This window comes from Haemaphysalis longicornis, unplaced genomic scaffold, assembly GCF_048455015.1.
Source record: "Haemaphysalis longicornis isolate Haplotype H1 unplaced genomic scaffold, Haemaphysalis longicornis Haplotype H1 scaffold_3, whole genome shotgun sequence".
Classification (NCBI taxonomy): Eukaryota; Metazoa; Arthropoda; class Arachnida; order Ixodida; family Ixodidae; genus Haemaphysalis; species Haemaphysalis longicornis.
The window spans coordinates 69,844,391-69,916,479 of NW_027526335.1; the positions used below are offsets into that span (position 1 = coordinate 69,844,391).

At 47.1% G+C, this 72,089-nt stretch overlaps 1 protein-coding gene across 1 annotated transcript; it reads left to right on the forward strand.

The window, feature by feature from the left end:
- The first annotated feature begins 9,279 nt into the window (after positions 1 to 9,279).
- Positions 9,280 to 52,763, forward strand: LOC144173287 (dachshund homolog 1-like). Its single transcript, XM_077701771.1, has 11 exons — positions 9,280 to 9,632; positions 15,618 to 15,826; positions 32,227 to 32,393; positions 35,655 to 35,856; positions 46,233 to 46,330; positions 46,655 to 46,771; positions 47,069 to 47,296; positions 49,827 to 49,910; positions 50,391 to 50,531; positions 51,613 to 51,678; positions 52,466 to 52,763. Exons 1-11 carry the CDS (start codon positions 9,330 to 9,332, stop codon positions 52,522 to 52,524), a joined length of 1,674 nt encoding a protein of 557 aa, XP_077557897.1. The 5' UTR covers positions 9,280 to 9,329; the 3' UTR covers positions 52,525 to 52,763.
- Positions 52,764 to 72,089: the final 19,326 nt, after the last annotated feature.

A 72,089-nucleotide genomic window follows, 5' to 3' on the forward strand; every position in this document is an offset into this window, starting at 1 on the left:
TCTCCACCCTTGCGGAGGACGTGCGTGATTCGAGGCACCCTAGCAAAGAAAGGAGCGAAGTGACAACGCAACTTTGAAAGACACTGATAAGTAGAGAGCAGAGATAGATGGAGAGAGCGCGTCGTGAAGGGAAGAAACTTGGATCGAGCGTGCGAGGAAAGCGGCTGTTTGGTCATCGCCGTGGGGTTGCGTCGGACATGTTTTCGCGTTCATCGGCGGCTCGACGGGAGCTTCAAAATCATAGCCTGCCTGCCACCTGAACTTCGATTTCTCGCGGTTGGCGCGCTGGTGTACTGCTGCTGCGTGAGGCCGTCGCAGGTTAACTCCCTCTCGCGAGTACCCGCCTGCTTGCTTGCGTCTGTTCAGCCAGTGGTCTGGCCCACCTGCGGGCCTTTACACATCAAGCAGCGTTATACGGGGATTAAGAATAAAGAAGGTCGGGACGGGGTGGCGATGCTGTGTAAAATATGAGAAAAACGCCGGTTTTTCCGTGCCAGGGATCGTCGTATGAAGCGGACCGCGTGCACACGAGGGTCATATCAGCGGGTTTTTTAATGCATTGTTTCTATGGGGAGTTTTCCGGGACCATGGTGATCCGTCGTAAGAAGCTGGTCGTCGTAAGTCCGGGGAACGTACCAACGGGGTTCCACTGTACTTAGGGTCGTTCGTTTTTGGGTTTTATATTTTAACACGCAAGTGTTTTATGCCGCGATAACCTAAGATTTCACTGACTTCATATCCGTCACAAAAATGACGCCAGTACACCTTTGCCGAAACGACCCGCCAGCAGGACGTAGCTCACAAGCACACCCACAAGACAGCCGCCGACCCACAAATTATGCTCAGTTGCCGATTTCTCTGCACATTTCACTTTCGTGTTTTACTGATTCCTGTGACAGAGGAATCAACCACAGTTTTATCATTTTATGAACCCTACACTTCGCTCGCTACACTCCGGCCACTAAGTGAATGATTATTTTTTCTGAATTCAGGCGCCTCTCCTCAGTTTACAAAATGTTGAAAAAAAAAATCTGGGCTAGAATCACTTAAAACTACGTGGAAAATTTCAAGCTTAATTCGAGACAACCTGGGGATCTTCAACGCGTGCCGAAATTTCTACACGCGGGTAAGGTGGCCACCTTAAGGTTCTCGGCTCCATCAGAAAAATGGCTGCCATGGGCGTCTTTAAGCTCAGCAGCGCGAGGCCTAGCCACTGAACCACGCTCTGTGGCAGGTTCAAACTGAATTTTGTTTGTAACATGGGCACTAACTGATCGACGTCATTACCTCCTCTCGGCATTTCCTCCACCAGTATTTTAATCTACTATCACTTCCCCTGATATTAGTTTGCGTTGTTACCCTAGGGACTTTATCAAGGCGCGCGCATTGTTTCCTCACAGAGATTAGGATGGATAATATAACGTAGTCTAACGCATGTACGTGTCGAATCGTGTCTGTTCTACTGCATTTTTACTACAGTCATCGTTTTGATTGTACACGCTTCATTTGCCTTCGTACGCAAACACCGTCGTCTGGATTCGAAAGCAAAACCCTTGGAGTTATCGCGGACATTTTCCTTTCGCGCTTCTTGGCCCGAGACATGCATCTTAACGACCTTTGCAATTCCATTTTTTCTCTCCGCATCTTAGATCGTTGAGGGGAGTCTTCTATGATTCCTTCGCTACTTCACTGTTTATACCTTTCATACTCATCCTTCTAGAAAATTCGGCCACCTTCGAAATTGAGAGGCGAAAACTGTGGTAACAGCGGAGCTGGTGGTCTTGACTACCAGCAATAGCAGCAGCTTTACAAAAGAAAATGATACAGTTCGAATGGGTTTGGGGGGAAGCTCTGTAAAGCCAAGTTAAAAGGCCATAGAAAAGGCCAAGTTAAATCTGTATGACAACTACTATAAAGCTAAAGAAGAACCAAGTTAAAGCCATAGAAAAAGCCAAGTTGACAGCAATAGAAAAGGTACCGTTAGAGCTAAAGAAAAGCCATGGTAGAGCTATAGAAATGCGAGTTAAAGGTGTAGAAAAGCCAACCTAAAGGTACAGACAATGCAATATTAAAGCTATAGAAAAAATAAGTGCCATGCGCCGCGCACTCCCCACACCTGCGGGCCGGCTCTTTGCCTACCCGCCACTTCCCCTCACACTTCTTGGCCTAGCAAAGAGGCTAGCACTATCCTCCCCTCAAATTTGCTGCTCCGTGTTTTAAGCGACGCCCTGCAGGGCGGCCCATCCGAACATCTACGCCAGGACGCGCACTCCCCGGCCCACACCTGCTCGTCGGCTCCTTGCCTCCGCGCCATTTCCTGGCCTAACATTTTTTCTCCTCTCCACTTTGCTGCGCCGATTTTTGAGCGACGCCCTGCAAGGCTGGGACTAAAGCTTGAAGAGCTCCGCTGCTAAACTAGTCTGTTTCCCCTATTTGTTTTTCGCCTAATACAGTTTAACCTCGTTATAACGAACACTGATATAGCAAATTATCGGCTATAGCGAAGTAAATAGACTTTGGTTGGTCACGCTTTATTCCAATGACACTTATTCTTTTATGATAAAACTGAAACCATGAGAGCCACGCGATATTGGATATAACGAAGAAATACTTGACCAGGAGGCTGAGAAGTTAATTGGAAAAACTCCTGTAGTCCTAAACTGCAGAAGTGTAAAGGCCCTCACTGTGGAAAACTTCATGCTGCTCAGTGCCGTGAGTATCCACCAGACGAAGATCACACCCTTCATCAAATAAATAAGGACGCAGCCCCTGTTTTGTCAAGCGAATTGTGTTCTTTTGTAATTTCACGTACTCATATTGCGGTTCATTGATCTCGAAATGCAACAAGGAGAAAGGTAAGTTTTAGCTTGTGTATAGTGAGTTCGAAGCCTCAAAAAATGCTTTTTGTATCAAGTATCTTTGCGCGAGCCAGATTGTCAATTTGTTATAGCCCATTTTTATCTCTACTGTTATAACGAATATCGGTTATAACGAACCAATTTGCTGTCTCTTTATCACTTCGTTATAACGAGGTTCGACTGTACCATTTTTTAACGGGTGGCGCACCTAATCTTCCAATGGCATTACCAATTTGAAATTGAAATTGCTTTTTCTGTTTTTCTTCAAGAATATTGTAAATAAGCTCATCGCTATAATTAAAGCAGACCGCATTTCTAAAGCTTATATCACATTTCACATTTAATTGCGCCCAAACCTAACTTTTTTGGTCCAAGCAGCTTTATGGCCATGATGATGGCTAAAAGCTTACTTTGAAGTCAGGGTCATAAAAAATGCCAGCTCACCTGCGTAATTAATTCAGCTGCTGTTGTTAATCCTTTTCAAACTCAAGATAACATTCACTTTTTGATTATGCACTGAATCTAGCTGGTTGCGACGGCCCGAAACAACTTTTTCGCTGTTCCTTTTTTTTCCGACAAGACTCAAATCATTTATTTTTTCTAATCTTCCCAGCCAAACAGTTGACGTTTTAATCGGTTGCAAAACCCAGCTTTGACAGGAAGGTGACGTGCCTTCCATTTCGGGTTGGATGGTACTTTGGCATCCCATTGTGATGCGATAGATTGTTTTGTAACCTAACCTAGCCTAATAACTCAAGTCCTCTCATCGGAAGACACTTTACAAATGACATGCCGCCATGTCAGGACGCCTACCGGTGAAAAGAAACTAAAACACTGCAGCTGGTTAAAATTTCTAGTATAGTTTTTTTTGCACCATGAAACTTCCTTCGGCTATAAAAATCACGCAGTGTTTAATTATTTGATTAGCTTGAAATGATTCAGTAGCATTTATCCGGGTGCCTAGTCTGCTAGTTCAACTTTATGTCAACAGCTAGTAGGCAAAGTTGAATACCACCTAACTAGGGGGCCAATCGGAGATCACTTGATAAAAGGGCCAGGTTTCTCAAATCCATGCAGTAACTGGTCTGTCTGTCTTGGTTGTTACCAGAAGCGTCTTCAATGCTTTATGTTACTGGGTACTACACCTTACCCGGACAATATATTGCAGGGGGAGGCAGAAAGTTAGATGGGCAGATGAGATTAAGAAGTTTTCGGGGATAAATTGGTCACAGTTGGCACAGGACCGAGGTAATTGGAGAATAATGGGAGAGGCCTTTGCCCTGCAGTGGGCGTAGATAGGCTGCTGCTGCTGCTGCTGCTGCTGCTGCTGATGATGATGATGATGACATAATTGTGTTTGGGGGACGTTGTGGTGTACGCCCAAGAGCAGAAATTTACGGGCCACGAAAGCAGCGATTTTGAGTAATTTTCTGCCGCACGGCAGCCCGGAGTATTATGTGCGGTATTTTTCATTAGTTCAGTAGTTATACGACATCTCGCATGCAATCGACAGTTTGCCGGGCTGCTATAGGAAAAGAAATAACCTAAAATTGCCATTTTTCTGGTCCTTAAACTTTTGATCGTGGCTGTACGCGCCTACGTCACTTTTAACAGTCTTAAAATGCTCTTAGAATTTTGCTGCTGCTCCTTAGTTGAAGTATATATCGAGAAGGATGAAATTGTGGCAGACAGTCTTTGTGTCGTACGTAACATACGTATGGGCGGATTTTCGTCGGAATCGGCCATGCATAACATTCAGGAATGAAAAACGTCTAAGGCGTTCACATAAAAGTGGCTTGCAGCACAAAACATTTGCACACGCAAGAGAGATGTGTCTAAAAAAATTGGAATACATTGATTCCTGATCATATCAAAGTCCAGCGAAGCTGACCTAGTATAGTGTTTGGCTGTCACCACCATTGGCCAGTCTTCCTAGCGCCCCAGACTGCTAGGCCACGGAGCGGGACACCATTGGCCAGTCGCCGTGAAGGGATATGTGAGGAGCGGCCTTATCGGCATTGCGCATCCTCGGGCAGGAGCCTTTCGCTACCCTTATAGATATTGCCAGAAAATTAGTCTTAGTCCCCTCCTGCTGATTCCACAGGCCATGTTAGGAACGAGCATGTGAATCAGTCGTGAACTGCTTCCGTTAATTACGAAATGGTCGTGGACATAGCCCATGGAAGCATTAAGGGACCCCAGTAGGTTCAAAGTAACTCACTGCTTTTGGCTACACGGCACCCTTCGTAGTACAGGCACATTCCCCGACTTTAACCCCCCCTTCCCCATTTTTGACATGGCAAATAAATGGGAGATGCCTTTCTATCACCTTTCAACTGCAGTGCCTCTTAACAGTTGTTTTGTAGTGCATGACATACACAGCAGTAGCGCTCAGTGATGGGAACAATCAGTTAATAAGTGAACGGAATTAACTTGCATATGTTACACCCCAGGTTTGTAATCGCACTTGCGATAAATCAAGATATTTCTGAATGCCTTTATTTGATTTTATTTATCATAGTATCCACAGCACCTTTTCAAGGCATTACAGGGGTGCCGGGGGGGGGGGGGGGGGTAGGAAGTAGAAATTCGTACAAAACACAGGCAAACAAATATCATTAAAGCATAATGACATAATGACAAGCCGAAACCCGGCATGGTCAACGAAGATACATTACAAAGAATACGAAAATACATCATCAGACATAATTGATACAACATCATTGGGTAACTTATTCCATTCGCTAATAGTTTTAGGGAAAAAAGCACGTTTAAACAATTTGGTTCTACAATGTATTCTTTTATTTTACAGGCGTGATCTGTCCTTAGCGAAACATAGTCTGGACTCATTAAAAACATCTTCTGTCTATCCCTGTTTTGTTGAAATATATTGTGAAAAATTTTTATTCTGAGTACTTTCCTACGGTGCTGGAGCGAATACCAACCTAGGCTGCGCTTAGCAGTGGACACACTGAAGTTCCTTGAGTAGCAAGTATAAAGCGAGAAGCCAAGTTTTGCACTCTTTCTAGTTTCTCGATATCAGATTTTATTCGTGGATCCCATACCGTACAAGCAAACTCCAGTATGGGACGAACATTGGTCTTGTACAGCAACTCTTTAGTCTTCATTAGAAAAAGTTTCGCGGTACGACGTAGGAAGCCCAAAACGACATGCTTTCGCACACACATAATTTACATGATGGCGCCAAGACAAGTCCGAGGTAAGATACACACACCAAGGTATTTGAGCTCAAATGTTTGGTTAAGAAATGTACCATTAGTGGAATAGGAATAAACATCAGGCGTTTTCTTTTTCGTATAGCACATTTACACAGATTTTTGCAGGTTTATCGGCATTCCCCAAGTTTGACACATATCAAATAGCCTATTCAGATCATGTTGAAGCGCGGTGCAGTCATCCAAATGATTAGTAATTCTATATAATACACAGTCGTCTGCAAACAATCGTATTGTAGAAGAAATGCCGGTACAAATATCCTTCATGGAAATTAAAAATAAAAGTGGGCTCACAACAGAGCCCTGCGGTACTCCCCACTTTGACATCTTCCGACTGCTGACCATTTACAACAACAGGCTGTTTCAGGCAGTTGAAGTACTCTTGTATCCAACGAACAATTTTTCTAGGAGGAGTGAATGAGGAACAACGTCAAAGGCCTTTGCTAAAAACAATATACAGGCTACTGAGAAACCTTGATCCAATGCACCAGCAATATCATGAGTTAATTCAGTTAATTGCGTCACACAAGAAAATCCGGCTCGAAAACCATGCTGCTGCGGGCTAAGCAGCGAGAATGAATTTAAGTGGTTAATAATGCTAGTAAAAAGCACGTTCTCGAACACTTTATGTACTACACTCGTCAAAGAAACAGGCCTATAATTGGGTACGAGGCTGCGTGGTCCCGATTTGTGTAATGGCGCAACGTTTGCAAGTTTACAATCATCGGGTAGAACTCCTTCTTTCAGTGACCTAGCTCGAAAAAAAGAATTCGAAAATATTTTGATAACGTGGCTGCACATGACGATAGCAACGCTGTAGGTAATTCATTGGGCCCCATGGCACTGGAAGGTTTCAAACGTAAAATCAGCTGCTCAATTCAGTGTATATCAAACTTACTATCACCCACGGGTTCAGCGCAAGGAAACCAAATCTAAAGTTATCGGTCCCAGGCCGGCGTTCAGTACAAACGGAGCTAAAAAACACATTGAAGCGTGTACCTTTCTCGCGACTATCAGACACTAACGTGCCGTTACATTCCAGAGGAGGAATAGACACTTGGTCCTTTCTGTTTGATTTGATAAAGCGCCATAGTTCCTTCGGGCGGTTCATAACGAGCTCGTTAAAAGAATAAAAGAACGAGTTTTGTGGCTTTACTAACGGCTTCTTTAAACTCAATCGTCATAGCTTCCAATTTTACTTTATTACACAAGTTAGGATTTCTTTTGAAAGCCGCATAAATATTCTTCTTTTTGTTACTGACATGACGGACTGCTTTAGTAACCATGGTTTGTTTTTATTACGGCGTGATGTCAATACCCACGATGGTACGTACCGATCACACAGTTCAAAAATTTTACATTTGAGAACTTCCCACAACTCTTGAGCGCTACAACTTTCGGAACGTGTTTCGAAAACGTCATAATGCCTGTGAAGGGCGAGTGAAATCTCAGCAGTGTGAATTTTCTGATAGTTATAAATGCGTCGATTATTAGTGTCTGGCATTCGAGCGTACTCAAGTGACATCTCACAACAAACAGCTTTTTGATCGCTTATGCCGGGCAGCACCTGTGGCAAGCAATCTCGAATGTTTTCGCCCCGCATCGGTTGCGACGCCATTTAAAAGAGGGAAGATGAGCTGCACATTTTAAACACCTCGATGCCCAGTGTGGTTCGCCCTTCTTGCAAAGCAGCTATAAGGGACCAATTTACACCCGGTTAATTAAAGTCGCCTGCTACAACCAAGTTAACTGCCAGAATAAGTTCAATTCCCTCTGCGAAGTCTTTAGGTATTTGATCTGAACTACCCGGCGGACGGTAGAAAGAAGACACCGATAAACTCACAACATTTCCGGGGCTAATTTGGGCCCACACAGCTTACCATATTCCCACGTTAAATTCCAGTCAAGCGAGAGTTGATTTCGTTTTTTACAAGAATGAACACGCCCCCACCATGGCCATTCCGGTCTTTTCGATAACAGACATAATTTGAAGGACCCGCCGCGGTGGCTCAGTGGCTAAGGCGTTGTGCTGCTGAGCACGAGGTCGCGGGTTCGATTCCCGGCCGCGGTGGCTGCTTTTCTTATGGAGGCGAAAAGCGAAAACGCTAGTGTGTTCGAGATTTTGGAGCACGTTAAAGACACCCAGGTGGTAAGAATTAATCCGGAGTCTTCCACTATGGTGCGTCTCATCGCCTGTGAAGCGTCGGCGCGTTAAACCCTACAATCAATCAATCAATCATAATTTGAAGGAAATGTTTCATTATCGTTAATGTCAGCATCTAACCATGACTTAGTATGAAGTACTACTGACGCATCTGTCATGTTAATAAGGCTGGTAAGGTCATCTACTTTGTTTTTAACGCTTCGGCAATTGACGACCAAAAAAGACAGGCTGTATTTTTTCGGTTTCTCTTGTCAGGTAGCCCGCTGTACTTCGCGGCTTGGTTCATTAATACACTTTATTTTGTTGACATAAAGCGCGTCGTATCTAAGATTTACGTTGTCGGTTTCCTTCCGTACTTTCTTGGCATACTCCCAAAGCTGCTTTCTTTTCATTCTAATTGATTCCGAGATGCTAATGGAACTGCCTTTCAACTTTTCAGCGTTGGTTAGAACGCATAGCTTGACTTTGTACATCGCAAAATTAACAATTATAGGGAGGCAGTTACCCGGCTTGAATTTTCCCAGGCGGTGTGCCCGTTCAATTTGCACATCGTCAATAGATAAGACTGCACATCTACCGCTTGGTTTTCTTTTAATACAGCCCAACCTCCATACAGCTCTGAAAGTACATAAAAACGAAGTATTAACGCAGTTGTATTACTTTCGTGTTACGGCCCAGGCGATCTTTCCCTCTCCCTGATACGGCCCCCCTGACGAGGCAAAGAGACGCGCACTCGTCCTGACATTCCGGTGCGGGACAGACGCGGCTCAACTTCGGCAGCCGAGCGGTCCTCTTCCCGTAGAAGAGGGGGAGGAGGACGCCGTCAGTGCGATCCCAACAGAGCGCAATGGAAGCGCAGGAGCGCGCAGTCGCTTTCCTCTCCGAACTGTCCGACCAAGAGCATCCCTACTCGGTAGGGAGGAGGAGAGGGAAACGGGGACGTTCCCGGGCGCCCCGCCCCCGGGCCGGCCCCACGCGCGCGCGCGCGCGCACTTCTCGGGCCGCGGTTCCGACACCGGGCCCGCCGCGCGAGCCACGTGCGCACCGTCATCGACGCAGGCTGCTGTGCCGATGGAACCTGCAGGCCACGCCGCTCCCGTGGACCTGTCGCGCTCGGCGCCGGGTCTCAGTCCTCCGGTCCTGAGCGGCCCCGGTCCCACGGCGCTGACAACGGGTCTGAACTCAGGACTGGGAGTGGGGCTGAGCCTGTTGCCGAGTCTGTACGCCGGTCGGCCGGGAGCAGAGTACGGGGTCTCGGCGGCGGCTGCGGCGAGCAGTGGAGACGCCACCGAGTGCCGCCTTGTCGAGTACCGAGGCGAACGCGTGGCGGCCTTCGTCCAGAGGAGCGGCGAGCTCCTGCTGTGCCTGCCGCAGGCAAGATGCCCGTTTCGGCACACCTTCGGGACTGGCGCGTTTCGCGCCATTTCGCTAAGCGATGCGATGGGGGATGGGCGATCCAGTTACGCCTTCATACATCGGTCCGACGGTAACGAGTCATTCATAATTCGATTTGATTGATTGTAGGGCTTAACGCGCCGACGCCGCGCAGGCGATGAGGCGCGCCGTAGCGGAGGGCTCCGGCGTAATTTTGACCACCTGGGGTTATTTAACGTGCGTCGAATCTCGTACACACGGGCGTTCTTGCTTTTCGCCTCTATCAAAAAAGCGGCCACCGTGGCCGGGAATCGAACATGCGTCCTCGTGCTCCGAATCAGCATTCATAACTCTTTAATCGTAAGTAATACAAAGCACGGAATAAAAGCTGCTTAGCGTTCTTCAAAATTAATTGGTAGCTCAAAGGCCGAAGGTCTAAAGTTGATTTTACTTTACGGTTTAGTCGTATCGTGCATTAACTGATTTCGAACATTTAAAATTTGCGCAACCATCATTTGATAAGTGCAATAAAGCTGATTAACGCTGACAGCAAGAATCTGAGCTCCGCGGCATTTTGTTTGCCTGCGAATGCCTTTTTTCTCGAATTTAGTACAAAAAGCACACGTCGTAGTTCGATGGTTACTCTTAATTCACCGCCTAATTCATGATTTGTGAGAGCAAAACTGTCTACAAGAGTAACATTGTAACAGTATGTTGCTGAGAAAGGTTCATGATAGAGTGTGGGGTTTCACGTGCCGGAGGTACACCTGGGCTATCGGGTGCGGATAATTTTGATAACCTGGGGATCTTTAACGTGCGCCGAAGTCTTGACACACGGGCGTTTTCATTCCTCGCCTCTATCTCAAAAACAGCTTCCAGGTATCGAACCCCCGTCCTCGGGCTCAGCAGTACAAGTTACTGAGAAAGAAAAAAATACTTGAAAAAGTACTCGTTAAGGATTCAGCGTCACACTTGCCCATTGCATTGTCATGTCGGTTGTATTGATTGCGCTTGACTGCCATTTCTAGTTTACTTGTGCACTTACACGGCAGGCAATAGAAACAAAGCTAGGAAAGTGATAGCTGTAAATGGCAGCCTTGCGTGGGAGCTGGAGCAAGCTGCTAAAGTACCGACAAAAAAATGTTGTTAGGAGCAGACCTGTTCAAGCTTTTAGTTCCGCCGTCCAGCATTAACAGAAAAAAATGTCCAAGAAAAAAGACCGACCGCACGTGAGCGTGCGCCTCGGGAGGAGCGCCCAGCGTCGGCCAGCTAGACCTTCGAGAGCACTCTGACCACCGTTCGTGGTGTGGTCTCTCGTGTGCTGTTCTCCTCTCCAGTTTAGGTGCTTTCGCGCCTAAAGTGGGGAGCACAGGCGCCGAGTTCGCGAAGCCGGTTGCCGCCGGTTCTAGCGCGCGCTAACCCGCTCCACTTCGGGAGAGATGTGAAGGCCTGTAGACGAAACGATTCGGGCCTTGCAGTCGTGGAGAATTTTCAGTTGCAACTTCAGAAATTCATGCGACGTACAACGTCCGGGTCTCCGACGAAGGGAGAAGGGTCGCCAGCTCTGCTGTTTCTCCAGCTTTGCACCACTACTGCAAGCTGCGCCAATTTTTCACGTTTCCCTTGGCGAAGCAACCTTTTCAAAAGCGTCCTGACAAATACGAGATCTTTGTTAAAGCAATAATACGTGGTTACCCCTCCCCTCCCCTCTTTCCCCCGCCCTCAATCTGTTCCTAAACACAAGCAGTACCGCACACTTACGACAGTCAGTTTTACTATTATATATTGTTCTTGTTTCTTTATAATCTTGATGTGGTGTTGACAAATTCAATGTTTCATGTTGCCTCCGCAGGAAACTGCACGCGCTTTGTGGTAGAAGGATTACATAGCATAGTTTCGGTTTCGGAAATCCCATGCAGGATACAAACGACTTGACCCGAATCGTTTCCTACAGCTTCCAACATAATCATAAGCGCTCCATTATGTACACCAAGAATAATATTTCTCCCAGTGCCCTCAATCCATGCCAATATTTTGCCAGACCGAAACTTCACTCATAAGGCCCGAATCTCTCCAGTTTATTCCTCAATGTGGTTATCTTCGGCACACTGCTTCTATCATTTCCCTCCGTCGTTATTGACGTCAGTACTTGTGTGACCACTATGTCGTCTATCCTTCGCATGCCGTATGCTCACCAATTGCGGGCAATTGTTCTAATTTAGTTTGTAACGTCTTTCTCGGCAAATTGGAGCCCCAGTCAGCAATGCTGACTTTCCACCTTGAAGTTATTTATTCGTTCCTTTAATATTTCCGGGGTGTATTGTCCCTCGTGACAGTGACCTTTCCCGAAAGAACCTCACGCCGCAAGTGGGAATACGCGAATACCCTACCACCGACGCAGCCACCAGCCATGTAAACGCGCAAGGCCAGGGAACATTTCTGAACTCCACAAGAGTGGAATGTGGAATTCCTCGTAACCATCGTTATCATGTGCTTCGAAACGGCATCAAGGGATATTGTTTTTATTTAGTCTTTAGTGCATCACAGGGAACAACGTCCCACTTTCGGGGTTAATTTTACGAATGTCACCACTACGTGATGCCACCTTGAGTTAGTCCAAGTGACACTCGCTTACGCACAACAGGGGTTCGCATGCCGCACGCGCGCAATGGTAACGTCTGTAATTGAAGGAAGAGAACAACAGCGACATATTTCAATGTTCACACGCGCGGCCAGGGTCACTTTACTTCCTTGGCTGTCAGGATAGGGCGATTTAACTTGTTTTTAAGTGTCTTGACTTTGGGATATTCGCTAAACTTAACATTAAAAATCCAGTGGCTCATCCTTCAAGTGGCTTTTTACCGTAACATTTTGTTCATTTTGATTTTGATGTACACACATTTTACTCTATAGTGCACCGTGTGGAGAGGACATAATGCAATATAAATACAGCCGGGGGAGCACACAAACTTTCTAATGATGTTTGACGTAAAGAGGGACGGCCGTGCCATAAAAGAACTGCAGGCTAATGTAGGCAGTACAATTATGCTTATTTTCTAGCTTCGAATGGGTGGAAAACCGCACAGAGTGCTCGCTTTTTCAGTGTATTTCAGTTTGGCGTTTTATTGCGCCATATCAAAGCGGATCTATGCACAGACACTACATACTGCCAACTCACGCGTGCGACGATACCATAGAAGGTCTTCCTTAGATATATGGGAAGACGGTGCATTTATTACGCCGTCACAATGACTATTATACCCCTCTTCGCAAATATCAAACGTCGTTGGGTTTTAGCGCCAATATATTTCTAGCTTTGACAGACGGGCAAGAATAAAGTGGGGGTCACCATAAAACTAATTATTAAAAAGTAGGAAGCTATGTGATAAATATGCATGTGGCATTATTGGCGCACATTGGGTCTTCGAAAATTGTTTTTTTTTTTCATTCGTTTGGTCCCAGTCACGGTGGGTGCAGCATGACCAACGTTTAGGGTTTCTGTTTTGTTTTTTTGCGTTATATAGCCTGCTTCTCTTTTTCGAAAAATAATGTGTGTATTTTATATGTATTCATATCACGTCTTCACCATTTTGAATATGGGATACGTAATTGTTTATCGGATCCTTCTTTACTTGTGGCATCCAGTATCTCAATCTGAGCATAATTTGCCGCCCGCCACTGTAGGCGCCTTCCTTTTAAACTGGCTGTACCGTCGTGGCGCAATAGTTATTGAAACATGCAGCCACCATATGAGCACTAATGGCTGCAATTCGAGCAATTAGGAACAAAAAGTGATTTACAAACAAACAGCATTACATAAAATTAGTTTTAACATTTTAATCCGTCGTGTTTGTGTAGCGTTTCATACCTCCCCCATCACGACTCATGACGTCACCACAGGCCCAGTTCCGCACCGCAGAAGCCACTTTTTGGGAGGTGAAATACGAGGATGCCCGTGCCTATGATTGTGAGCATAGTTGCGGTCCGTCAGCGAAGACGTGGCTACAGTTGAAACGAGGTCAATTTTACGAGTGGGGCTATAATGGCTGAGTAGCTGGAGGGTTGTCGGAGAAAACTTACCCGACAAGAAGCTACGGTAGGCATCTTGGAGTCCATGATGATTGGATATGGGGTTTGAGTAATGGCAAACGCTATGGGAATTCTTCAGAGACCCAGGTGAAGGGGATGTTGAGGAAGGCGCAAGTTATGATCAGATCCTGGGTGGTGACCAGTTCCAGATGGTGAGAGGGGATATTTAAGGGACTGCATCTGTGTGTGGGATGTCAAGGCGTTTGCCGTATGCCGTTTGGCAGGCTTTGCTACGAGCGGGACGTCATCCAAGGGTGTTTGTGTTGTCGCTAGTGGGGAACGAGGGGTTGACTGGCTGTAGCTTGAGGAATGGGGATGAAAAGGTTCTGGAGAAGAGAAGGTACGGTGGATATTTGGGTGGGTCGGAAACTCTGGATGGAAGGATGTCCTTTGGTGAGTTCGGTGACTGTGTTAGTGGAAATAGACCTGGGGAGGTTGAAAGCTTGCTTGAGTGCGTTGGGGATGAGTCGTCGATCGAGGGCAGCCATATCTGCTTTATTACGAGTAAAGGCGACTGGGTGGCTCTTAACATAAATAGGGCACGAATGAGTCGGACAAGGCCCTGTTCTTTCATGACCTGGTGTCAGTTGGGATACGAGGGAGCGTAGGAAGAACTTTTGATTAAAAACCTTGGCGAAATGAGCGATGGTTTGGTCGTTGCAAGTGAAGGGCTGGGAGTGATGAGTAACCATCAAGGGTGTCTTGAATAATTAAAGTACTAAAGCCGCGTGGTTTTACCACGTAGGACTACCTTTAGCTTCTTTCCAAAAACTCGCAAAGTGACAGATACCAACAACCTTGTGATTGGTCACTTTTGCACTCGCGCGCAGTCAGGTTCCACAGAAGTGGCACATAGAGCTGTCCCTGTGGACATGCAAAACAACGGTCAGGCAGTTTCTAGCTATTAATACTGATCGTCTTTTAAAACCTCGTCTTCTGAAACGGATACAGTTCACTTTTACAGTTTAGTTTTGACCAACTGAACTGGCGTCTTAATCGCAACGTTTGCAGAACTGGTTATATAGACTTTGTTTAATATACGCCTTACACAATAGCGCCTCTTTCGTTGACGAGAAAAGTAGAACGTTGAGGAAGAGTCTAACTCTATCTGAGTCTGATGAAAGTGCTGTGCAAGGTTAGACAGTATGGAGAGTTCGTACATCATGACGCAAGTAGCACAAAGGATGGAATGGTAACGCCTGTCTGCTTGTATCCAGCAGATAGTGACATCATATGCGCGGTTTTCGTTTGCATAAGCAGCCCGTATTTTAACGCACTCACTCACTCACTCACTCACTCACTCACTCACTCACTCACTCACTCACTCACTCACTCACTCACTCACTCACTCACTCACTCACTCACTCACTCACTCACTCACTCACTCACTCACTCACTCACTCACTCACTCACTCACTCACTCACTCACTCACTCACTCACTCACTCACTCACTCACTCACTCACTCACTCACTCACTCACTCACTCACTCACTCACTCACTCACTCACTCACTCACTCACTCACTCACTCACTCACTCACTCACTCACTCACTCACTCACTCACTCACTCACTCACTCACTCACTCACTCACTCACTCACTCACTCACTCACTCACTCACTCACTCACTCACTCACTCACTCACTCACTCACTCACTCACTCACTCAGTACCGGTTCATAGTGGTTAGCGCTTCCAAAGCATCGAAGACAACAAGCAAAGGGAGAACAGGAAGACTGCACCTCTTCCGACACACTCGGACAACAAATTCTACTACTCTCCTACCCTGTTCATTTCCCCAATGACTACCATTCAATTGGCAAGTGTGACGTTCCGGCAACCCACTGCTCCTCCTTCTTCTTCTCCTCATCCTTCCCTCCCCCCGTCCGGAACACAGGCGTTCGAGCTGTTCCTGAAGCACCTGGTGGGCGGCCTGCACACGGTGTACACCAAGCTCAAGCGGCTCGGCATCAGCCCCATCGTGTGCAACGTGGAGCAGGTGCGCATCCTGCGCGGACTCGGAGCCATCCAGCCCGGCGTGAACCGCTGCAAGCTGCTCGCGTGCAGAGACTTCGACGCCCTCTACCGAGACTGCACCACGGCCAGGTGAGCGAGAAGAAGGCCGCACGGGTGGGTGGGCTGATTGTCTCCGTTATTGGTGCTCGAATGGAGGTATAGGGTCTAAATAAAGTGTAATGGGAAGGGGGTGCATGAGGACAGAAACTGTAACAGGACCCGTTCTTACATTCTGCAAAAATGAATTATCAAGAGTCAGTAAAACCGGTAGTGTAATATAAACTGTATTAACGACAGGTACAATAATTATATAATCTGTATTTGGCACAAAAGCAGTCACCGGAAAATCAAATACAAAAAAAAACCTAGAATCCAATAAGAACCGACAAGAAATAAATTATTGTGTGTTCGCATCAGCGCAAATTACTAGAAAAAAAAAGAATGCCTGAAGAGCGTATTTGAATGATGACTTGTGTATGGGCACTTCCGCCTTCGGCGACAGCTCGAAACAAATAACAAATGTTCCTACAACACTAGTCGCAACCGCAGTATTTGAAGACGGGAAGAAGGAAGGAGCAGTGCAGGAAAGACATGGAAGTTGGCTACCCTACGCATGGGGATGGGGACACGGGGATTGAAAGGGAAATGAAAACAAAGAGGAATGTGTTAGAAGAAAGAAAACGAGGGAAAAAATTAGTAGAAAAGCGTGAAAATGGTAAATACAAAGCCAGTATAAAGCAACCAGGAAAAAAAAAGAAAATGCACAAAACTAAGGCGGTACACTCACAAAATTAGCAAACTAAGGACGTCCCTGCAATCGTCCAAACGGGCCCTTGTCCTTTAAAAAGCGAAGTTAGGCATTGGTTGCCTTTTGAAAGTCTGACGGGCAACGCCTATGACCCAAAATAGATCGTCGAGTTAGCGGACTGTGGTGTAGAGCTGCTGCCCCGGCGTTGTGAATCGGTCACAATGGCACAGCAGTTGTTCAACGTTCTTTTCGGTAGCGCACAGATCCCAGGCAGGGTTGTTGGTCACGACGATATTGATTGATTGATTGTAGGGTTTAACGCGCCGACGCAACGCAGGCGATGAGGCGCGCCGTAGTGGAGGGCTCCGGATTAATTTTGACCACTTGGGGATCTTTAACGTGCGCCTAAATCTCGAACACACGGGCGTTTTCGCTTTTCGCCTCCATCAGAAAAGCGGCCGCCGCGGCTGGGAATCGAACCCGCGACCTCATGCTCAGCAGCGCAACGCCTTATCCACTGAGCCACCGCGGCGGGTGGTCACGACGATAGTGGAAGACTAAGCCCTGGTGAAGGCAACACCTAGCCGCAGGCGACAAAGCAAGGGACGTCCGAGCATGGCACGTTAGTAGGTAGGAGGCGCTGAAAATCGGGGTCGAGCGATTAGTGAAGACCGCTCGAGAACTCCCATGTATTCCAGTTAGCGAGGGTGATAGATATTCTCGTGTTCACACGGAAATAACGTACCAGCGTCAGACCAGTACCGTTAGCGCGGTAATGGTGCCGTACTATACTTTTAAGAAGATAAATAAAACAAGAGTGCTGGGCAGAATCCGGGAATAAGTCGCTTGCGAGTTCATAGAGGCCTTTTAAAGCGAAAACTTTCTTAGTGGGACCGGTGGCGTCCTATAAAAAAACTAATGCATTTCCCCATATACCTGTTGGTCGACCTAAAAGCTCTGATAAGATTTCTGGACGCACGGTGCGTGCGTGAAACAGGTCTTCTATTGTATCAAAACGTTTGCTTGAAAATCGCGATAAAGGAACGGTTCTGGACAACACAATACACGCATCGATTATGAAGAAGGAGTACAGCAGTACACCTTTATCTCATAAACCGCGTATCGATATACATTTAGATCGCTCGTAGATGCGTTCACTTAGTGCGCGGAAAATCGTCGTATGGGCTAGTTCTTCATTTGCGATTTGGGTCTTCGAAGGTTTGCCGATCAACTGAACGCTCAGAGCTTTCAGCGAAGGTTGGATGGACTTTTATCGAAAATTTTGACGCACTTTTTGACGAAATTTCGATGTGAGAAAGCTTTCGAGGTTCTGTCACCTTTCTTTAGAAAGGGTTGGTAAAGCTTTTTATACGCAAGGACCACGCCAATTGTGTTAGCGAAACTTCCATGACTTTGTACTAGAAGAAATAAAATTTTAAGAGGTTGGTGCGCTGATAAAACTGGCTGCCTTGTGCGCATGTGCAGAAGCGGCATATATTCACGTTCGTTTTCTAATAAAATTTAGTTGCGAATCTGCGCCCGTCTGGTTTTTTTGTCAAATTCACCTAGCCCAACAACATGCCGTACTGCACCATATTATCAATTCCCTCGTCACTAGCTTTCATTCAGTAACAGGGTACTAGCACAGCGACCATTTGCGGCGCGCTCTAACTGCTGTCGTATTGGCAGGGGCGCTCATTGCCTGAGAGGCTGTGAATCGAGGGCGTTGCGATGGTAACTAGCTGTGCGTGTCGATCCGCGCTTGCTCTTTAAAGGAACCCTGCAACACTTTTTTCAACTTTTCTTGATATCTGAACTTCTTGGAGAACGTAGTCACCCAACACACCCAGCACTTAAATTAGGGGGTCGCAAAGTACCTCAGCCAAACATTACTGCTCTATGCCCATCAGAAAACTTAGAAATTCGCTCAAAAGATTTTTCCAAAACAGCTCAAAAGCGGAGCGGCTCAAAAGCGCCGCTCCGTGCTGGCGATTACTGTAGCTCTCGCAGTGCTTCCAGACGCGAAGGAAAGAGCGAAAGCAAGTATCGAAAGTGTTGCAAGGTCCCTTTAACCTGCCAAAAACGTGTTAGCCACTGGGTGTTACCTCTAAAAAGTAACGGCGCGTTTCGTGCGCCCTGTAGCTGACGCCGATCCGTCATGTCACGTTTGTTTTATCATCCTCGGAATTAAAAAAAAAAAGTAATCCAGTACATAATTTAAGCACTGTAGGAGATGCGGGCAACGAATGAGAAGTTAAGGTGTTTACGCGTTATGCTATTGATAACAAATAATCAAGTTTTGGGCTGCAGCGTTCCGGAAGTGTACGTGTTGGTAGAGCGTGTTCAGACCCTGTTTTCACTGATGCTGACGCTTGACAGAAGCCCTAAAACAGCCCACGCTCTATCGCCACACGAGCTCATTGCACTTTTTGGGACGTTCTGTACAACGCCCATATTTCCCTGCTTTCTGGCAACTCGGTTCAGCCGCGTATCGCGGCGAGCACTAATGCTATGGTCCCATACAGGTGAGGCGCCATTATAATAAATTATTTAAATGGTTTATGACTGAGTCGCTGAGAACTCATTCACGTGGCCTTAAGACGGAATCGTGGTTTGGAATTGAGCTGTGCCGGAAAAACTCTGTAGGGTCGCTTAGAATTAAACTAAGGTGTAGGAAAATTTAAAAAATTGGAGGTTTCACGTTCTGAAGATATATGAGGTGCACCGTAATGGATGTTCACGGAATTATTTAATCCACCTGCGGATTTTAACGTGTTCCGAAATAAAAAAAGAAGAAATAATTGCTCTGCGAATCAACAATGCGGCAGAATACTTTAACGTTCTCTAGGGTGTGAATTTGTTGAATTGGAACCATATCAGCTGAGTTAAAGCATAAAACGAGCGTTACGCTTTTTCTAATCAATGTTTACCCTTATTCGCAAATCATGGAATCGGCTGGCGTTCCGGTGACTCAATATTATCCAGGATACCAATAGCGCAGGAAGTTTACTCAAGCCGAAAGTACAGATCTAATGCGCTGACGACCTGGTCATTTTCTCAAGCCCCGGGTTTCCTACTACTTTGCGCTTACACAAAAGTGCGATTGGCTGAGTTAGGCACTCTTCAAAGCTGGGGGAGGGAGGGGGGGAATGGCGCTTTTCATGAGCAATCTTTATGTGTCCTCCTCGATCTGGCTTGCCCCTTCGCTGACGGTGTGATTCCGATGCCACAGCTTGTTTGCTTCTCCCTCCGTGCTTTGAAAACGGGCCCCATTGGAAGAGCTTCCGTAAAAGCCGCTCCTGTGTGCGTTAGTTCCAGGTTGTTTTCGAACGATTGCGGAATCCACCGCAAAATGACTGGCAATGCTGACTTAACTTCTATTCAGCCCAGCCTTATTCTTGATTCTTCGTGGCGCAGAACCTAGTTAAGTGCTAAAGAACGCATACTTCTTTGTGCAGCTACGAGTAGAACAACCAGAACACGGTACGCTTGGCATGCTAACAGCGCTCCCTTTTAACGCGGACGCTTTGGTGGCATTTCCCAGCAAGACAAGGAAAGAGGACTGAAGTCGCGTACACGATTTGCAAGTGTTGATCACTCCAAGTATGGACTGGGCCGACCAGCACCGATGGCGCAAGAATGCGAACACATTTGCTATTCTGTTCTGGCGCCCGTATGGAGGCCATGAAGACGAAATGCAAGTATGGTTCATTCAAAATACTACCTCGTCAGAATAACACCAACACCACTTGTAACTCAAACTTCGCTCATATAAGCTGCATAATAGGAAAAACAGAGAATAGGCATGCGACACGCTAGCTACTCTTCTGCACTGAACGAATGACGTATTACGGGCATTTCGTTGCAATTGCCTGAGGCCTACAAAATGCAGCGCAAATAAAACAGGGATTATATGCTTGCGGAACGAGACAGATATTTAAGCTTAAATTTAGTCCGGCCTTTTCTAGCAGTAAAAATGGCGGGGTAATCAATGGAAGTTCCGAACACACACACAAACATAGACGCATCAGTGCGTACGGCGAGCACTATGTCGGCCGAAGCTGCGCAGCCATCGGGCGCATTGAGCTTGTCTGACACGCCACTGGCCAGCTGGCATAAACGACATTGCCAGTTTCGGGACCCCGTCTGTCAAGCATATACAGTCTTTCACGGATGTTACTATCAACTGTAACAAAAGTGAGCCACGTACAAATCCGATCAGAAACACAGCAAGTGAGGATAGCGGCCCTTGAGCGATATCGTAGCGCCACCTACGAAGGCGAATGGTGAACAATGAGATATAAGGCTGTTTCACTGCTCGCAGTAGCCGTATTGAACATACTAAATTTTGCGTTAAGTACGTTCCCTGAATGCATCCTCACTGACGTCACAAAGCACACGATTTGGTAGGAGAAATAAAATGTCGTCTGAAAAAGTTTAGTTTCGCAGTGAATAAAACATCTTTTGCTGCCACACAAGCGCTGTGGGCACTATAAAACAACAAATCTTTCGAATAAAACGTATTTTGTCTTCATGGCCCCTTTGAGGCGTGTCATGGCCAGCCTTGCTTGATTCTTAACAAATTTCTCTCTCTCGCGAGGCGAGCTACTGGTCGAACAGTAGCAATTCTTCAAACAAACGTGTTTTCGGCAGAAACTAACTATTACAAGTACTTAATTTTTTTTATAACGACTAATTGTATCCTTACCATTCACAGTTAGTGCGCAATAAAACTAAGCTGTGGTACCTTTGTCGCAACCACAGTAGATCACCTCATCCTGAAAAGCTTATTATATAAAACTAAAACCGAAAGCAAGTTTCAAGACACAAATTCTGAAAGTGTATTTCTCGTACGTGTATAGGTTGTAACAGTGAAGCTGTTCAGGAAATTGTTATTTTGTTCTGTACGCAGCTAAAAATACCAAGAAAATGCCAAGCGCACGTGAACGCGTCGTGCCTTGCGGTGAACGCCCGCCAGTTAAAAAACCAAGAAAATGCCGAGCGCTCGCGTGTGCGTGCTTCGCGGCAACCGCCCAGCGACCCCGGCGCCCTTTTGTCAAGCCAAGCATACCCCCTTAACGAGCTTGGCCAAGATAGCGGCAACCGCCCGTCAGTTAAAAAAAAACAAGACAACACCGAGCGCTCGTGTGTGTGTGCTTAGCGGCGACCACCCGGCGTCCACGGCGCCCTTTTGCCAAGCCAAGTATACCCACTCCGGAGGATTGCCAAGATTGGCAAAAAAAAAAAAAAAAATGACTCCAGCGTAGGCCGAAATTGTGGCAACACTTATTCGGAACGAGAAAGGCACGTTATAGCGTACGCCTCTTCAAGACGATGTCCAACAATTATCACTTCAAAAAAAAAAAAAAAAAATGAAGGAAGCTCACACTTATAACAACAATGATGGTGTAAAGGTTGTTGCAGCGGCGAAGAATAAGCAAATCGGCTGCACTCACGGACTTAAACCGTCGTGATGGTCGTGAACGTCGCGTACAGCTTCGCTACCTTCGAGTCTTATGCGTTAGCGTGAGTTCCTTCGTTTCTTTGTTTCTTGTTTTAACTGAAAACTCCAAATGTCCAGCTATACCCCTTTTAGATAGCTTTAAACTGAACGTACGACATTTTAGAGAAGTATTGCTTGACGAGGAAAACAAGAATATTGGACTGCAGCACGATGGCGATGCAATGAAGCACTCAACCATATTGATTATGTCACTTGACAAAACAAGGTTCACTAAACAATAACCGTTTGGCAGGCACCTGTTTTTCCGCAATGTCCAAACGGAGTATAGCTCACTGCCTTCCTACTGAGAAATGAACTTTTATCGCTACAATCGTGTCGCCAAAACTTTGACGCTGGGTTTACGCTCTCTGTTCAAGGTCTTCTCGAAATGCGACCTTTTTGATCACGTCATAATTACCGAATTTCTCGTAGGGTTTTTTGTTCGCGTATTCCGCGCGAGAAAAACTATTTTTTTATAACCGCATGTTACTGACAAAGTCTCGTTCACCCTAATTTGAGGATTGACCCCACACCCCCATCTATAAACAAGGTACTCTTTCGATATACTCTCTCGACATGCATTTATAGTTTGTTTTACCTCACTTACCGTATTTATTTGATTATAAAGCGGTCACAGTTATAAGGGGTGAGTGCAGTCTGGCGAGTAAAAAAAATCGCCATATACTGAGGTTCGAATCTAAAGCGGGGTATGACTTCGAGACTACGGATTTTGGAAAAAAAAAAATTCTCTCCTTATATTCGAATAAATATGGTAATAAAATCACACACCCATCGCCAAATCCACTTTCCTCGCTGACTTTGAATAAACGTCCGAAAGCAAGAATAAATACAGGCGGGCTTCAGGACCTTCGTGTTTACTATGGCCGTTGCGTGACGCGACAAGACAATGTTTTGCGACCTAACTTTACCTTTTTCATGCAGAGTGTAACAACAGTGCAGTGTGCACGTCTCACCCAAGGAAAGAGAGAGAGAGAGAGAACAACTTTATTGTGTGCCCAGTGGGAAAAGGAAGAGGTTGGATTTAAGGAGTTAATATTAGCCTCAAGAAAACTTGTGTATGAGGCGTGCCCTTCAGAGATCATTGGCAGTCGTCACAGACAGACAGACAGACAGACAGACAGACAGACAGACAGACAGACAGACAGACAGACAGACAGACAGACAGACAGACAGACAGACAGACAGACAGACAGACAGACAGGAGAGAGGGGTAAATGGTACAAGGAATAGGATGCTTCAAGGATAGTTGCAACGGAAAATTATACATAGCCTACCTAAATTGACGCGAGCATGTTATAGGGCAATATCAACTGAATAATGGGTAATATCGCATCCAAAAGCCAATTGGGCACACACATTCTCCGACATGCATTGACTAAGCATACAAAACGACTTGTGTTTATAATATGGCGTATCGCTATCACTCATGCCTTACTAACGCTATCAGAGCTAATGTACGTTTTCATTTTTCGAATAATGTTTGTATCCCGCTTGACTTCTTAACGCTGTAGATATGTTCGTTTGTGTTCTCCGACTGTACTGCGGCACTGCTACTTTTTTGGCTTTGTCAAGTTGTTCTTCAGCAACTTTTTCCCCAGATTCCCACTACAGTTTTATGTGTGCTTTAACGCAAGCAAATTTATTTCAACTGTAAAATATAATAAAGACACTGGGAGCTGACCCGAATGATAGGACGAGTGAACGCTTTAAAATAAAAGCACTCTCGGGAATAAACATAAGCTACTATACCAATACCAGTGTCTTCTGTAATGTATGAACTAAAAAGCGCATACAAAAGACAGCGCTATTTGGAAACTCTGTTAAGCAACCACCGACGTAGATAGCGTGCTGGCCAGTACGCGTGAACATAGTGATTACGTCAATCATGAATATAACATCGCAATCCTTCGAGCGGGTTAAACTTGCGTTGCTCAACGCACAAAATTCGAACCTTTTAGAAACGATGAAAGTTTCCCTCTTTTTTAAAGGCAAAAAAAAAAGTAAACAAAAAGGCGCTACTGCTTAGTGTTTTACTATTTGCCTAAACACCCAACTCTCTCCATCACTGTTCTTTGGTTTAGCTAGCACTAGTTTTTTAGGAAAACGACGGGGAAAACAAAAGAATGAGTGGCAGAGGCAATGGCGCGGGCTAAATTAGACGTATTCGATTAGCGACGCAGTAATTAACGATGCTGACAGCGGGAGGAGAAAAATAAATGCTGGCGACTACTGCGTCTTCACCGTCGTGACAGGGAAGCCTCTTCTCGGTGTTGCCATAGCCCGAACTATGATGGGCGTTGCTTTGCCCTTAGCGACAGAAAGCCAAGTCACCAGTAAAGCTCAACTGATGGCGCTGCTGACCTGGGGCGAAAACTTGATTCGATTAAGCAACGCGTGGGAATTTTTATCTACGAGGCGTTCGTTTCGCTATTGCGACAGTTTATCCCGCCTGCGCACCTTCTTACGGCGCATTTGCGTGTGAGACATGCCTGCAAGGGTGTTGCGACTGAGTTCGAAGCCTGCTTTCGCTGTCTGCATACATGGTACTGCGACAGGGCTTAGGAACATAACAACAGCAATAAAAACATTGGCCGCGTATCTGCTCCTTTCGCTGCAAATGTCGTCAAAAGACGATAGTTTTTGTAGACATTTGCTAAGGAAATGCCCCCCCCCCCCCCCTTTGCTTTCCCGCTCAGCTTTCATGCTGTTCCTGTACCGTCGCGCTCATTCCAAGGTAAACACACTAAAGGTTCGCGCAAGGCGATTTGAATTTACCGCGTTCCACTGCTACAGGCCGGGTTCCTCAATGCCAGCGCTGCAGTACGGCGGAGACGCGCGTGAATGGAGGCGGCCGACTAGAAGGTTTATAGAGCCGCGTGGCCGTGCTCCACGTGCGTTCAAAGCAGAATGTGGAACCTAGCTAGTGGAACCTTTCGTTGCTGTTGCCGCGTGACTTTTCATATGCCGCCAGGAGGCGGCGGTTTTCTGCAGTAGATGTAGAATATCATTTGTTATCGAAAAACCAAGCATCTATGAATTTTTTAATAAACGAACACTGTAAATATTCCTTGTGTACTAATTTCCTGTCTTATATTTGCGTAATGTCTTGTTCTTGTTCAACAAAGTTGACAAGTAAGAACATATAAACCGGGCTTAAACGTTTACATTTGGCTGTGAGTATATAACACTATTGCGCAGTATCAATTTTACTTTGGCCGGTTGGCTGAATCGAGTCACAGACAGACAGACAAACAGGCATACAGACAGACCAGAATTTCTGGGTTTAAGTAGCCCAAGAAAGTCAGCGCAAGCCGCCGCGGTGGCTCAGTGGCTATGGCGTTGTGCTGCTGAGCACAAGGACGCGGGTTAGATTGCCGGCCGCAGCGGCCTCTGTACGCAGAGCAATCAGAGCGAAGAGTAAAACCCTTGGCTGAACTAGGTATAGACGCATCCTAAATAACCCATTTCACGTAAGCAAGAAAACTAGCAGTTCATATTTATGTGCATTTAAAATTAAGCTATCCTTTTAGGTTCCCACAATTGCTTTAAAGCCGATATTTCTTGTATCCCGCGTTTCACGCTGATCAAAGTTGAGGATCATAATTATCACAGTACTTCCACCTCTCACAAGTCATAAAGTTCGTTCCGAGGAAGAAGCTTCGATGTTACAGTAATTTCGACAATTTCAGCATTACTGCTTGTTGTAAACTTCGAAGTCAGTGGGACCGAACTTCTTTTAATTTGAATAACGTACGCAGCCGTACGCAAACAGTTAGCGAACGCTACTTCTTTGCGTCGGTCGCCCTCCGCATGCGCCGTACGTTAAGCTGCTTTTGCGTTTAGCGGACGGAAGAATAGCGGACGCTATTTCAGCAAAATAGCGTGCGTACGTGAGGCCGCTTGCGTTTCCAACATGGTGGCAAGTAGCGCGACAACCATTCACGGTTCCGCTCTTCTGTGGACAGTAATATGCTTACGATGGACCTAGTTCTTTGCTCCTGTGTTTTTAAATACGTCGAGTGGTTAGCACGTCGCCCTCGCGCAGCTCTGTATCGTCTTGACATCGCTGACTGTCCGAATGAAGCTTGCAGCCAAGCCAGCGACCGAAGCTGTGTGTGTGTGTGTGTGTGTGGTGGACGCGTTCGTTTCGCGATGAAATGTGACGTTGTACTTCTGCGGGTGGATAGTGCTTCCCATGGTCTGGGTTATCTTTCTCGAGCGACGTACGACTCAACCTCGCATGGGGTATGCGCAGTGTGCCTGGCTTGCGCGCCAGAGTTAAGTGACTTGCTGTTCGTCCCCTCAAACCGCGCGCGAGGTGAGTGCCGAATTTACGACGAACAGGAGAAGGCCTGTCAATCGCGGTTCAAACTTGCAACGCATGTCGTGACGTTGTGTTCGTTCGAAACGCATCTCTACATTGTTTTGAAGTTGAATAAAATGTATGCGCCGTCACATGGTATTTTTCATATTTCGCGGGGCTTCTGTATCAGTCAGCATAAAGGAGTACGCAATTAGTTCGTCGCTGAAAATACCGCAGTTAGTTGCCTCTCGTGGGTACCTACAAGTGCCCCATTGACACTTTTGAGACAGTACTTCTCGAGTTAGATAATTAATTACAATGCATTAATTGAGTCAAATTAACTAAAAAGTAGTTGTCCGCTTCTCCACAGTACTGCGAAGAATAGTCACTATGTTTTCTTCGAGTAACCCCATTGCTATTTTTTTTATTTTAGTGCAAGATAGCTGGGGCACACTGTAAATCAGGACAAGACTACGCAACAATTTTAATTTTAAAAACATATTTCTCCTGACTTACTTCTGCCTTAGTTCCGGACGTATCGATACGTGCAACGTCAGCGCAGCCTGGCATCGTGTGATGACAGTTTCATGCATCCAAATATGCCCTCCCTCCCCAAAAAATGTTCTCCACGGACAGCACGAACAGGGACTGCCGCACGTTGCAGCGCGAGCCCTTTACGGATTGACTAATGAGAAAGGAGACGGGAGCAATTTAGCCGCGGACAATTTATAATTCCGCCTCTCGAGCGTCTTTAACAAGCCGCACGACTTCTTCGTACCATTTATTAAAATATTTTTACTTTTCTTTTCTTTCGCTCAGCATCATTGCTCCTTCTCAGCTGTCCTTTTCATCCTGGCTTCAGAGTCAGGACACGACTGCGTGTACGCCAAAAAAGTACCACGTCGGCACCTACTTAACCTGGGAAAGAGAATCCCTGCTCACTCCGTTTGAAACCAAAAAGAAAATTAAACTGACTCAAGACGGAAAAAAGAAAGAAAAGGAATGCGTCGAGGCAAGCGCAATACTTGAAGGCGCGCCCAACAAATTCAAAGTCGGCGAGGACTTTCAACGACTTGGGACAATTATGAGAAGAGAGCGACAATTCTTCGTCGTCGGCGCGAGTGCGTGAGCGGCGCACGATGAATTTCCCCTAATAAATGCCTCCTCCCGCTCTTTTCGCTCGGCGACTGACGGATCCAAGCTCCGAGAAGTCCGGGAGGAGGACACAAAGGATCGGGCCGCGCTAAACTCGCGCCACTTGGCCGGCTGCTCCTTCTGCGGGTTGCCCGCCTTCTCTCGGCCGCCGCTCAGCATGCACAAAACGATCCGATCATTAGAAAGGGTGCTCTCCCCTAATGAGACAGCGGCTGGGAGTAGGCCAGATCAAACAACCGCCCGTCACCGTACTCGAAAGGATTTAATAAAAAGAAGGGGGGCCGTAAAGCGAATAGGGTAGGGGGGGGGGGGGGGGGGGGGGGGGTGAACACTGATGGAGGCGTGTAAGGCAGCGGCGGGTACAGTCTTGAGCAAGGATACGTACGCGAGAGAGGTAAACGGAGAGGGCCAACCCACATCACATTGTCCCGTGGAATTTTGCACTGAGGGTTTTGCGACTCCATCCCGAAGTAAGTTAGGTGCTTAGGTATTAAAATTACGTAATTTGTGTCTAAATGGTTAATTGAAACCGGGGCTATTGGAGCAATTTTGCAGCAAAAAATGTAGTATTCGCGAGAAAGTTGACTTGCCGCGAGGCGTGTTCTGCTGGCGGACACGAAAAAAGTCCAGGGGACCGAGCCATACGAGGCTTCGCTGGAGAAGGAGGAATAAACTTTATTTTAAGCAAGGATTAGTTCACGGACGAGCACCGTGGCGGTGAGACGTCTTCTCAGTCCGGTAGTCTCTGGGAAATAGCATCCAGCCGAGCACTTACGACCACCTTAAGCTGGTCATGGGCATCTGAGCTGGCCAGCATGCGCTCCCACTGCTCAGGTGCTGAGGTGGGGACTGGAGTAAGGGAAGGGGTAAGGCAGCTTTGCCAAATCTAATTATGATTGTGCAGTCACTATCAGTGATACGCATGCGATCGGCGCTATTGCACGGCGCTATTGCAGCGCTGGTGCACGGGAAGACGGGAAGGACGAAGGTCGGCTCCGAACATTACCCTGCTGGTTACCTTAACGCCTTTAAGCTTGTCCTGCATTGTGAATACTTGTAAACAGAAGTCTCCTCGTCTCGTAACAAAATGGTAGAAGGTGTATAGTTGGTGGCAGAATTTGAATTTGGCGTGGTAGGGGGTGGGGTGGACAGCGGGAAGCAGGGTTCCATGGGCGTACGTCTTTGTGGAAGGGGGCGGCGTTGATTTACACATAGCTCGACCGATGGACGGACACGTTTTCCGAATTGCGAACTGGCACAAAGAAGAGACGGGATGGCGCGAGCACTGTTCGACAACGGCGTGTTTATTACAGAAGCATAAATTAACAAAAAGTGTGCACATGTGCAAAGGGGAAGAGACTGCCGAACTACGCTGATGGCAATGACGAGCCTCCCAGTTCTTGTTCGTTCATAAAGCGATACACATATTGTAGTAGACGCATATTGTGTCAGCTTCGTACCTCACCTAGAAAGTTGCGGTAAGTTGGCAAACACAGCACGGAGAATGCTTCACCGCGATGCTGCTTATTGCTGATAGCTTTTGCTTGACTTTAACATGGACTTGACGTAAAACCCGCAGTCGGCACAGTGCGCTAAAACTAAATAATTTGGTGAACCTTGAGCGCATTTGAGTAACGCAACATCTTCAATGGAAATATATTTCCATGGCGGAAACGTGCACCCTTGCAGTCCCACCAGCAAAAATAGGGCTTAATTTGCTAAAAACGTCTCTTTCCGACAAAAAGGCAGTTGAAAGCTAGTTGACAAGAATAATGTGGAAAATTTTGTTTCCATGCTTGTCTGAAAGCACAAAAAAGCCTTAGATTTTCCCTGGTTACAGCTTTTAAGGCAATAAAAAGATCGACATGCAAGATAATTCGGCTTGCTAAAAGCTTAGCAGGAGGTGACCGGAATTTTACTTATGGAGGTCACCTATTTTAAAGGCAGTAGCATTTCTTGGAAAACTTAAACCCGGAAACTTCGGCCTGTCTGCATATGGGTATAGGTTTGGTTTGAGCAGGTCGCCAAGCTAACATTATGCATAAAACGGGACCAGGAGCGCCGATGTTATTGAAAGAGTGACCTACATATCGTTGGACGTTGTTAAAACCGGCTTGTCGCATTGCTGTTCGTGGAAGGATTGCCGCCGTTGGCGGTCAGTGGTAGAATACTCCCCTGCAACGCGGGTGGCCCGGGCTCGATTTCCGGTGCCGACGCATACTTTTTTCCTTTTCGCATGATTGATTGATTGTAGAGTTTAACGCGCCTACGCAACACAAGCGATGAGGCGCGCCGTAGCGGAGGGCTCCGGATTAATTTTGACCCCCTGGGGATCTTTAACGTGCTTCGAAATCTCGTACACACTGACGTTTTTGCTTTTCGCCTCCACGAGAAAAGCGGCCGCCGCGGCCGGGAATCGAACCCGTGTCTTCCTTTTCGCATGTGGACCCTACTTTTAAGTGCATATTTAGCGTCCATGAAATATTATAAGCCCTCGTCGCTTTTAAAGATGGTAGTCTTTTTTGGGCTACTTAAACACAAGCATGTTGGTCTCTCTGTACCTCTGGCTGTCCGTCCCTCGATTCAGCCACCAGGCCAAAACTTAAACAATGTAAAAATACTAGTCTATATGAGCGAAACACTTCCGAACCCCTAAATCTGGTACCATGCTTCATAGCTATCAACATCGTTGAACAAAAAGAAAACAGGCATATTTAAGGCAAAACATCAATGCATTCTCAGATAATGAATGGCAGCCTACCATTATCCCTGAAGAAGACACTGTATAACAGCTGCATCTTACCGGTACTCACCGATGGGGCAGAAACTTGGAGGCTCAGTAAGAGGGTTCAACTTAAATTGAGAACGACTCAGCGGGCAATGAAGTGGAAGATGATAGGTGTACACTAAGGGACAAAAAGAGAGCGGAGTGGGTCAGTGAACAAACTCGTGTTGAGGACATATTAGTAGAAATTAAGAAGAAGAAATGGGCGTGGGCAGGGCATGCAATGCGAAGGGAAGATAACCGTTGGTCATAGAGGGTAACAGAGTGGATCCCTAGAGAAGGCAAGCGTGGCAGGGAGCGGCAGGAAGTTAGATGGGCAGACGAGATCAAGAAGTCTGCGGGGATAAATTGGTCGCAGTTAGGGCAGGATCGGGGTAATTGGAGATTAATGGGAGAGGCCTTTGCCCTGAAGTGGGCGTAGATAGGCTGGTGATGATGATTATGATGATCAATACAGAACTGGTACTCGCAGAGTTTTTTAAAGTTGAAAAGAGATGTGCTCTTAATATAAGCAGTATTAAATAAAAATAAGCACTGAAAACAATGTTTTGAGCCAAAAATGCAAAAAGGGCTCGCGCCGGAGCCTATACCTCGTGGCGGAAATCCAAGTCTAACAGTAACGAAAGGTTCCAGTAGATGGCGCGCGAGCAGTGGAACGCGGGAAAATTGAATTGACTTGAGCAAACCTCCACCGTGTTTATCGTGAGAGGAGGGGAAGAGCGTAAAAGGAGGGCGGGGGACAGAAGAGAGGCATTTACGTGGCAGGGTCGCCAGAAGGCTATCGTCTTTTGACGACATTTGCAGCGAAGTTAGCAGATGCGCGCCTAATTTTTTCCCCTCAGGCACGAGTGTTCTTTTGTGAATCTTCAATTTTTTTACTCGCTCGATTTTTGTCAAAGTGATCATCCGGGGGATTTATACTGATGCTAAAGATTAGTTTCAACTGGCAGGTGAGCTTGACCGATATTACGATTCCCGCCATGTTAGTGTCAGCTTTGTTAGCGAAAACCGCTGTTCCTAGGTTCCCTAAAACCAACCCCGTATATTTGACCGCTTAAACAAATTTATGCCAACGTCAAGTTCTTTAGAATTCCTGATTTAAATCTAGTTAAAACCGGAGTTGTAAAAACGTTTCGATAATCTTGCTTACTCTCAATTTCCAATTTAGGACAGGCTTCTATGGGAGGAACTTAGGCGTGAAAAATAGCTATGGCTGTAATAGATGGAGGAGTTTAGACATGAAAAATAGTTGCGGCTCTAATACATAGAAAAATTTAGACCTGAAAAGTAGTTTTGGCTCTAATATATGTACATTTCTCCAATATACGCTTCTAATAAACGTATCTTTAACAGAATTATGCCGTGTTCGACTGTTAAAACTACTCTATAATTGAATCCAATAACCTTTACCGTTTGGGTGAAACGTGGCCGCGTTTTAGTAATGGGGAAACGAATTAATGATGTCCCCGGATGAGAGTCTAGTACATGAAGGTCCACAGCGAGATTAAACTCATTTGATGCCGATTCGTTGGTAGAATGAACCCGTGGGATCATTCCTAGTTTTATTTTATTTAAAACCACAGGGAGATAGCAATACTACTTTAAAAATAATAACGTGACGACGTCGTTTCTTCAGTCGTCCGTCGGCGACGGGAAGCTTCGGGAAAGCGATTTTAAAACAATCTGCAGCACAAACCTTCTTTGAAAATTACCGCGTGTTTTTTGCATAAGTAAAATTCTAATCCGACCGATCGCCATCCCGCTAATTCATTCCAAATTACGTTGAATAGTGAGGTGAAAGCATTTGGAGTTTACATTCCGCTTCCGTTTAAACCAACATCATTACTATGACGACACCCTTCCACCCGCATTCCGCGAGCGAAATTCAGCTCTATACGACTTCATCCATCATCTAGTGTAGAAAGTCTGCGACTGTTGCATTAACTTCGGTAACACTGCTTCTCCCTCGTCGCAGCTCTCGACCCGGACGGCCACCCAAGCGATCCGGCATCCTCTTGGGACTCGCAGCGTCCGCGCAACACCAGCAGACGGGCTCCACGATGCCGGCCCTGCAAGCCATGAAGAAGCTCAGACCCGACGGCGACTACGGAGGCCCCTTTGTTAACGGAGAGACCGGCTACGGTGAGACGCCGTGCTCCTGTGGCGGTCACTTTATAGCAAAGCTGTGAACTGGTTCGACTGAAACCCCATATCGACCTGTTCGCAAATCCTACCATACAGACGCCTAATAATACTCTCGCCAACACCATCACTGGGAACCGAAATTATGGCCTCGCACTGCAGTGCAGTCTCCACCTTAGGGTGCATGGCTGGTGTCCAACACTATTTATAAGGCGAAAGCTTCATATACCTTATGAGGAAAATCCGGCGCTGACTGTGCACCGCGGGTGGTAACAAGGACTCCCGTAGAGAAGCGTATAGTGAAAAAACGTGGCGGCACGTGAAGAAAACAGGTGCACAACTGCCACGGGGAGCACCGATTCTGAGCAAGTTGTGGCGTGGAGCGTCAAAAATCCACCTGTCGAAGAAATTCCCTCCATATCTCGTGTCACAGACTCGTTGCTCCTCACTACGGAATTCCCACTGCACATCCGTATGGTACCCAGTGAAGACTAAGAAAGGAAAGCGAAGTTACGGAAACGCGATCTATCAGTAAAGAGGTATTTAACAAGTACTGCCAGGGAAAGAATTATACTTTCGCTTTCTGAGCAGGTGCGCAGACTTACGTGTCGATAAAAACTCTTTTCGCAGTTGCAAGGAGCTTGAGTTCGAGCGGTGGTATTTCCACCCCAGATCTTTTGGGGCCTGTAAGGGTAGGTGTTAGCTGCCTTCAGGGCACGTTTTCGCAAAATCAGTTGCGGCGACGGTTTCGGAAAACAGCTGCACACCGTTTCGTTTCCTACCCCCCCTCCCCCCCCCCCCCCCTTCACCCAGCCCCTATCCTGGATACACGTTCACCTCTGTCCGCAACTCCAGTAACGAAGCTCCGCCTTCCGCGAAGAGTTTCACCCTTTCTTTGTAGACGGAAAGAGGGAGATTATGGACTCAGACAGTGAGCCTGTCGAAGCAGACAGAGAGCCCTCGTAGCGGTGGAGCCTATTGGACGGGTCGGTTTGTGCCGAGGTTCGTGGGAAGACTCCAGTTTGTTAATGAGAGCTTTATAAACGATCATACAACTCGTACGCCATCAGATGATGAATATGTCTGACTTTTTTTTTCAGAAATACGCGAAGTCTCCGTTTCTAAAATTCGGCTCTATCTAAACCTATTTGTTGTCTTGCGTGTCAATTAGTAAGCGCCCCCCCCCCCCCCCCATCCTTGGAGAAATGACAACGCGTATAGATTTTTTTGGTGCATCTTATTTTTAATCGCAAATTTTCCCTCATATTTTTTTTTAACCTCCCGGCCGATCGTTGTTCAACCCGGCTAGATCTCCTTGTAGAGCGTGCTCTGCCTGTAAGGCAACCATGTATGAAGAAGAAGCCCTTGGCACAGGGCAGAGCAATGGGCGTTAGTAACGGCTGTTACGGCGAAAGCCTCAGATCTTCATGGAAACTGTTGTGATGTACAGCAAAGCGTAAAGAAAATCTGTGGCTCGAAGAATCAGAGCGCAGTCCGGGAAGCGCGCTCCGGGAAAGGGGAAACAGCAGTGCCGGAGGAGGGTTCTGAAAAATGGCCACGGGCTATAGAATGTCCTGAACGCGCCTAGTATACGTCACCCCGCGGGGTCATAGCTGCTTTTCACATCGCTCAGTGAGGAGACACCAGTCCCTAGTCGCGGGCAGGGAATACAGAGATAGTAGGTCATGGCGGAGGAAGCTAGAGCAGCCCGAAATGCCGCTCGCCGTAACCGGCTGTGCATGAAGCTACAGCAGCGTCCCGACGAGAGTAATATGAAAGCTCAACACAAATTTCGAAGTCAGAACCAAGGAAGGCCCAACTAGGTTTTCGTCTTGAGATTCTTGGATAAAACTAAGCATTCCCGGTAAATTTTTTTTTTGCTCAAGGAATATGCATGAAAAAAAAAACGAGATTGTTAAAAACGCCACATACATTTATCGTTACATTCAAACATAAATAATATGTTTAGCCGTAATGATAACTTATTAGATTCCATGCATAAAGAATATACGCTCACTTCCAAGGTGTTACAACAGCACATTATTATTTTTTTCTGTTGTGCAGCTTTCTTAACCTGAAAGCAAAGCTCGTGATACAGAAAAAAAAAATTAAAGCCGTCCCACTCCACGGGAAAGCTGTGGTAAGTGCACAGCAGTGATTCGCCGCAATGGGTTGTAGCGCCGTTATCCGCTCACTGCTACCACCCCTCACGCCCTTCGCCTCCCTGTCTCACTCCTCTCCGGATGAATTGAACGGAGGTTTGTCCAATGCAATTCAATCTTCCCGCCTTCGCGGTGCTCGCGCGCCCCATGCCTGGAACAGAGCGAGCGGGAGCTTTGTTCTTTTTGTGCTTGCTTTTATCCCGCACGTGCCGGCGACATACGGCGCGGTTTGGAACGCGTCGTTTTTGGCGGCCACTTTTTTCTCTTACTATCGTTAAAACCAACCTAACTAGCGTTCCTAACTGAATGAATGCTGAGGCCACCGCTTATTTACCTGCAGTTTTTTTTGCGCTACTAAACAATGAGGAGATGTGTGACAAGCGCCAGCGGTTCAGGAATTTCTAACGGTTATAACTATATAAACCGCTTGTTTTTCGAAGCCTCTGTTTGGGTCCGTTTCGTCGCTAAGCCGTGAGGCTCTGCTTGGGTCTCTTATGTCTCTACGAAGCCTAATTGCGGCGGTGGGTAGACAGCATGACAGCGAACGAGCTGCGACGACAAGGCGAGCCCATAAAGTGCTCTGCACTTAAAACACTCGCCAGAGACACTTCAGGCTACTTGCATATGGCAATGCGAAAGCATTATAGTCCCGCCGGTGCAATGCTTTCAAGTAATGTTTTCTATATATTACCTGCACAGAGGCTGCAACTGGCCCGTCGCGGATATCCTTTGTCTTTTAACAAGAGAATTTCACAAGTGGTCCAGAGTTAATAAAACCTGCAGGGCAGAAAAACCTAAACTGTAACACTAAACATTGCTACATTGCTTCCTAGCAACCAGCCAGCTTGAAACAGATTTTATTCCCGCTTCACGGATTAATATCAAATCTTTTTACACAGACCATTTACAAAATTTGCTGTTTATTTTTGTTTCATAAGAATCAAACCTATTCCGGACTCGCATCAAAAGCGAAACGTTAGACAGAGTGGCCACGCAGCGGTTCTTTCCTTCGAAAACTCGGCGACAACCGTTCGTACGGTTACATTGCAAACCATCCTCGTTAAGACAATCCCGACTGAACTGGCGACCACGTACACAGACGACTCGGTGGACAAGACCACGCTGCTGCTGAACTGCCTGCGGCAGCAAATGGCCGACCCACTGGGACGCAGCCCTACGCAGCACGGCGGCGTGCAGCCGCTACTCGCCAACGGACGGCCCGACAGCGGAAGCAGAAACGACGCGGCAGCCACGCCCTCGACAGAGCGCCCCGCTCCTGTGCCGCTCGCCTCGCACAAGAGGTAAGTCGGGCATCCTTCGCATCAACGGCAATACTCACGGGGCGCTTCTGCACGGCTTCTATAAAGTTGCTTTTAAGGCGTCCAAAGGTACACTGTCACAGAGTACCATTGAAAGGCTGCGTGTAATAATTTCGATCACTCCGGGAATTTCAAGCTGCGGCATCTGGCTCTCAAGCGAGTAACGACACTCGCTACTCGTTTTAACAGCGAAGCTGTTCTTGGCCGAGGCTTTCATGGGACGAAATCTGGTAACGCGGTCGCAGCAGTGTGGAGAGGGCGTAGCCTAGGGAAGAGGAGAGCAGGCGCCAAGCACGCATGCAGTAACTTAAAAGATTGCATGAACGAGACGCTTATATACGCGAAGCTTTTCTAAAATAGTAAGTCTGGTGGCAATGCTTATACATTTCCACTTTGTTGAGCAAAAAGAAAACAATAAGTATATTTGAGCCAATGCATCAATACATAAGTAACATTTGCATGTTCTTTTAATTACAAATGAATGACTGTTTGATTTTTGCGAAAGGGAATAAAAGAAACGCCATGAAAAAAGCAGAAAGCGCTCGCGGCACCCCCCGCGGCAGTTTTCTGAGTTCAAAAGTAACAAAAGGTTCCAGTAGATGGCGCGAGTAGTGGAACACGGTAAAAATGAATTGGCGCGAACGGAAATTGATCTGCTGGCTTTAAGTTCTATGAAGCTTAGCCTTGCGGTTAGGGAACGCGGGGTAGCTACGCTGTTAATATCAGCGTTAGCGATGTGAAGTCAGTGAAGATGGGATAATGTTTAAGCGGAAATTTTTTTTTTCGCACTTCGGCGCACTCGTACACGTAACCTTATTAGAGAGTTTTAGCAGTCCGTCCGTTCCGTCACGTACGTAGCTAGCGTGTTGACTGGGACCCGTTTGGGCACTCCGTCATTCGTCACGGTATGGGGATTAGTTCCGCTGGCCTGCCTTTGCCATGTCCGCACCTCCTCGCCCTTCCTCCTCGCCCTTCCGCGCGCGCAGGCGCAGACCGGTCCCGGTAAACCCGGTAGCAACGTAAGAAACGGAACGAACGGACTGCTAAAACTCTCTATTAACAGTAAGACAGTCACGAGACGGAGCCACCCAAACCGCCGAACGGCGTGGAGAAGCCACTAGCAGCAGCGAATCGGGCCACGTTAGCAGTGGCGGCCATGCGAACAACATAAGCATTTCTTTAGAGACCAATACAACGGGTATTTTAATTTTAAAGAACGTTGGTATGATCGATTATGTACTTACGTGATGACCTAAATATGCCTAAGGCTTCCTTCGCGCCAAACAAGGTTGACAAGTATAAGACGCGCCACCAGTGGTAGTATCGGAAAAGTCTTGCCTTTAGTTATTTCTGCAGCGCTATGAAGTCCATATCTTTTCTTGAATAATATACAGGTATCATGCACCACTGCGGAGCAGAAAGCGCGCTCTAAAAAGGCGAGCTGGAGGCAGCTGACTTCTTCGGTCCTCCCGGCGGACGTCGAAGATTTCGGGTGGGAGCGTGGTTTGGGCGTTCTGCCCACTAGAGACCGCTTGACAGCGTGGGGCGTAACACCGTCAGCGCGGTGCCCTCAATGCGGACAAAATAAAACTTTGCAACACGCAATCTTTCAGTGTTCTGTAGCGAGGACGTTTTGGACGCTGATGTCTAGGATGTTTCAAGTACGCCTAGGGGAGCGCACAAAATCTCGCGATGCCCTAGTAACTTTTCTGTTATGTGTGGGGGCCCTGGTTGTGTGGAGGCGTCGTGGTGTCGCGGCACTCCGGTCCCGGCCTCACAAGGCTCTGTTCCCCATGTTGCTGCGCATGCGCACGCGTCTGTTCGAACACCTGGAAGCGGAGCTCGCCACGCTGGGGGATGAGGCGTTCCTCCTGCGTTGATCGTGCCGCCCCATCAAGGTCAACAACGCACGTTTGGAAATACGAATAGTTGAATATTAGCGCTGTAACCATACTAAAACAAGTTAGAATATTAGCCTTGAAACCAGACTAAATACGATACATAGTTATCTGCAGTGTTCACTTTACCATGTGTGTATCTGTAACTATCTGAGACTGTATCACTGCTCGTGGTGTTTCGTGGTGTTTCGACCCTGAAGCTACTGTTCGCGTTTGTCGAAAACTCAACTTTCTACTCTGTTTATGTTGTACCCTGCGTGGTAGAAAATGTTACAACTTGTATGTAGGCCAGCGGCAGCCACTTCTGGATTGTTGTTTTTGTGTATATTCCCTTTTGTAATTTGTATTTGTTACCCGATGCATAGTTTCATCGAGGCATGTTATGTATCTGCTTCGATGGACAAATAAACCTCTTCATTCATGCACCAAGATTTAAAAAAATAGCAATGGCGTTACTCGAAGAAAACGTAGAGCGTAATGTTTGCATGCCTGTGGAGAAGCGGACAGTAATTTTTCGTTAATGATATTTAACTAATTAATTGTAATTATTTATCGAACTCGATAATTATTGTCCTAATCACTGAAGTGTCAATGAGGCACTTGTAGGTTCCCACGAGGGGCATCTAACTGCGGTATTTTCAGCGGCGAACTAATTGCGTACTCATTTATTCTGACTGATAAAGAAAACCTGCGAAATATGAAAAATACCACGTGACGGCGCTTCCGCGCTCATTGTAAAGAAGCGTCCCCAAACAAGCTGATTAAAAGCGACTGCTTCGCCTGTCACCCGCCCGAAGAGACAGCGCATCACCTTGATAATGGCATGCATGGAAGAAGCAGCAACAGCAAGATTCGTGGGGCGCGTGTGCAGATAAGGCACAATCTCGGTCGCGATTTCTTCTTTCTTTGTTTTGTTTATTTCATTCTGGCTAACTCAGAGGCAGCCTGTTTGAGGGCATTGCTGCACGATGCGCGCTAATGTGCGCGGAGGCGCCGTCACGTGGTATTTATCATATTTCGCGGGTTTTTTTATCAGTCAGAATAAATGAGTACGCAATTAGTTCGTCGCTGAAAATACCGCAGTTAGATGACCCTCGTGGGTGCCTACAAGTGCCTCATTGACACTTCAGTGATTAGGACAATAATTATCTAGTTAAATAATTAATTACAATTAATTAGCTAAGTATTATTAGCAAAAAAATGCTGCCCGCTTCTGCACAGTACTGCAAACATTATGCACTAGGTTTTCTGCCAGTTACGCCATTACTCTTTTTTTAAATCTTGGTGCAAGATAGCTAGGACACCCTGTATAGTATACACTCCTCCTGTGTATTAAAACGGCGTAGAAAAGCGACGCCACAAAACTGGCGTCAAGAAATATACGCCAAAATCTCCGCCGAAGTTCGTTTATAGTGTTTTGCATGTAAGAACTTACAGCTCCTATTAATTGTCTTGCAGCAACAGCAAATTTTCAAAAACCACCCGCGGGGCAAGCGGTCCTCATATATGCCACGTTAGGACCAGCCTTCATGAAGAGAATATGCGTGAAAGAATAATTTAAAATAGTTTAAACCGGCGACTTTCTTCTTTCGATTACCGGTATATGGAGTAAGATGCGGGCAAAAAAAAAAAAAAAAGGAAGAGGCCAGCTATAACACGTACATTTCTTTTGGTATTGCCAGCAGCAGCTCTGGCTATATTTTGTATGAAAAATGCTGCTTGGCTAAACTTAATCGCTAGTTTGTCACACTACAGATGCGCGAAAATCGGCCTTCCGGTTGCTTAATCGCGTTGTAAAAACCGAAAGGTATACTTAATTTGAGGACTTTTCTCTCTTCGTAGTGCAGCAGTTAAGACGGTTCTAACTTCTTTGGCATCTTCGAACTAAATAGCGCAAAACAGCGGACAAAGTGAAGAAAAGACGTGCGCAAGCACTGACTAGCAACTGTTTATTTGATTAGAAAGAACGGAATAGACAGGCAAAATGTTCTCGCAGAGCAGCCGTGCGCATGAGCAGTGAACAAATTAAGTTATTTGTTGGCTGCTCATTAAGTTAGTGTACTTCTTTTTTTTTTTTACTTTGTCCCCTGTTTCGCGTTGTTTTGTTCGAAGACGTATTAACTTGCCCAACTACAAACCCTGCTGAAGCTTATGCGCGCACCAGCGGATTCATCAGTGTGTTCTAATGTTCTGAACAAACTTGGCATCGTTTATCGTTCCGACTATTTCGTTGCTTGCTGGTTAAACCATAATTGAAAGAACTCTATTCAAGTATTTGTTCTGTGTTCTGCGCCCCTATATATCAACCTGGTCAGTAGTAGTAGCAAAAGTTGTTTGGTGAGACGGATATCAATCTTATCTGGAGATCACTAGTATCGCCATTATTGATGGCAGCCACAACGGAGGAAAGCACTCGTTGCGGTTGGGAACCAAATCAATTCCGCAAATTTGTATTAAACGTGATTCGTCACAGTTTTTTTTAAGTTTGGGAATCAAATTTAGTATTCCTAGCGTGTAAACGTAAATGTTCAGCGTGCATGTTTCTGGGTGTGCGAAAGAAGCACAACGCGGGGATGGAGGTGCTAAAAATTTTATCTCGATCAAACTAAACTAACCTTTGTACGCCTGCACATTACCTATGTACAAATAAAAACACAAAAAATCTAGTCTGTGGCTGTAGAAATAACACAAAGGAGACATCGCAGGTAGCGTTAAAGGGGAAAAAATTGTGTCCTGAAATAAATTTTCCCTTGCGGCACGGAGGGCTACGAATAGAGATGTGTATTTCTCATGATTTGATGGTTATTAGACGGTTATTACTTAAGCTCTACTTTTCTTCATCAAGCGTCGTTAAACTTTGCAATATTGAAAAAATGGTGAGCGCAGATGAACAATCGTCATTTTTATAATAAGGCAATAGCGACATCCGCAGCCGAAAAAACAACAACAGTAGATTGTCCTGAAAGAATAAAGGGGCCAAAATATACAAAATAAAGACTCTCGGCCCATTACATGGTTGCGAGCTGTTACCTGTGCCCTTAGCAACACATTGTTTGAAATATTGACAAAACTTTAAAGATTTTTCTCCTTTTCGTTGGATTTTGTTCACTGATGCCTCAACAGCGCTAAAAATTGAGACAGGAATACGAAAGTGCGTTCTTGTTGCGAACAAGTTTTGATAGAGGTTTCCGAGGTTAAAAAATTAAAATGAAAAGAAGGAAAATATGCAATACAGCTTTTAGGTTCCAGGCCGGATTCCCGTTTATTTTTTCTAGATTATTTTTGTCGTAATATTTTGACCTTGTAGAAATCGCGTTCCTGAAACGATTGCGTTTCTTAATCTTTCTTGCTTAAATTTATTTTCTAAGTTTAGAAGAACGCAACTGGCTTCCGAATGCATGCGATTCGTAGTTTCCTTTTTGCCAGCAGTACACTTTGTGCTCCCAACGTTTTGGCCTCTTACAGAGAGCGTTCGTCCATTTAGCGAAAGCCCAATAGAAATGCGGCCGCACTCGACGGGTTACTCACGGTAGACTTCATACGGCAAATACGACAGCACTGGCGAACGACATGTCCAGGCCACACGCCGTTCATCGGAATAGGGTGGTCCGAATCTGGTATGCATTTTAGTCACAAAAGCAATTTAGTCACAGAAACATCAAAAATACAAGCGTGATTATAACAGGCACTTGTTGGAATTGGATGTCCAAATGAATCGGCAAAAGTTTCGGGCTCCTTCTACCATGCAACAAACGCAGGGGAAATTCGTCGTGGTATCTGAGTGTTAGGCGTTTGTTTCTCACTTGGTAGGTTGAATTACGTGTGGTGGTGTTTGAGCGCGGGTTTGATTCTAAGCCATCGTCAGTGGGGGCAGGCGCAGTCAAGCCCTCATTAGCTTTTTTTTTGTTTTTCGAATATTTTCTGGATGTTTGTTAAACTTTTATTCAACGTTTTAGGAATTTAAATCGAACAGGGGGCAGCCTTGCGAAAGGTAACTGATTGCAGTTTAGAGAGACACCAAAGGGTGGAAACGTGTCTACTCTAAGCAACATAACAACGTGCCTAATTTACATACACACAACACGAGGTAACAACCCTCTGGTAAGTTAGAAAAAAGGAAAGGAATGGACACAGGTGGCGGTGGCGCAGCGCATTTTGTGCTCTAGATTTGTGACCCCACGAATGTTAAAAGCGACTTAAAGGGCTGCTGAAGAGTTTTTAAAAAAAAATTTATTGGGGGGAATTAATTTATAGTTTTATTATTGCTGAACTCCAAAAACGTGTTTATTTCTTGCGTAAATACACCCAAAACACGTTTTTTTAAATCAAAACAAGTGACCCCTGCCCGGGGGTGCGGTCAGAGCCCTGCCTGCCTTTCGCGATTGGCCGGCTGCAGATGACGTCATATTCGGAAGTACCGTTCGGCCTGAAGAGCTCTTTCTGTTACCGTTCAGATAAGAGCCAGAAAGTCCTCTGGGGAATGGAAGACGCACAAAATCTTTCCTTAGAATAGGAGAGCCTGAGGAAAGCATAAACGCAATACGTTCTCTCGCGGCGAGCTTTAGAAAGGGTTTTCCTCCAACGACTCGTGACCGACTTCGGTTTTTCGGATGCAGAGAACTTGTGCAGATGTTGGCTCGTCGTTTCACTTCTAGCGCTCATCACAATTCCCAATACAAATTTTCAACACACCATTATTTCCTTTCTCGAATGTGTTACTTTGTATTTACATTCAGGAGAGCGGTAACTAGCTGTGTGGAGCGGCCTGCGTCGATTTATGCGCGCAGGCAGCAGCGATGAGGCCGCTGCCTGTCGCCGCGTCGCGAGGAGGTGCCAGTGCTGGGGCACTCCGTGACTTTTCAGCAGAACGTCAGGCTTGGTAAAGCTGCACATACGCAGTTTTAGAATAGAGGAACCGATCGTTGGGGGACCCCCAACAGTTAGGGGAACGCAAACGCAACACGCTCGTGCCCGACAAGTTTTAGTCGAACGTCTTCCCCGACAGCTCGGATGTAGGGAATTTTAGGCTTAGCATTGAGCCAGATATTTGGCCGCGTTTTTCACAGTTGTGAATGGCGATCCGTAACACAGTTTTTCATCACACTATCAGCCCCTTTCTCGCATGTGGAACATTGTTTTCACGTTGATTGCCATTTTAGCGATCGGTGCTGTATTACGCGCAGGTAGCGCCATCCTTCGGCCCCTCTCCGCATCGCATGCTCGGGCAGGTGCAGTTGCCGCCGCCGACCAGCCTCCGCAGCCGGTCGGGGTAGAGAAGTGTAGGCTTCGCATCGCGGTACAAATTTGTTCACCGCTTTCAAAATCACCTCGGAAGGTGATTCTTAGCACAATTCTTCACCACACTATCATTCACTCCCTTGCATGTTTACCTTTTTTTCGCGATTTCTTTGATTTTGGTCAGCAGCGAAGAGCGGTTGCTGCCATGGCCTCGCCGGTTCGAGCCGCTTCATTGACCGTACGGGAAGGCACGGCCGGCGTGTGCGCAGAGCGCTTCCGCGCGCAGAAAACGCTTCGTGCTTTCCAGCTTGCTTGATTTCTTGTTAACGACGCGTCCACAATGACGCGCCCATAATGTCGATGGGGAAAACGAGCAAGGTTTTGGGAAACCCAGAGCGTTGCGGTCTCCTGGATTTTCCGATCTACTTATAATAAGGGGTAAGGAACTTGGGTAACCTCCGTATTTGTTTGAGCCCTTCGCTTCGCGTGTTAAGTACAGAGCACCCGACGACACGGCCGGCCCGGACTACTCGCAAAGGTAATGCAGTAGCCACGGGCGCTCAGGTAGGGAATCTCTAGTATCTAGGAGTCGTTTTCGAGAATAACTAAAAACACAGCATCACTATGGCTAAAAATCCACGTGGAAGCAACTCAAGCCAATGAAGATTAATACAATTTCACACGTGCTTAATTCAAAACTCCGTCCATAAAACTGGGATACAGCGAAGCGGCAGCGCACGTCCCTGGCCGTCTCCCGAATATGGCGTTACTTCTGATCGCCACCTCTCGGTTTCTCGCTCTTCCGGCCATGTGGGAGTGAGCAGTGGGCGGGGCGTAGGGTCAACTTTATCGTCGAATACCGCTCACCCCAAGCGAGAAATCCCGAAAAAAAAGTTTACAGGCATAAACTGTCCAATGTATTAATCGTAAAACATATATTTTTACCCGATTTTTAAAAGCACCTCATAGCCCTTTAACGCATTCTGTCAAGGCACCAGAAAAAGAAAACTCCTCTACAACAAAACGATCCTATTAAAATTTACTTTGATATTTTTGGTCTGTTACCTTGGTCTGGCAGAAGGATTTCTGCCATAGTGACGGTGCGTCACCCGGCATACCTTACGCCGCACACACAAAATAAACACAGAGATAGAGACAACGAAGTTTTGCCTAATAAATTTGTGTTAACGCTGTCGAGCAAGAGAAGAGGTAGTATATACATGTTTCAATCTTTCTGCTTAATGGCGAGTAGCCGCCCTTTAAAGAACTCCAAGAGTAAAATTGGTAGCCTTTCAGAGCGTGCCTCAAAGCCCCGATTAAGCTTTAGCGCGTAAAACCACAAATGTAATTTTCTTCAGTCTGATAAATGACTTGAGCTTGGTAGTAGGTTGTAATAAAAGTTACCATCAACAGCACTACGCAGAGATATATTGGTAAATAATGTATTTTGTACGATGCTCATTGTCTTAACGGGATTAGGATTATGCTGAGTCTCCCCTCACATTCTAGAAAAGCAAAAACGCCCGTGTGTACGACATTTCAGTGCACGTTAAAGAGCCCCAGGTGGTCGAAATTAATCCGGAGCCCTCCACTACGGCGCGCCTCATAGCCTGCGAAGCGTCGGTGCGTTAAACCCTACAATCAATCAATCAATCAATCAATCAATCAATCAATCAATCAATCAATCAATCAATCAATCAATCAATCAATCAATCAATCAATCAATCAATCAATCAATCGATCAATCAATCAATCAATCAATCAATCAATCAATCAATCAATCAATCAATCAATCACCTCACATTGTGGCGCACCGGAATCGAAACGACGCTTCCGTGCGCTGGCGATTCGTCAAGTCAAAACGGTATACGTGCCTTTCACAATAGGTACTTACGACGATAGCTTTCCGCGCCAGTTTCCGAAAACGATCGTGCGTACAATAAGGCCTGCGCAAATCCGGTTTTTGCAAACTAGATGTATAAAAAGCACTCAAACGCAGTGCAGTAATTTTAATGTTATCAGCTGTATGCATTTATTTAACAAGCACACACAAGACATGCCACAAATGATAGTCGGGGACAAGTAAGGATGGATGTCTGCACCAAATAGCGGGTACGGAATAGCGCTGAGTGCGTCAGCTTTGTTGATTTTGTTGTTTTTGTTACGAGTAGAAATACGTGGAAGCAGTCAAGAAGCAACTGGTAACCTAAAAAACCCACAAAGCTATTTAAGTTTTGATAACATCGTATTCATAATATCACGCAGCCAAACCACCAGAGAACATAAAAAGTTGGCGCAGCTCGCACGAGTGGTGCAAGGCTGGAGAAAAAGCGGAGCCGGAGGTTGGCTTAGCATCCACCGGTTTTTTTTTAGCTTTGCTAGGTTTTGCCAAACTTTGCTGGAACAGCGACATGACCTACGTTCTGTCGTTTTTGCTAGGTTTTTGCTAGGTTTTGCTGGATTTTGCTGGATTTTGCTAGCCTTTGCTCGAGCAGCGACAAGACCGCGCTCGCGCTGCGCTTCTTCTTCCTCGGGAGTTACACGCTTCTTCGGCCAACCCATGTTTTGAGGGAGAGTAAATGATGTGCTCGGCGCCGAGTCACGAGGCGCTGTGTGTCGACTACTATAGGCCAGGCTTGGCTCCGCCTACGCAGCTGCTCGAAGTTATGCGAGGTTTGGCACGGTGCCCGTGCTGGGCGGCTCGCGCCGGAAGCGTTTTTCCTCTTGGTATTTTTTTTTTTTTGCTAACGCCACCGGACCAATCTCAAGCTTAAACATCTTCGCTGTTAAAAGAAAAGCAAAAGATGCTTTCAGGACTTACTTCAAATACATTGTGACGTTGTGACAAATATTGCACAATACTACAACCGTTACTGTATGACTGCGGGTATTCCAAAGACATAATGAGCCAGCCCCACAGAGAATGGCCATCGGACCAGCATCGTTGAGAATAAGACTATTACGGGACAAATCAACAGTGTGAACATTAAGAATAAAAATCGAGTACACACAATAAACATTATTCTTTCTCTTATTTTTAAAATGGCATTTAAACTTGAAGCAAGGATGAAGCGCGACATTTTCCCCGTATTTGCATGGTTGTGTTAACTTTTTTCGACGCCTATCTTTGCCCTCGGACATCTTAGCAACGATAGAAACGGTAGAAAGGAAAAAAAGTGAGTTCTCGGTGCCTCCAAGTTTCGGCGCCTTCCCTGTTTGCAGCGCTGCCATGCCGCCCGAGCTGAGCATGGACGACAGCTGCTATCTGGCCATGGAACAAGCACACGCCGAAGTCAAATCCGCAGCCGCAGATATCCGCGGTAGGTGGCCACTCCACTGGCAATCCACGCGGCGTGCGGAAACAATAGCGACTCTTCGACAGTCGTTGAAAAAAATACTCCTACAGCTGCTGCCCTCACGACTGAAAGCCTATTTTAGACGTGCAAAATGCAAGGCAATAACGCTGTCCACACTTTCCTGTGCCATGTTTGCTCCACTGCCAATTAACAATGGACGTCTACCGATGCCCTCACCTTTTAATCCTTTCAACTTTTGTTTTGTTACGAACTCAGCTGCGCTTCCTATATGAACTTCAATCGCCCACTTAACCACCTTAAACACCACCTAACCTCTGCACATTACAGCTGGATACGCCTTCGAGGGAGCAGCTCCGCTTGCAAGTTTGCAGCTTCAAGAACGTGGTGCCACCAGTGAAGGATCTGGAAGAACTGGGCCACAAGCGGAGGACAGCCCTGATGAAGGTCTACTTACTAAAATTGTTATTCAAACCGTCGCGATTGAGGTCCGATAAAAAATTGTACGCTATTGTGGGATATTGTCAACTATAGTGACAACTTCGTAAGAACTTCCGTGTAGGTTTACATGTGCTTAATCACTTACATGCTCACTGGTGTAGCAGTCGGGCAGACAGCTACACCAGTTTGAAGAGACCGCTCTCAAGAGAGCATTCGGTAATAATTTCAAGGGTTGGTGGGTCTTCCCGCACAGAAAATCGCGTCTTGGCGTCCTCAATGCTTCGCGCCCGCTTTCTACCACAGGCGAGTCGAGCAAGGGCAGCTGCTGCCGGGACGAACTGGTGGGTGGCGTGGAAGCGGCCGCCACTCCTCCTCTCTCGGGGGGCTACCCCGATTCTCTGCAGGAGGCGGCGCTGCTCCGCGCCTACGACGTCTACTCCATGGAGGCCCTGCTCAGGAACATCCAGGCGCTGCTTCGCGTCGCCGCCGACGGCGCGAGGCACCACGAAAGACAGGTGTCCCTCGAGAAGGGTGCGCTGTTGCTTTTATCCTCCCTTTCTTTGTAGCGCAAGCTACACTACGCTACCACGTTTTGACCAGTTTTGCCCTTGAGCGCTAGAGGTCAAACCACACCCCCTTTTGCAGCCGCAGTAAAAGTTTTTTAGTAAAACTTAGTTAGTGAAAGAAGGTTAGAACGTTGGTGAGAAAAGAGCAGAGAACAATCTGGGAAGACATGCGAACAAAGAAGTCAGACTAGCACAAGAATTTCGTGAAAGTATTTGCTTTTTATTTTGACATTATTTTTATTTATTTTGTTTGTATTCTTGGCGAGGTGATTGTACAGTAGCGTTGCGACTAAGGCCGCTGTGCAACGCCACCCCGTTACAAAGGGGAAGCCACTAAGCATCATCATCATCTGCTAGCGCCCGGAACGGAGCAGCATCCCGTTAACGGGAAGAGATAGGCGAGGAGGGAAAGGAGACGTGCGCGGGACCCGTCCGCGGGACGTGGCGGAAGAAGGCGAGGAGGCCGCCGCAGCAGCGATAAGCGCGCGCCACGAAGGAAGGCCACGAGGCCACGTGCGGCGCAGAACCGTGTGCGATAGAGGAAGACGAACATCCAGCTGTCGTCCCTCGTACACCGGCGAGGCTTAAACGACGCCGTGAGGTGAAAAAAAAGGAAAAACGCAACTGTTGCGCACAGCTTCACTACCTTTAAGTCTTACGCGTTGGTGTGAGCTTCCTTCATTTTTTTTGTTCGTCCTCCGAAGCCACTTCACGCCGCTACGACATGACGTCGCATAAAAAATTAAGGCTTCTAAGCTGTCGTAGTCACTGGTCGGTGTTGCAAAATATGCGCCTGACAAAATTATCTATCGGCCTATAACTCTCATTTAAATTTAGCACACCGCACATTCATAATTTTCTCCCCGTAGGTGACCCGAAACAAAATTCGAGTGATTCTGCGGGTTATTCACGTAGTAAGTGTACCAGGGTACTTGTAGTGCAACTGTTTCCGTTTCATTCGCTCGGGATTCTGGTACAAATATGTATATTTGTACTGACGCATATGTATACTTCGTGGATGACTCCTCTTACTCAGCGCACTTGTCAGACAAGACAAGACTTCTCTTGTGTCTTTCTTTCTAGAACGACAAATACATGACTAGGCAGCTGGGATTACATAATCTTTACGATGACTCAACTTTACTTCGTTCCCTTTTGTGCTTATCCTTTTTGCTTTTTTGTGTTCCGCTTACGTAAGTCGCACTTGCTCGCTTTTCTCCTCATCACAGCTTCTGTCACCGTTTTGCTGACGTTTATCTTATTCTGCCTGTAAAGCGTGCACCACCGTAAAGTTAGTCATGCTGCAACAGAAACAATTTACCGAAGACATTTTATAAGGAAATATTTTGTTCTATTACAATGCATCTATGGTTTTTATTTCAAATTTCAATGGGGAACATATCTCTGCAGTTATGATTGCTGCTCTAAAATTGACCCCTACCATGTATGCCTCTTGTTTCTTACTAGCCTTCTTTTTATGTCTACGAACGCACGCGACTAGCTCTCAAGTTTCACGGAGTCTTTATGGTCACTCCATCACTGTGCTTCTCTTCGTGTGTACTTAGTGTGCCGCATTTTGTTTTAAAGCGCAGCTTTCTGCCTCTAACTGATGTCGTCTATAGTCCACTCAAATCGCCCTGCAGGAAATGCAACTTTCTCTGACGATGACGATGTTCGCGAGTAAAGTGAAGAAAAACTAAAACGCTTTCCGTGGTCAGAATCGAACCTGGGTCCCTCGCGTTAAAAAGTCGACGTCTATGCAATTGCGCCGTTCCGGTATGGTACAACCAGTTTGGATTTGTAAAGGGGTGCAAGAACGTGAAAAATTGGCCAGAAAATACACCCCTTCGTCTAACGACGACGGTGGCTGAACGCCAGGAAAAGCCATGGAATTCCCGTATCACTAAAGCACTACAGAGAACAATCTCAGTGCAGTAAACCGCCCCGATAAAACAGTGTTCGCATAAAAAGCGCACAGTCTTACGTCATACTCTCGACCAATAAGCTCTTGGTTGGTTCGTTTGGTGTTGGACTTGGTTTTGGAATGCTACGCGTTTCTCAATTGTTGTCGTTTCGACAGAGGGGTAGTTGATTTTTATTTAGTGTTTACACAAATACAGTTTACTGCTTTTATCATCTATCATGACCTTGACGCCGGTTTGTTGACGCTAATCCTTTTTCTGGATAGCATGCACCATGTTAAAGCTAACCGTGTTTGCCGCAAAGGCAACTTTTCCTACCCCTTTATGAGTTAGTGTCTAAGTATGAGGTATTAGTGTAGCCTATGATAAATCCCCCGCACTTGATTTTTCGTGGAAAATTTCGTTTCGCTGGCATTTACATACCACTTGTGGTGGCTAAAACGTTCAGGGCCAAATGAACAATCCTAGAGAATAATTCCACTTTGAGAACCTCTGGAACCGCTGCTGCGATAAAACATGTCAAACGCGTGCGTTGCTCACGGAGCTGTAATCATTTGTTTATTTTCTCTGCAGCCGAGCTTGGAATGGAGATTCTGCGAGAGCGAGAAATGCGCGAAAAAGTGGAGAAGCAGCTTGCCGAGGAACAGAAGTTCAGAGGTAAGAGATTACTATTTGTACGCATACAGCGCCAATATTCAAAAGTATACAAAATAGTCACGAGCGTGGGAATCGCGAAGTACGCCCATCATTTTACCCAACAGATGCGTAATTTGAGAGAAAATATAATTCACGGGGATAAAACTAAATTACAAAAGCCAAATGTGCATATGAGAAGGAAGAATTCTGGTAATAAGCAGGACTGAAATTGAGCCGACCAATGAAGATTGTTTGCCAAAACAACTTGTGCATCTACTACGGCTCGGTGTAATTCGAGGGCTTGCGTTTTTCTTTTTACTCAGCCGAAAATACAATACGACGCGGTTTAACAAGTACGTTTGTGTAACGGGGAGGAATTGAGTTTTGTGATCCATTTCATGCTCCCAGTGCGACAACTCCTTTCAGCCTGCTAATTAATAAATTAATTAATTTGGTCTATTAATTAATTGACCTTGAGCTTATTTTGCGCGTTTCTGGCAGTTCTGTACCAGAGGCGCCTTCGGAGGGAGAGAAGGTCCCGGCGCAAGGTTCAGGAGCAGCTGCAGAACGAGATCAGGCGTCGGCTCAAGGCGGAGGACAGTCTCCGCGACACGCCGGCCGACACCGTGCGCTTCCTGGGAGGTCAGCTTTTCGGCTGTGCTTGTCGTAGTGACGCCTTGGCGGGCCCCATTACCTGAAATTTTTCGACGTTGCCGGTTCTTGTTGTTTGTCCGTTTAAATGGTAAATTACACGCGGAATTCGTCATTCAGGAGGGCACCTAGAGGAGTTCCGTCAAAGCGCATTACGTGCAATGTGCAGGCGTGATATCGAGACGAAATACCTGATGCCGAAATAAAAATATGACGGTGTGCTCATTTTACACCCAAGAATACAGCTAAGGTGGAAAGCTACTCAGATATTCTTAGCGCGCTTTCTTCATGGTCGCTTGTTAGCAATATAAAAGTTCTGGCGTCAATTAAAAAAAAACTAGGCACAATCATCGAGCGTCAAATTTGCGAAATTGTGTCATACAAATGCGCAGAATTCTTTCACGGGAAAATGTTAGATAGCAAGGCCCCTTGAAAACGAATCTCCCGATATATTCTAAGAGTCTTTTTGAGGTGAAAAAAAAAACTGCCTCAAGCATCAAACTTTAAAGGTGGGTGATCACCCGTAAAAGCTGTTAAAATTTTTGTAGCCGGCTGCTCCTTATGATTACACTTTCACAATTTTGGTATCAGCACACCGGATGAAAGAGCCCGGAAGCTTCTGTAGCATCGCGGTTCATTTCATCTTGTATTACGGCTTCAGCATCTAACAGTCAGGCCACAGCTATGGGTTTTCATCAAGCGCGTGACAGTGTGCGATGAACAAGACTAGCATGTGATGCTGTGATAACAGCCTGTACATTCTGTATAATCTCAATCTCCGAACAATGTAAGAACAATTTGAATTACTACGCAAATTGGGAGCAAAATGTTGATACGGAACAGCATTGCAATGCCACGGCCAAACTTAATGCTGACCAAAGGGCGCAGAGTGAAAGACGAGCGAGAGTCAGAGCCCACAAAGCATGCATGTACAAAAAATCAAATTGTCAACCTTAAAGCAATCGGGAAAATAGGGGCAACGCGCCGTCAAAAGGCAGACAAACGTTAAGTCCCTAACTTCTGGCCAAGTACAGTGAACGCAACGTTTTCACTTTTTGATGCTCCCGATTAGAGTCCATGGAGTCAAAGGAGGGATCAGACCCAGAGTTTCGACTCGACGCCGAGCAGAAGATGCACGGTAAGAAATCTATTGTGCGCGCCACTTCTGGTACTCGAGCGAGTTTTTAAGGTCCTCCGCAAGCATGCGATGTCCTTACATGGTACTAGTACTGATACCGAGACCCATAACGCGCTCAAGTTCATGCTCACAAACTTGTGAGCCCTCGAATTCCCCCTTCACCTTCGCATTGCGTCTACCGTGTACTGATGTACTGAGAGTTAACGGAAATATGAGCTCGAAGGCGGCTGATGGCGGATAGCTGCGTATTAGAGCAAGCAATGGCGGTTGACGTCAGGTATACGAGTCTTCTCTCGAAAAAAAATTTAGCCAGGTTTAACACTTGCAAACCTAATTATCACTAATGAAGGGTCTGTTTAGCTTCATTGTTTAAAGACTATGCCCACAGTGTTTCAAATAGCTTAGGTCACACCTTCCACACTCGAGGTGCGGTGGCACGGTGAGACGGAGCGACCAAGCGCCAACGAAGCAGCCGTTACACCCTCGCCTAGTAACGTATTACCACAACGGTGAGGTTCCAAGCGAACACAGCTTCTACGCCTTTCCGCAGCGGATCATGTGACGTGACGTCACACTTCCCACAGTTGTGCTCCGGCGGCTCAAGGTCATTGTAATGCGATGAATGACTTTGCAGGACACGGTGTAGCAGAGCTTTCACTCTAAAAAAGTCACGCCACGTGTCTTTTTTACCCATCCGATAAAGGCAGTAGCAGCGATATGCGTGAATATGGTCAATCTAGAGTTGGGCTTTTCTCACCGTCTTCTCCGCATCCTTACTACTCCGCAGACTGTGCCATGTCCGTCTACGCCCCGGAGCCTCCACGTTGCAGCAGTCCAGGAAGGTAGCGCGCCGCTGGAGCTTTGCGAGCCTGCTCGGCGAAGAGGGGCTGCAGGCCCGCCTCCCTGGGCGCAGTAACAGTTGCGACCAGCGAGCCGAATACACCTTGATCTTCGCTACCGCGTTTCTATAGCAAGCGGAAACGGAGGGAGCAAGGAACAGACTTTGTACGCCAAGTCACTGTACGCCAGCAACAACGGCAAGTCCTCGCCTCTGTCTGCTCGTAGTCTGCCAATAAATGACGTAGCCTGCACCGCAGACCTGAATCATTTTAGTCCCAGTTCCATCTAGAGTTGCCATATAGTGCCGTTAGATTACGCAACGTCAAGTGTTTTATTCCTGGATACACGAAGATTTCACTTACGTCATATCCGTCACGGTGACGCCAGTACGACGAAGCAAGCGGCCTGTAAAGGGTGCACCCCTGCACACACGGTCTTCTTGTGGGGAAGCAACCTTTAGTACTAAAGAGAACGTTATACCTAGGGTTGCTCGTTTTCGTGTTATATATTTTTACACGAAAGTGTTTTATGCCGCTATACCTCAAGATTTCACTGACGTCATATTCGTCACAGAAATTACGCTAGTAAACCTTTGCCGAAGCGACCCGCCAGCAGGACGTGGCTAGCCAAGCGCACACCTACAAGACAGCCGCCGACCCGCAAATCATGCTCAGCTTGAGATTTCGCTGCACATTTCACTTCGGTGTTTTACTGATTCCTATGGCACAGGAATCAACCACAGTTTTTTGACCATGTGTTCGTTCTTTCACGCATTGCAGTCATTGGACTACTGAGAAAATCAAAAAGCACTCCCGAGAATTTCGTTATTACCACTATTTCGCCTATCTGCGCGCTAAATAATTCAGCTGCGGGCATCATACTGATGTTGCGCAAAGCTCCTTTAGGTGTTAGCGTAATTTTTTTTCTGGTCACATGGTCACAGCATAGAATGCTTGAGCATGAAGATCTTAAGCCATAAATAAAGGTGACCAAATGCGAAGCCAGAAAGTGCTGTTTTATCCCAGGCCTCCATCCCTCGGGCTTAAGCTGGTGTGACGGCGAAATAACCATAATCTAAATACGCGCAGGAATTAATAAAAGTTGAAGTATTGGGCGGGATTAGAGTTTAGAGCGAGAAGAATAAGCGAACTGCACACATACGAAAAAAATATTGACATACGATCTCCGCTCTAACTTTCGGACAGCACCTCTGGTAAAATACCAACAAAAATGGTGTTGCAAAAAATGCACTTTCAATTGTACTTTGAGAATACCTTATTTATGCGCGAAGTGACCGAAGCACTGTTCGAAGAATTTCAAGACCAAATGATTGCGAGAAACAGAACAGCATCGTTTCCAATTAGCGATGTAGCATACTCTTGAGTATTTAGCTTAATGAAACTTGCAACTGCTACAGTTTGATTCTAGCAGACAAGCATGAGCTTTCAGTTTCTCGGTGGCTTTGTGACGCTGCTGGAATGGCTTTACAGCGGCGGCTTCATGTTATTTGTATTAAAACCATGACTGATAATTGTTGGTGATAGCGGCTCAGAAAACTTGTAGTCGCTTGAACAGTCAGACACGATATAATTTGCTTCCCTGCAGTTCCGGCAAAACTTGAGTAACTTCTGTTTTCTGTAACTACACACCTCTCGTAGAAGCCGGTGTATTTACGGGAGGCAGGAAATCCCGAAAGTGTACAACATCAGGGTAAATTAAGTCAATTAAATTGAATTAAATTAAATTAAATTAAAACAAGTCCATTAAAATTATTGCAACAATACATTCGTCTTAGCGTTCAATAGTACGAGACAGAGAGAAAGAGAGAGAGCAAGATGATTTTATTTGATGCCCGAGATGGGTTCCGAAGGGTAGACGACTTGGACGGTCTCCCTCCCTCAGCCGTCAGCCAGAACACCTTGGATCCTCGCGACGGGTTCGGCCATCCGGACTGCTATGAGTTGAGGCTCCAGTGTGGAGATGAGCAGAACAGTCTCTCATTGTTCTGCCGTCTTAATGTTGTATTAAATGTATTCCCATTGGACTTGCCATTAGAGGCGGTCGTAATTTTGTGGAGCTCATGGCAGGACCATATCATGTGCTGTAGGTCTGCTTAGCTGTTGCACAAAGTGCAGAGATTTCAGTAAAAGTCTGGATAGCAACGGTTGAGGGAAACAGGGCTTGGAAGCGTGTTTGTCTGTAACCGCCACGCCGTGACTGCCTCTTTCCTAGTAAGGGTGTGGTGGGCCGATGGATATTTGCATCTAGCTAACGTGCAGTGATTTCTTATATCCCTGTATGTGACTAGCCTGTCTTTGTGTGATCTAATAATGTGTGCTTGTTCTTGACCTTCCTGTGCTGTCTGTTCTAATGACGGTGGTAAATTTTTTTTTTTTTCAAAGTTATCTACATTAGCCTGAAAGCTGCAAAGCTTTCACAAGAAAGTTGGCTTTGCCGCGAACCTTAATTTGCGGACGCACGATCCGAAAAGTTCCTACCAACGTACCACTTGCAGCTTCGCTCTAAAAAAAAAAAGCATTCGCAGGACCCTTCTCGAAAACTTGATTGGCGAACCTGGTACGTGACGCAAGTTTTCTCAGGGCGCTTGGATCTAGCAAGCACATCGACTTACGCCCGGGTATGCTTTATTACGGCAACAAACGTGTTCAGAGCAGCCTTGTGGTGCTTGGTTGTTGAACTACGTAGTCCACATCGCCGGTCTCCCTTTCCCAAGCTGATGAGCATCCTTCAAAACTCGGGCGTGCCCACAGGACGCAAAGACAAGTTCCCGCCAAAACTCGCGACTCCGTGCATTTAATCACCGCTGAACAGCGGCAACCACCCAAAGTAAAAGAAACGTCGCTCTCTTCTGTTAAGACCCGCACACCGAATTAAGAGAGAAAACGACCGCGGGGAGACGCGAACCCGGGCTCGGAACTCGAGCGCTCCGAGATCAAAGGGCTCGTTTCGCCGCCGCGTCGACTTGTTGTTCGTGTCGGGCTGGCCTCTTGCCTCCGACTCAGTGCTAATTGCATTGCCCACTGGCGCCCTCTGTCGCAACGAGAACAAACTAACTCCCGCACTCGGTTATCGTCGTCTGCTTGCATGTATAATGCTCGCGGCAGCAGACGGCAATTGAGCCCGAGGGAGAGCGGGGTGGTCGCATTCGGTGTAGTCTGTTCACATTACACTGGGGCGAGACGGGGGGAGGGGGCAGGCAGCCAGTTCGCGAGGAAATCCAATTGCGAGTCGTCGCGTTGTAATTGTGACTGTCTCTCTGGAAGGCCCGCGCGCGGCGATGATCCCGATTCAAATTGACGTCTGTCGGCGGCTCTTTTGAGTCGAGCGCCGATGGGATTAACGCGGCCAGTGCCGCTCGCTTTCGGCGGCGAGGGCAACAATTAGCCCGGCTTAGGGAATCGAAGAACTCGCCGCCCCGCCCAACTTCGCGCATTCGCCGCCCGTGGGAAACTCGCTCTCTCCCTCTCTCTCACTTCCTCTCCTCGTCGCGAATCGAATTATTGGTCTCCTAAATGACACCGAGGAGAAAGCTCCCGCGTCACGCTGGGTTCGGCGACAGTCGACGGTCGGAGTTTCGGGTCGCGTCGAGACCCATCTCTCCTTCACCCTTACATCCGCAATTCGGTCGACCCGCGCAATGCCCGAGGGAAGCCGGCGCGACTGAGCGCAGCGCGCTCACCTGTCCCGAGCTGAACTTGTCGTAAGAATTAGAGCGAGAGGTACCTCTTCCTTTTCTATAACTGCCTCTCCTGCCAACTGACAGCGGTAACAAGATGTGAGAGGTACATTCGCCGGTTATGGCCCTAAGGCCTCCCACAGAATGATTTCACTGCGTCAATAGCATTAAAAGAACAGGTCTTTGAATGAGTGTACCGCAGTTAGAACTTGACGCAGCGAAAAACCGACACTCGAACAAAAGTTGCTAAGAGGACTAATTATGAGACGCTAGACGGCAGAACATTTTCAGAAGAAACTTTATTTGTTTGCCCTTGCCTTCCATACTATCCGGCGCATTTCTGCGACTTGGATGAATGCGCTACAGCATAAAGCGACGTCCATCTCGTATCAGCCGACAAACTCTTATTAGTTCAGAGTGAAGTCGTAAACGTTACAGAATTGCCCTGAGCTGTCAGTACACGACGCTCGACGGAGGGAGTACGGTTACAGAAAACGGTTGTAACTCTTGTTTTATCGAACCAATACGGAAAAACTTATATGAGAAATGGTTTGAAACCAATTCTAAGAAAGTTATGTGTATGTGCCGTTATTCGATCAATATAGTGAGTCACCATGCATGGGTCAATAAAGTCATTCCCCATTACAATTTTGCAGGTCTTCCACCTTCGCAGTAGTGGAAAGGCTCTAACTTTTTTGTATCTTTTTGTGGGTGTATATAGCTTCGAAGTAACTCTCAAAGCTCTTGACCGCAGCGGTTAAGATTTGCGCCGCGTCGCGAGAAAGACAGTTGGTGCAACATTGCAAGGGCTGCACGCGGCGGCGCAAATCTGCAGCGGCCGCTTGTGAGCGCGCACGCGCACCTCAGTTCGGGAAGAACCCGAAACGGCCAGAAAAGGCAAACAGCTAATTACCGCGTTTAATCAGCGCTCCCGCGTACGCGCGCTGTGCGCTTTGGCCGCCTTCTCCGTTACGGGTTCCAGGCAGCGCGGCCGATGAGCATCCGCGCAACAGGAACGGCAACTCGGGAGTGGGGAGGGCGGGGGGCTCGCGATAAACACGATCAACGCGACAATGCGAGCCTCGGAGAGCACCCGGCCTGCCTGAGCAGGCGAAAAGAAAGAAGCAGTAAAAGAACGAGGCGAAGAGGAAGAAGAAGAGGGGGCTTCCGAAAACGGCTCCTTTGTCGCCCTCAGCACTCCTCGCCAGCTGAAAGTGACACCCGGAGATTTTAATGAAGCCGCCGCCGGGGCGTCCCGAACACCGACAAACACAAAGGCGGATAGATCCTCTTAATTTTCCCCCATTGTTTTCTACCTCGTCGATGATTCGATACATATACGCGCGCGCGACGCGACGCGTTTCACTGCGGCGGCGGCGTCGCAAAACAAAGGGATTTCTTTTACGGCGGCCGGAAAAACTGTTTCTTTTGTGACGGGCGCGCCACTCGCACAGAACCTCCTGCTCCTCCTCTCAAGCCACTTCACACACGCGCTCTTATCCCCCTCTCCAATCTCTCGCGAACGCCTGCGCGCGCTCTTTCATTTCTCTGTCTTCGATAATTGAAAATAAAAAATTCCCAAGCCACGGTGGTACATTTTGTGCGTAGCGCGTGCCTGTGTACGCCCAGCAGTGTACACACACACACACACACACACACACACACACACACACACACACACACACACACACACACACACACACACACACACACACACACACACACACACACACACACACACACACACACACGCACACACACAAACTCGCGGCATTATTCGTTTCTCTTCCCGTCGCATAACGAACGCACTCGATATACTCGGCGAGCGCTATTATGATTAGCGCTATTATTCGTCTTTCGCGTGCAACTGTTTTCCGACCGAAGAGACGATGACGCCGCGACGCCCGCCGGCCCTGACGCAAACAAAAATAATCGCTTTCCTCCCGGGCTTCCATCTTTCCTTCCCTCTCTCTCACGCGCGCAGCATCGGCGAGGCATCGGAGCAGCAGAAATAATTAACTAACAACGTAATTAGTTTTGCGAGCGGGCAAGAGAGGGCTCTGTCTCTATATAACGAACGGACGGTGTGTGGCAGCATGACGCGCGCGCACAAGAAAGCAAGAGAGAGAGGAGGAGAGAGAGAGAGGGCGCCGTCGCTGCGAGTTTGCCGCTCGCGCGTTCAAGTGGCGAAGCAAGGAGAACGAAGGAAAAAGAGGAAACGGGAGCCCAACGTGCTCTGCGTCGGAGACAACAGCGACGTGGAGGGAACAGAAGAGCAACTGTAGTTTGTTATAGACATAGCCGGTAGTGCCGAACAGACCTGGTTGGACGGAGGTGGTTGGTGACGGCAGCGCGCGCGCAGCGGGGGAGGAGAAGAACGCTTGTCGTCGGAAGCCTTTAATGAGCTGATCCTCTTTTGAGACGCGATGCAGGTGAAAAATTTTTCCCTTCGGAACCACCGCCTACGCGGAACGTTGGTGTGTCCTGGCACGTACGCACGCCGTGTTTTAATACCTGTGTGTTGTGAAGGCGTTTCGCGGACGCCTCTCGTCAGAACATTCAACGCCGGACGCGCTTGTTTCAGCGTATAGCCATCACCAGCTGGCTTCAACACCGCGACGCGGCTAAACCACGGCGGTGCTGCTAGTCGGCTGAAGTGCGCGGAGAAAACAGAGGAAAGGTTTTCTGCGCCTGACAGGGACGTCGCACGCACAAAAGCCGGACAAAGTTAACGACGGCAACGCGCTGGTCTATTTTGTTCCCTTTCGTCGCTCGCCCTGATTTAGAGCGGAAGCGACGTTTCCGCCTCACTGATGCTATAGCGCGCGTAAGCCGTTGTTGCGTTGCAAAGATGAGTGCGCGCGCGTTCGGGTATTCTTTCTTTTTATTTTTTTTTTTGAACGCGTGGCTTTGCGGTGTCAGTTCTCATCGGAGCTATACCTGATTGGTAGTTGTGAGAGTAAACAATAAAGGGCGGTAAACTGGCTGGCGGCATCGTCAAGTAACACTTCAGAAACCGTTTGCAATTAAACAGGTAGTCCGAAGTATCAGGAACAAGAAATTCAGAAATGTCAGAAACCATTTGCTATTAAACACGGAGTCGGAAGTATCAGAAACAAGGAATTCAGAAATGCCAGAAACCGTTTGCTATTAAACACGGAGTCCGAAGTATCATAAACAAGAAATTCAGAAATGTCAGAAACCGTTTGCTATTAAACACGGAGTCCGAAGTATCATAAACAAGAAATTCAGAAATGTGAGAAACCATTTTCTATTGAACAGGTAGTCCGAACACAGCACGTTGACTTTCCTAGGAAGTTTTTATGACCGATTCAGAGACATACACAGGTGATAGGACTATGATGATGATTTACTGTTTATTGTGGCAAATTGCGTCTTCTTTTGTCATAGGAAAACGGGTCACGTTTGAAAGTGGGAGAAATTTGGCCGCTAAGGGGGACTACCTATAGCCGCAGCAGGAGCACCGCCTCCGTGAAAAAGAAAAAAAAATTGAAAGGGAGTCACAGGACACGGCGCACTCACTCCAACCACTCGCCTGCCGTATCCACAACTCGTAGTTTGCGATCTCTTGGTGATACTGGCTTCTGTGTGCTTTGTCGAGGGTCTTGCATTCCCAGACACTGTAGGTACAGGTATACGTATACTGAAAGACGCCAGCCAAGAGAAAGAGTGAGAAAGAAATTAAAGCCGTTCCACTAAATGTGAAAGCCGTCGGAAGTGCAGAGCAGTGATTCGCCATAATGGGCTCTAGCGCCGTTATCCGCTCACTGCTACCACCCAATGCAATTCAAATTTCCCGCCTTCGCAGTGATCGCGCGCCCCCTGCCTGAAACTGCGCCAGTGGGAGTTCTGTTCTTTTTGTTCTTGCTTTTCCTCTCGCACATGCCGGCGTTGCACTGCCACTTTTTTTCGTTTACTATCGTTGAAACAAACACAACGAGCGTTCCTAACTAAATGAACGCGAGCGCTGCCGGTTACTTAGGTATATTTTGCCTCAAATGTACCTGCAGTTTTCTTTGCGCTAAACAACGGGGAGATGTATGACAAGCGCCATCGGTTCACGAGTTTCGAACAGTTATGAGTATTATATAAACCGCTTGGCTTTCAAAGCCTCTGGGTTACGCCGCGATGACAGCCGCTACAACGGAACGCCCTGTGGCTCTACTTGGGTCCAACGAGCGAGCTACCACGGCAAGGCGAGCCCCAAAAGTGATCTGCACTTAACAAAAAACAAATGGGAGTCACAGGACACGGCGCAGCCACTCCAACCACTCACCTGCCGTATTTACAACTCGAGATCTCTTGGTGATAGTGTCTTCTGCACGCTTTGTCGTGGGTCTTGCGTTCCCAGGCACTATAGGTAGAGACGCGTATCCTGAAAGACGCCAGGCAAGAAAAGCGACCAAGAGGGAAGAGGGAGAGGGAGAAAAAAATTAGCACATAGTTACGGGAACATGTTGCGCCATTTAATCACGACGGCGGCTGTCACGCGTCGTTGGCAACTTAGCCGAATTTTACCGGTATTTTAAGGGGACCCGCTGTGCTCACTTGTGCCGTGATCCATTACGTTTACAGTTGAACGGCCTACAAAACACAAGGGTTGCAGAGAGAGAGAGAGAGAGAGAGAGAGAGAGAGAGAGAGAGAGAGAGAGAGAGAGAGAGAGAGAGAGAGAGAGAGAGAGAGAGAGAGAGAGAGAGATAAACAGCCCTAGTCCGGGCCGCGTGCCACAGTTTCTTCATTAGGAGGCGGCTGGTCCGTAGAACTCCCAGAGGTCCGCACTTACACGGAGGCAGTGGGCCGCAAAAATTCTTGCGTCCATTTTACATCCACGCCAGGACCTGGGTTCAACCAGTCCTCCCAGGAAGCGATGCGGGAACGAACACGTGGTGGTAGGTCTGGCGGATGGCACTCCCAGTAAAGGTGTCGCACTGATGGGTAGGAAGGGCAGTTGGGTGTAGGGCAAGTGGGATGCGAGAGGATGTCATGCATGTAGTGGATACGGGGTGGAGTGACAAGAGAGGAGGTTTGTGCTTTCCTGACCACAGATGCGGCTTCACGGGAGAGGGTTTGGTGGGGGACCAGGAAACACTGCCTACTTGCGCGTAGCGCGCGGAGATGCTGTCGGCGTGCCTGATGTAAAATGTAAGATGTTGTAAAGGGCGGTACACATCTGGCCACAACATGGACGGACCCTGGGAGAGTTCTCGGTTAAGTGTACCATATCCGGTGGGGAATTGCTTTGGAAGCCGTTGTATTTCTTTACAGTGGTTAGTCGCGAACTGTGTCGCGCGTAGAGTAGACCCTCGTTACAACAAAATCGCTTTATTAGAAATATTACTCTACTCGAAGTGTTTCGTGATCCCCACTGTAGAGAGTTAAGAGCAAATCACCTCTCCTTTTAACGTATTGTCGCTCATAACGAGACCAGTTTATGCCCCGAGGACTTTGTTATAATGGGGTTTACTGTATATTGAGCGTCGTGAATTCTTTGTAAAGGACCGTTACAGCCTCCCGCCTGCTTGCACGCCAGCAATCGCTTGAAGCGTTCACGAACCCAATGGCTCGATTTTGACCCATCGTCACTTGAGCTTTCTTTCTTTATTTGAGTAGCCCTAATTCTCGAAAGAAGCACGAGTTGTTTAGGACTTGAGAACGAACGCGACGCTTTGAAGGGTAATTATACAAAAGTGAGTTTACTATACAGCAGGCTGTAAAGGCAGTGCACACGGGCCCTCTCCATGCGCTCAGAATTGTGCCCTGACATGTGCACGCCCTCCGAGTCCCAATCTTTATCTTAACGTATACTGGGATACACAGCACGCGCGTCCTAAGCCTGCTTCTTTTTTTAGTTTGGAAGCCCCTTCCAGTGCGCACGAAAACTTGTGTAATGTCGATATCCACTTAGGTAACCACAAAATCCCGACAGCTGCCTTGTTAACAAGTTATTATCTGTAGAGTTCGTCAATACAGACGCCATATCCGGATCGTACGCAGCTTTGTGTCCAGGGCCACATGTAGTGAGGACGGCTCAACTTCCAGAAGGTTTCGACCAAAGTAAACTTTGTTTGGTGTTGCTGTTAGTTTCGTTTGAGAATGTAGACCTGCTCCCTCGCGTGGGTGTCCACTGCTCCCAAAACCCAAAAGCAGGTACATTCGAAGTGCTTCATCGTATATGCTCTTCAGATCAGGTTCGACTGTACAAGGGTGTCTATGGATACTGAACGACCTGTCAAAAGTTTAACCTGCTTCTTTTTTTGAAGCTTGTTTTGGCATAGCAACACATACAATTCCCTCCGCACTGGAATTTCACAACACAAAGTCCCCGGAGTTCACTCCATCGGCTTCTAACGTGGCATAATCTCGCACCAAGAAACAAAACTAACAAAGTGCAATGACCATGCAGTCTTCGCGCATCGGTTGTGACAGAAACAAGCGCTATAGTTCCGGTAATGTTTGGATTGGGTTTTGATTCATGCAGGTTAATCCGCCAGTGATATACGTGACAGAACAACTTCAAAATAACTCTCTCGCTCACCGCATTACATCATCCCAGTTCCCATTTTGCGCTACGGCGGCTCCCCACATAGATCAAGGGAACAAAGGAACGATAATCGTAAGGCAACACCTTTAACTGGCACGCTTGCACAGAAACGTAAACTTTGCGAATCTTCTCAAACTCTTAAAGCCACGTGCTTCCCCTTCTCTCACACCCAAAGAGGTGAACCTCGAAAGGCGTACTTTGTCCTTACCCTCGCCATCTCCCGAACTTCGCATAATCGCGAACGGCAGCTCGACTCCGCTTTCCCCATAGGGGCCATGGTTAATATGCAGCTTCCGGTCAGCCTGAAGGAAAGCGGATGGTCGTGTCATTTGAACATGCACATATTCCAAGCGAGTCCGCAAACCCGCACAGAAAGAGAAATAAAAGAGAAATCCAAAAGCAAACCCGTAGCAGAGGCCATTCAAAAAGGTCAGCAACAGCCGACGGCAAGGAACGTGCGAGGGCGAGGGCCCGTTCTTTTTTCCAAGGCTCCCAGGAACGTATCCGGTCGCCCCACGTTGGAATCCGCCGGAGAAGCTGCGTGTGCTTTTCTCTTGCGAGTGTGTGCGGCAAAGGAAAACCGGGCATCGGAGCGGAGGAGGAGGAGGGAAGCAGGGAGATACTCCTGCCTCTTCCTCATCCTCCGTCTAATTAAAGATGGAGGAATCCTTGCGGCGCGGATAGGAGCAGCATCCCTATACGCGCGTCTTCGCCAACACCCCAAGCGCTGCCCGTCCACCCCTCACGCTCAGTCAAATTAATCAATCAACGATTTAATGGCCCTGACAGAGATAAACGAGCAGCCCCCTCCCGGAAACTTGGAGAGGCAAAACTCTCGGCAGAGGAGCCCGGAGCGCGTATTATGCCCTTCAGCCCCGTGCGCGCGCGGCGGTAGCGGCCGGCCGGTGGAAAGGAGGCGGGGGAGAGGTCTTTTTGATTAACGACTTTCTAATTAGTGCCTTACCCACGGCCCCAATGAAAGAGTAATTTCGCAGCAGTCCCCAAAAAAGCCTCTCATGCGTCCCGCTGCTGCCGCGTTTGCTCCGAGCGTATCGCGAGCCAGCACCGTCCACGAGCGATTGTGCGTGCGCGCGCTTGTCGGCTGGGGGGAGAAGCGTCTGAGGACGCGGCGTTCGTTACATTACGATCACGCGTCCTCAAGTGGACACGGCTCGCTCTCCCACCTCGGGCGACTGGCCGCGGTTTGTTGCTTCCCTCGGCGGGAAATCACCGCAGCTGTTGACCGCAACGACCCGTGGGAGACCTGCACGCTGTGTCCAACGGTCGGGGGCTGGCGGTCGTAAAAATGCGTGGACACGATTACTGTTGCGATCACTGTTAGAAAAAAACACGGTTGCTAATGGTAAATAAAAGCGGCGCCCTAACTCTGTCTTTTAGCGGAGATTTGTCAAGAAAAGCGGAACTGGCGGAGCTGTTGTGTGGAATGAAAGTGCACGCGTAATCATATAATCAGTGCGCGCTCAGCTCTCGTGCCTCCTGCACACTCGCGGTCAAGATGATAGCGGGCTTACACCTTGCAATGATGATGATGATGATGGGGGTTCCATGAAAGTTATCTGCTCTACATCTCGTTACTTCCCGTTTCTTGGTATTGGTGGCACGGGTATCTAGTTTGCTATTTTGTTTTCCTTTAAATAGACCCTGCAACACTTTTTCCAACTTTTTTCTAAATCTTAAATGCTTCCAAAACGTACTCAATAAACGCACTTAGTGCTTAGAATAGGGGCTCGCAAACTACCTCAGCCAAAAATTGCTGCTCTATGCCCATCAGAGAAGTTAGAAACTTTCTCAAAAGATTTTTCTCTCTTTCCTGGTCTTGGCGTCCTTCGACTGTTCGAATAATGTCATTACAGCGGTGTAGCGGCTATTGACGAGCTTTATTTCAGTTGCAGCAATAAATTCATTCGGTAGCCACTTTAAAAAGAAAGCCACAAAAGCAAAGCAGAAACGGACGCGGATCTGCTCCAACGAGCAAATCACGCAGTGCCGCTCCGTGCTGGCGACAACTGTAGCTTTCACAGTGCTTCCAGACGTGAAGGAAGGAGTGAAAGTGTTAATCTGAAGAGTTGCAGGGTCCCTTTAAGCTAGCCTCGCGTGCTTGTTTTTCTCGTCTGCCATTGCTTTCCCGACGTCAGTCTTATGTCTGCCTGTAAAGCGTGCTCCGCTGTATGGTGGGTCACGTTGCAACAAAGACAACTTACCGATTAGTGAGTCAGTGCGCATTACGTGCATTTAAGCCAAAGGAAATAAACAAAAATAAAACAAAGGTGGGTAGTTTTTTTCTCAGTACAAAAAGCCGCTACCTGTCGCTGCGGCTCGGGCCCGTGCGATCAGGTGTTATCGACTTTCAGGCCGCGAGATGGTCAACTCGCGCTCCCACTGCTCCGGGATGTGGAAAAGAGGGGCGCTGGGTGGTACGGGCATTTCCCCACTAAACGGTATGTGGTGCAGGGAGTAGCTGGAGGGGTATTGGGCGGGAGAGATGTGGTATATCACACGGCTGTTGGAAGTAATTTCCGGTTTGGAGTTTGCGCTAAATGCGGGATTCTTGTGAACGTTTAGAGGTAGGTGAGGTGAATGATAGTGGAGACCAGGGGAGTAGCCAAGAGGGGGGGGGAGACTGTAACGGTGTCAGAACACTCCCTGAAACTTTCTTAGCTGTACATTCCCTCATCTGTCCTCTTTTCGTTACGACCTTTTCCCCGTCCTCGCCGTTCACTCTCGCATCGGTGTAATATATGTAAAAATTAAAAATATATATATAAAAAATGAAAATGAAATGATGCTTGCGCACAGGCTATCTTCTTGGGTTTTTTTTTTTTTTTTGCCGGCTACGTATAACACCCCTCAGAAAAACATTTCTGGCTACGCCATTGGTGGAGGCGGTTGCGCTGGTAGTAGCAAGGAGCGATGTTGCATGGAGAAACGTGTCGTACGAGAGGGAGCCCAGAAAATGATGTCGTGGGGGTTGGCCACCTCATTCCATAGGATGGAGGTGTTTCCCGTAGTCCCTACGATTTTAATGTAGGAGAGGACTTGAATTGTTTTGAGAAGCTGGAAAGCTGGGGAGAATATGCTGCCTGCGAGGGAGTTACGTCAGAAGAGTTTCAACTTGGACTGTTTGGTACAAAACTCAACATTGTTTCATCCCCTTTGTGCCTCTTGTGTAGTGCGACTGGTGACATTGATCACTACATTATTAACTGCTCCAAAATCAACCTTGAGCGGAATCATTTTTTTCCGTGATCTCCGGGAGCTAGGACTGCCCCATGCTACATCGGAGGACATTATTTTTTCTAGGGACCACTGGATTTTGCCAAGAGAGGTGTCTCGACTCCTGCTGGGATTCTTGCAGTCCACAGGACTAAGTGAGCGGTGGTGACATTGTGTGTCTCTGTTATAACAGGACTAAGTGAGGTGTGGTGACTTTGCGCGTCTCTGATATCGTATTGGGGACGATTAGGCGGAGCAATTGCCGGCAGTAATGCAAGGCTAAGTCCGCCTCATCCAACAATACATACTACTACTACTACTACTTTGAGGGTAACGGGCAGCGCAACACTGCAGGACGAAACGGAGAAGAGACCGTGTTTTTGACTTCTCCGTTTCGTCCCGTTTGTTGCGCTGCACCTCAGGGTTTATACACCCCCAGATGGATTCCGACACCTTCCCTAAAAAATTCCACAGCCACGAGCACCACGCCCAGGGCGACTACGATGCTTGACGCCATGCTTCCGCATGTAGAAGACGACAACCTCAACCCCGACGTCCAAGGATACCTCCAGCGTGCGGAGGAGGCCCGCCAGCTCGCTCGAGTTCGTACAACGGACCAGCAGCTGGTGGATGCCGGGCGCTACAACCTCCGACGCCGAGACGCCGAGTACCATCCAGGGGATCGTGTTTGGGTTTGAACTCCTATCCGACGGCGCGGACTCAGTGAGAAGCTCCTGCGGCGGTATTTCGGACCCTGCCAGATTCTACGACGTGTCGGCCAACTCACCTACGAGGTGATCCCCGATAGTGATTCCGGAACATCACGACGACGCACGCGGCCCGAAGTACGTCGTCCACGTGGTTCGCTTGAAGCCTTACCATGCAAGATGACGGACTTTGTTGTTGTTTGTTTGCATTGTCTTTTGTTTTAGCATCGGGTCGATGCACTCTTACAGGGGGGGTAATGCCGCGAACCACGTATGAGTTTGTTTGTTTATTGTTTGTTCTACTGCCCGGCCACGCCCGGCTCTGTTACCTCTGTCCCAAGCGAAGCGCGTCTTTCATTCTTTATTTTTTATGCCGCAAGGGCTATCTCATTCAGATAAGCAGGCTGTTTAATCTTAACGTCACTAGCCCAGAATAATCTTTTCTGATCTACAATGTTCTGGATGTAAATCGACGGTTCCAGAAACACTCGCGCCGAAAGATAAAAGCCTGCAGAGCAGACGTCGCGGCATTCCTTTCGACGAACCCGTGGAAATATAATATGCCAGAACATCCATGGGTAACGCAACTGACGCGCATTGATTAGCGTGTTCGCGAGCGAGGCATGTACCTCTGGAAGCCAAGTTGAGCAGGCGACATCGTGTTGGGCAATGGACGAACACCGCAGTCACGTGATACCTCATTTGTTCGCAAAATAGACTTGAGTTAGGTGTTTCCCAATCTCGCAATTTAAATGTATTTTGTAACAACTTTGATGTTGTATACAAGTTTTCTTGATATTTATTGTTTTATTTAAAAATAAACACCTTACTTGCATCACGTGACTTCCGGAACGCAAGTTATTTCAGACCGGAAATAGCGACCAAAATTTTGTGCCTCACACGACGAAATGAGGCCGCGACTGATGCCGCGACTGGCCGTGACGCGCAGCCAGCGTGGTACGCGTGAATTGTTACTGTTGTTACCTCTCTGTTCTTTTACGGTGATGCGTAAGTGGTTGGTGATACATGTGTTAGTGCTTTTCTCCTTACCTGTACACAACTAGGCGATTATAAGGTCATCTAGGCTGTTCATTATTAAATGGGGTAGAGTTTTGTACCGTGTGAAAAAGGAGCTACACTTCGGTGGTGCTCCTTCCCAAGCGTACATTTTCTAGCTACCGCAGCCCAGTTGTTTTGATGGGCGCTAAGCGGCGCGTATAATGTTTTACAGTGCACTTCTGGCCCACATTATCAGCTTTTTTCCCCGCATGAACAACTCGATCTGTTTGCCCCTCGTGTTGCCTTTTAGCGAGCGGTTAGAAGCGCTCGCTGGAGCTACCCGCATCGCGCGGGTGGTCTCTGCGGCTGCGTCAGCGCGCCTCACGCGCCTGCAGTGTGGCTCGCAAGGCGCGTTTTAATGCGTATCATTCTTTGCCGTGTACCCCCACAGCCAGGACGTCGTGCACAACGCCCTGCATTTTTACAAAAATGCAGATATTGCCGAAGTTCGACCTATAATGGCGTAAATGGAGATAACTTGTCCGTACGAAATTTTGAAAACTAAAAAATAAGAACGACAAAAAAATTGCTGATAATGGCGAAACGTACGTGTAACGCCCTGCATTTCCACAATAATGCAGATTTCGCGAAAGCTCCACCTGTAATCGCTATAATGGCGTAAATGGAGATAACTGGCCGCACGAAATTTTGAAAAGCTAAAAAATAGTACAAAAAAATTACGGGAAATGGCAAAACGCATGGCATTTACACAATAATGCAGATTTCGCGAAAGTTCCAGCTATATTAGTGGTATTAGCGTAAATGATATAATTGGTAGAAAGGAATTTTGAACACTAACATAATAACAAAATCATAAAAATTACTCCCACCTCCCCTCGCGGGAACCCATGGAGGAAAGAATACCTTTTCTTTCCTCCATGCGGGAACCCCTGTGTAGATGCGACGCATAGGTGGTTCCGTTGTTGTTTCCGTTAGGTTGATTCGCCCATCGCGTGAAACGTGCCGTGAACCCCTCTGCCGCGGCTATGACGCAACGTGGCGCGGCTATGACGCAACACAATCCAACACAATCCACTTAAACCCAATCCAAATCCAATCCAATCCAATGCTCCTCGCGAGAGGGGGTGAGCGGCGGAGAGCGCAGCTCGCGCGGCGAGGAGAATGGGGGAGGGGTGTGGACGGACAACAACGCCGTATGGAGGGACAAGGCGAGTGAATGAGATGCCGTCGCATCTAAAAAAGGTACGGAAAATGGCGAACTGTGTAACACCCTGCATTTCCACAATAATGCAGATTCCGCGAAAGTTCCACTTTTAATAGTGGTTATATAGCGTAAATGGAGATAATTGGTCGGCCGCGCGGATTTAGAAAAACAAAAAAATTGGCTGGAAAAAACTTATACTCAAGACAAGCGGCATAGGAATGCTACGCATTTGTAGATAATTCTCTGAATTTCTGTTTGTCGCAGAAAACGCCCCCTATGCGATTCACGCTGATGCCCGCGTAGACAATTAAGCTATGGTGGCTAATTAAACTCCAACAAACAGAAACAGTGCGCCAGCTGCATGCTGCAGCCGTGTATGCGCGCCACGTTTTTGTTTGCAGGAACCACTTCACGTGGTTAACACTTCATTTTTAAGCGCGAATTTCAATGTGACAAAGTAAATGAGGAGTTTCACCGACTTCGTTGCAACAAGGTTCGTTCAACTGTATTCGCATGTTAGCATTCAAGCAACATCCTCTAGATTTTTAGAGCCTGAAGGCTGGCGCTGTGACGTCATCATCATCATCATCACCAGCCTATCTATGCCCGCTGCAGGGCAAAGGCCTCTCCCATTATTCTCCAATTACCCTGGTCCTGTGCTAACTCCAACCAATTTATCCCCGCAAACTTCTTGATCTCATCTGCCCATCTAACTTTCTGCCGCCCCCTGCAACGCTTGCCTTCTCTAGGGATCCACTCTGTTACCCTTAATGACCAACGGTTATCTTGCCTTCGCATTACATGCCCTGCCCACGTCCATTTCTTCTTCTTAATTTCTACTAATATGTCCTTAACACGCATTTGTTCCCTGACCCACTCCACTCTCTTCTTGTCCCTTACACTTATCATCTTCGTTCCATTGCGCACTGAGTCATCCTCAATTTAAGTTGAACCCTCTTAGTAAGCCTCCAAGTTTCTGCCCCGTAGGTGAGTACTGGTAAGATGCAGCTGTCATGCACTTTCTCCTTTAAGGAACTATGGTAGGCTGCTATTCATTATCTGAGAATGCCTGCCGAATGCACTCCACCCCAATCTTATCCTTCGAATTATCTCTGCCTCATGGTTGGGATCCGGGGTCACAACTTGGCCTAAGTAGATATATTCGCTTACTACTTCCACGGCTTCGCCACCTATCTCAAACCGCTGTGCTGTCCCGAGGTTATTGATCACTACTTTAGTTTTCTGCATATTATTTTCAGGCCCACGGTTGTACTCGGTTTGTCCAGTTCTGAAAGCATGCTTTGCAATTCGTTCCCCGAGTTACTTAGCAAGGAAACGTCATCAGCAAATCTGAGGTTACTGGGGTATTCTCCATTAACCCTTACTCCCACCTGTTCCCAATCCGATGTTCTGAAGACTTCTTGTAAACATGCTGTGAATAACATTGGAGCGATTGTGTCTCCTTGTATGATGCCCTTCCTTATAGGTATTTTACTGCTCTCCTTATGGAGGGTGATGGTAGCTGTGGACCGATTGTAGATATCCTCTAATATTCTTACATAATGCTCATCTACAACCTGGTTCCGTAATATCTTAATGACTGCTGAGGTTTCGACCGACTCAAATGCCTTCTCATAATCTATGACGGCTATATATAAAGGTTCAGTATACTCAGCACACTTCTCTATCACCTGATTGACCGTGTGAATATGGTCCATTGTTGAATAGCCTTTACGAAACCATGCTTGTTCTTTAGGTGGACTGAAATTTAAAGTTGCAGAAATTCTGTTAGCGATTATTTTGGTAAGTACCTTGTAGACTTACAGTAAGCTGACAGACTGACAGTAAGCTGATCGGCCTGTAATTTTTCAAGTCCTTCATGGGACTTGAATTCAGGGCTATTTAGGCCGACATAAATGCGTCCGGCGTAGATGGAAAACCCCTAGCGCACGTGAGCGCGTGCCTCACGGTGACAGCCAGGCGTCGTCCAAGCTTGCGCGTGGGATTACCCCACATGAAGTGTGATCTTTTGACCAATTGATTAAATCAAGAGCACACTATTACGTCACGATTAGTTCAAGAAATAGCCGTTGTGCTCCGATACCATCGAACCCCCAAAAACCCCATCTTATCCACTCCGCTCTGACGTCAGAACAACTCTGACGTCAAAACTACGTCAGAACACGGCGGCGGAGGCAACGGCCTGTCACCGTGGAGGAGTGCATTTAGCATGCACTGTGAACTAATGAACAGGCTACCCCCGTAGCTAAAAAGCAAGGCATACAGCTGGAAATATGTAATGAAAAGTAAACCTAGCTAATACATTCTAACATTTTATTTTTTCCTAACCGCCCCAAAAATGGAACAACAAGCACTTGAAAACGTCGGTCGCCGAGCGTCGTGAACATTTTCAGCGCGGTAGTAAACAAAGTGATATCTATAATGCCCTAAGCTCATTTTTCTTATTGATTCTTAGTTATGTATACGGCAGGTAACAAATTTCGGTCTAATTAATATATGGCACAAAACCAGTTTGATAATTATTTGCCAAACATTATGCGGTCTTAGATGCAATTGCTGGCAGTCGGGTACGTATGGGCTGATAGTAAACAAATGCTACTGGAAAATGTTATGTAGGTCGTAAGACATTGTGCAATCTTTATAAACGAGATCAAAAGATAGAGGATTTTTCTAAACAAATTTATTTACATTGTAAGCAAAAACACTTTCAGAGCTATGTTTTGCCAAGCGTTCTTTTCTTTTTTCCGAACGAGCTTTCAAAATCTCGTCATGCATTATTCTACAAAAGTTCTTGAGGAGGATGTTCGTGCTACACCACAACAGCTGCTTCAAAACTAGCTGGCTGCGGTGTGTCCATTCTCATTATCTGACGTTTTGTAGTTGGTCGGGAGCTCCTCGTTGAGGTCTGTAACCACTTAACGCTGGTTTGATAGCTTCGAGAACACTTCATCTTGTAATAATCACTCCATGATGGCGTAATTATGTGCGACAGCATTTACAACAGACATTGACGGGTTCACAAGGCTCCTCGATCCACTGCTCTGATGGGATATAATGCTTTTCTGCAACTGGCAAAGAAATCACCTTTTTCAGAGTCAATGTTTCTCTGCATTCCTCACTCTTCA

Excerpts from the sequence above, each read along its gene's own strand:
- LOC144173287 (XM_077701771.1), top strand. The coding sequence starts at position 9,330 with ATGGAACCTGCAGGCCACGCCGCTCCCGTGGACCTGTCGCGCTCGGCG. Across the intron at positions 32,394-35,654 it reads TAACGGAGAGACCGGCTACG|ACGACTCGGTGGACAAGACC; the intron begins GTGAGACGCCGT and ends CCACGTACACAG. Across the intron at positions 46,772-47,068 it reads GGAGGACAGCCCTGATGAAG|GCGAGTCGAGCAAGGGCAGC; the intron begins GTCTACTTACTA and ends TTTCTACCACAG.